This window comes from Mauremys mutica, chromosome 1 (assembly GCF_020497125.1).
Source record: "Mauremys mutica isolate MM-2020 ecotype Southern chromosome 1, ASM2049712v1, whole genome shotgun sequence".
NCBI lineage: Eukaryota > Metazoa > Chordata > Testudines > Geoemydidae > Mauremys > Mauremys mutica.
The window spans coordinates 137,093,059-137,162,146 of NC_059072.1; the positions used below are offsets into that span (position 1 = coordinate 137,093,059).

Consider the following 69,088-nt stretch of genomic DNA (forward strand, 5'->3'; position numbering starts at 1 on the left):
GGAGCAGCCTTCCCAGGGGAGTAGTGGGGGCAAAAGACATATCTGGCTTCAAACCTAAGCTTGATAAGTTTATGGAGGGGATGGCATAATGAGATAGCCTAATTTTGGCAATTAATTTGTCTTTGACTACTAGCAGTAAATATGCCCAATGGCCTGTGATGGGTTGGGATCTGAGTTACTACAGATAATTCTTTCCTGGGTTTCTGGCTGGTGAATCTTGCCCACATGCTCAGGGTTTAGCTGATCACCATATTTGGGGTCAGGAAGGAATTTTCTTCCAGGGAAGATTGGCAGAGGCCCTGGAGGTTTTTCGCCTTCCTCTGCAGCATGGGGCACAGGTCACTTGCTGGAAGGTTCTCTGCACCTTGAAGTCTTTAAACCAGGGGTCTCAAACATGCGGCCCGCGGAGCTCTTCCCTGTGGCCCGCGGAGCTCCCCCAGTTACTTCCTGTCGCCGCCAAACTCCCCTCACCCCTGCCCCCCTCCCCGAGTTATTTTCTGTGCCTAAGCTCCCCGCGCGCTGCTCCCCAATGTTTGGGGCCGGGTCTCTCCCCTGGCCCCACCTGCCGCCCCCACGCGCCTCCCCCCAGTGTCTCCCGGCCCCCACTTGCTGCCCCCTCACCGCCCGGGAGCCTGCCCGGGAGCTCACGCTGACTCCACTCCTCCGCTATGCCGGCTTCCGGCATCACCTGCTGCCGCAGGGTCCTAGCGCCCCCCTGCACTAGGGCCACCCCCTGCCGCAGCCTGGAGCCTGCACCGAGCACAGAGCCTGCACTCCAGACCCCCTCCCCCACCCAAACTCCCTCCCAGAGCCTTAGGCAGTAAATCTAAGTGCGTGTTTTGTCCTTTGAGTGAGGTGCATTACTGAGTGTATATATTTATTAAAACTGCTTGGAAATGACTTCGTCAAAAAAAAGAACACTCATGGAAGAAAAGAGAGTTTTCCAAGACAAATGGGAGAATTTATATTTTTTCACAGAGGTAAAAGATAAAATTCAATGCCTTATTTGTCAGCAAACGATTGCTGTTCCCAAGGAGTATAACGTGCGTCGGCACTATGACACGATGCACCGTGAAAAATATGATGCATTCACCGGAAAAATCCGAGAGGAAAAAGTTCAGCAACTTAAAGCAGCATTTGCCAAGCAAAGAAATTTATTTTCAGGGATTAACAAGTCTAGCGAAGATTCAGTAAGAGCAAGTTTTGTGATAAGCGAAATGATAGCTAAATCATCGCGACCTTTTACAGAAGGCTTATTCATAAAAGAATGTCTTATGAAGGCCAGTGAAATTTTATGTCCTGATAGGAAGAAAGTTTTTGAAGGCATAAGCTTGTCTGCAAATACAGTTGCCTGCAGGATAACGGATTTAGCTGATAATGTGCAAAAACAATTGATTCAAATGGCAAAAGACTTTGAAGTATTTTCAATTGCTCTTGATGAGAGTACAGATGTATCAGATACCGCACAGTGTGCAGTGTTCATTAGAGGTGTGGACTGCAATTTGAATATAACTGAATAATATTATATATATTATATAATATTGCTAGACTTAATGCCACTGAAGGGTACCACAATGGGACGTGACATATTTCAAGGATTGAAAGAGTGCATTGAAAAAGCTGCGCTGTCATGGAACAAACTCGTATCTTTGGCTACGGACGGTGCGCCATCAATGTGCTCTGAAAACATTGGTGTGGTTGGATTATTGAAGACCAAACTGAACAGCCTCAATATACCAGGAATTAGCTTCACCAGTATACATTGTATTTTGCACCAAGAAGCCCTGTGTAGTAAAAGTCTACAAATGAAAGAAGTTATGGATGTAGTTGTTAAAACTGTTAATTTAATATGTGCACGAGGGCTGAATCACAGACAGTTCACTTCTTTTCTAGCAAGTATGGACAGTGAATATGGGGAACTTCTGTATCACACTCAAGTTAGATGGCTGAGTCGTGGAAATGTTTTGAAGCATTTTTTTGCACTTAAAGAGGAGATTGATTCCTTCATGAAAATGAAAAACAAGGAGGTTCCACAGCTTGCTGATTCCACTTTTATCTGCAACCTTGCTTTTCTAACAGATGTAACTGATCACCTGAATGCACTGAACTTGAAACTTCAGGGTAGAAAACAGGTGATAACACAGATGTATGACAGTATTAAGTCATTCAAAGTCAAGCTTACTTTATGGGGGAAACAGCTGACTGCTGGCAATTTGGTCCATTTCTCAACTCTGAATTCCTTAGGAAAAGTTGAACCCAAATCCTTGAAAGAATATGCAGAGATCATTTCTAACTTACACAAACAGTTTGATGTGCGGTTTAAAGATTTCAAGGCACTTGAACCACATTTTCAACTTTTTTCATCACCATTTGCTGTTGAAATTGACAATGTTGCAGAGGAAATGCAGATGGAGTTAGTGGAGCTTCAGTGTGACACGATTTTGAAGCAGAAGTATACAGATGTTGGAATTCCAGAATTCTACAGGTTTCTTTCACAAGAAAGATTTCCCATGTTATTCTCTGCTTCTGCAAGGATAATGGCAATGTTTGGAAGTACATATATATGTGAACAGTTTTTCTCTTCCATGAAGATTAACAAATCTGTGTTAAGGTCAAGGCTCACTGATGAACATTTGCAAGCAACACTGAGATTGGTTTAGTCTCAGGATATCAAACCTAATATTGATGCTCTGGTTGATGCAAAACGCTGCCAGCTAAGTGGCCAAAAATGAAATGACTGTCAAAATTAGCACTGACGTTTCACATTACAGTTAAAGAAGTTAATAAAAAAGTTAATAAATTGACTTTTAATAGCATACTATATTTTAATACTATACTACTATATTACTCTTCATTTTTTTTTCTGCCTACCTCCAGGCGCTTCCCGCCACTAAGCCGCCAAACAGCTGTTGGTGGCGCTTAGCACTTTCCAGGAGGGAGGGGGGGGAGCGGGGAGCCGCACGCTTAGGGGAGGAGGTGGAGAAGAGACAGGGCAGGGGCGGGGCCTCATGGAAGGGGTGGATTGGGGGTGGGGCCAGGGGCAGCAAGGGGGCGTGTCAGTGATGCGGCCCTCGGGCCAATGCACTAGTCCTCATGCGGCCCTCGGGGTCATTTGAGTTTGAGACCCCTGCTTTAAACCATGATTTGAGGACTTCAGTGTCTCAGACACAGGTTTGATACAGGAGTGGGTGGGTGAGATTCTGTGGCCTGCATTGTGCAGGTGGTCAGACTAGATGATCATACTGGTCCCTTCTGACCGTCAACTTCATAGAATCATAGATTAAGTCCAGTGATCATGCAGCTTCCCCCCCCCCCCCCCGATCTGCTTAAGGAGATGGTTACAGGATGACCTGCGTGCCTCACCAGCTGGGAGCAATTAACCACTCAGACTTCAAATAGCAGAGCTGATCATTGCAGTCTTTAACAAGGCACCAGCAAACAGAAAGCTAAATGTTTATTCATTCCCCAAATCAAAACCTTTAATTTTGATTTTCCCAGATGGAAAATTCTCCCAAAAGAGACTATCCTTACTATCTGAGAGAGAACAGCACCCTCTATGAGCCTCCAGCACCTCTCCCTCCAGATCTCACTGTGTTACTTGCCTATTTACCCATCCATGTAAGGCAAGGCTCAACTGGCTGGTTTGTGTGATCTCACTTGGTTACCAGTCCCACCTAAGGTGAGGATCTCTTCAGTCTACACAAGAGTTTAAATCAGATTCCAGGTCCCAGAAAGAAAGGAACTTGCATGTGGTGGGGAGTCATTTCTGCCAACTTTCCCTGCCTGACCCTCTGAGACACAAGTTCTTGCCTTTAGATACCAGCGCAGGCATTCATGACAGGTTCTCTTGCTCTTTGTGCCGTGTTCTAGTGTCCCAACGCCAGGAAACTACAGTCACAGAGAGGGTGAAAACCAGAATTACAGCATTAGCCTGTGGGAGAGGGGGACCCGATCTTTGTTTTGGCTTTTCTCTCCTCTCTCCCCTGCCAATTTCCTTCCCATTTTACCCCTAGTTCTTGTCTCTCTCTCCTTCCTTTGCCTCTCTGCCCCTCTATCTCATCCTCTCTCTCCTTGGATCACCCATTTCCATAAGGCCCTTCTATTGATCGGACTTATCCATCAGTCCTTGGCCATTCCCTTTTCCAGACATCATTACCACCATCCATCCCCCAGCAGAGCAGAGATAAATTTCCCCTTGTCACCTGCACTTCCAGGGCTGGTTTCCCCCATTGGCCTCATGGTCTCTCCCAGACCTCACTCTCCCTATCAGTGAGTTCAGGTTTCACATGTAGTCACGAACACGGAGACGCTGAGCTGAGGAATTGGTGTTTTTGGAGGTGGCCAGACACAAACAAGGAGCATATAAATTCTCTGCTGGGGCTGGCAAGCAGCACCGGAGTTTGAGGAACACCACTGAGTGGGCACAAGGGGAAGCTGGGGGTTTGCTGCCTCTTGTATTACTTCTTATCACAGGAGAAAAATATTGAGAGGTGAGCATAAAATGGAACTAAAATGAGCCAAAAATAAACCTCAAAGTTAGAGAGAGAGGGAGTTAGTGGAGAGTAGCTAGTGCACTGTAAAGTCACATTGTAGCTTGGTGCACACTAACTTCCCCATATGGACAATGACTTAATGTGTCTGGGCTGCTGCAGGTGCCTGGAGTGTACTGAAGAATGACAATTAAACACCTGGTAGTGGGACCTTGTAGGGTGCTGAGCCAACAGTCTCCTCCTGCTGGCCATGAATCTCTCCATGGAGCCTTGAACTGGAATACAAGAGGGACCACCGGGCAGGACTGAGGGGCATTGGCAGAGTGGGGGCCCAGGCATGGGAGGACGAACCAGAGCTGTGCTGCCAATATGAATGAGGGAGACTGGGTAAGATTTCATCCCATCACACTGGGGAACTCAAACTTTGCAGAAGGTCGAGCTTGGTGCCCAGGAATCAAGGTTCTGTGTCCTAAGATGTGACTAAGATATAGTCAAGACAAATAGATATAGCCACAAAGTGTCCATACATGAAAGGTAACTTCACAGTATTAAGAGAAGGGGGGGGGAGGAGCGAACCATCTCTACAGCATCAGACATTCATCCTCTAAATCCATTAACAGGTTTGACACCCCTTCAAGGGAAGTGGTGGAAACCTCATTGCTCAAACCATTCAAAGGAGGGTGAGATAAGGAAGTGGAGAATGTGCTGCAGGGAATGACCCTGCCCTGGCTCCCAGACCAGAGTGAGCTAGATCTTTTCAATGCCTACAAGATACAATCGTCCCTCTTTCTGTGCCTTGGCACAGCAGGGTATTAGTGGATCTAACACAATCTTTGGTCTGGTTTGTTCTAATAAGAATATGTTTAAACTGTTGACAAGAATCAGTGACCAGAATTCTTACAGTTTGGGGTTTTTAAAAGGGTTTCCAGCCCTTCTGCTCACACAGCAGTTATGAATATTTATCACAGACAATACTTAATAATAATGGCTCTTTACTATACTGCTTAGGCCTTATGTACCCTGCAAGTATAGCCAGATTAGAGGGCCCAGATAAAACAGGAATGTCTCCCAGAGTGTCAGCAGGGCTCAATCTTGTTGATTTCAATTGTGGGCTTGTCTTCATGAGAAAACAGCACCAATTTAACGGAATGAGTTTAGACATTTGTAGGCATATATGCATGCATGGGCATGGCCATCCCTCACTGTCACTCTCCCAGGGAGGCCACGCCTCTTTGCTGTCAAACACCTAGAACAGCAGTCTATAAAAGGGGGAAATTAGCAGTCTCTAGGGCTCAAATCCTTAGACAGGAGAGAGTAGTGAATAGTCTATAAGCCCAGGCCCTGAGGCAGGGCAGGGCACCAAACAGTTTGGAGGTTCAGACCTCAGGCCAGGCAGAGCAGTGAATAATCTATGAGCTCAGCCAGGGTAGGGCACCAAACAGTCAAGGGGCTCAGGCCTCAGGCAGGGTGGAGCACCAATAGTCTAGGGCCTCAGGAGGGTTTCTTTGACCCATGCAGTGGGGCAGAGCATCAGACAGTCTATTGCCTGATGTATTGGCTCAGGCAGACAGCAAACAAACACAGGCCTCTTGGACTTTGGTGGGGAGGCTGCCACCCCAGGGGTGGGGTGGCACGGCACAGGGACCCAGTCCCACCCAACTCCACCAGGCCCCAACAGCGGCAGAGTATGCCACTGCTGGGTCAGCAGGGATCCAGCCACAGCACACTGACCTTGGTTCAGGCAGCAACATGCCAGACTGGAGTCAGCTGTTCCCAGGTTACTTCCTCCCCTCCAGATGTTCCTGAGTCCCAGGGTCAATCTCCATCTCCCCAGGATACACTGCCAGTGGCAATCCCAGCAGCTCCTCAAGGTTGGCTGCATCTGGCAGCTCAGAAGAGTCCTCAGGACAGCAGATTTTTTATTTTTTATAATTGGAGATATACCAATCTCCTAGAACTGGAAAGCCCCCTGCCTTCACTAGCAGGACCAATTTTTACCCCAGATCCCTGAGTGGCCCCCTCAAGGATTGAACTCACAATCCTGGGTTTAGCAGGCCAATGCACAAACCACTGAGTAGAGACATCTATCTCCCTCAGCAGCTCCAACCAAACTGAGCTACAAGGCCTGCCTTTTATACTTTCTGTTCCTGTGTCACCCCTCCGCTTCTGGTGTGGTGGGTGTGGCCTTTCTGGTTCCACCCACTGGGGGTGTTTGGCTGTCCCTTGCTATCAATCTCTGAGGGAGTCCATGCCTCTTTGCTACAATGCTGACTGTGTTAAATTGGTGCAAGCCCCTCCCTGCGAACAGTCTTATTTCTGTATAAAGGAGCCCTACAGTAATTTAGGTTAGGTGATTTCTCACTGACTGGGTATAAAGCATCAGTCCTAAACCACAACAAAAGCCTCCACACAGGGGGGTTGCACCAATGGAACTAAACTGTTTGTAAACCTATGTAGTTCAGTCAGTCCAATTCCAGTGTAGACAAGCCCTTGTCCCTGAGTGACGTTAAAGCGTTGGACCATTTAAGGGTTTTAGCATTGCACAGGGACACGGACAAAGCCCCATTTCTGTTACAAGGGGGAGCTGAGTTGTAGCAGAGTCAAGAGGAAAGAAGATCAGACCTAGTTATTTTTGCAGCATGGATAGGACCTTATTCCTGGTAAGTTGTTACCTGGAGCAGGACTGGCAGGGTTAATATGAACAGGAAACCCCCTTTCAACATTTCCCAGGGCAAACCCATTGATCTTGCCTTTCCCAGCCTGCCTCCTCTACCAGTCTCCTGGGAGCTTCAATGACATCACAGGCAGAGCTCACTGCACTTTGGCTTGTGGAAACATTAGATATTTTCAGCAGTTTTCAGATTTTTCCAAAATTTATTTAGTGAGTGAGTTTGGGCCCTAGCATCATCCTCCACTGCCTATACCCAATGTCATGATAGCCCAGGGCTGATCCAAACCCTCCTGCCAGATGTCTCTGTGAGCTGACCCAAATGAGAGATGTGCTGACTCTCCAGCTTCATATCCAGGACGGGGTTTCTTCAAAATAGAAGTGCTGCAGTTTCACAAATTCGATTATATAGTTTGAAACATGCGACGTCATTCCAATTCCTGTCTCCATGTTTGGTTTGTTTTCCCTCCACATGCATGACAGCGCAGTACTCACTGGGCTCATTATTGGGTTCCCCAGGTCTCCAGAACCTGTAAAATAGAGACGCTCATGTGTTAGAGATGCATCATTATAAATGTTGCAGAGGAAAGGGCTGTAGCTGATTATGATGAGGGAGATGGAGAATTGCAACACTTGAATCAGCCACAAACACTCATCTTCTTTCAGCACACTGTTCCCAAAAATTCATTCATAGCCTCTATCCATGTTCCCTTTGTAAATCATCTCTCGGTTACAACAAAAATAGTTAGTTCCAGTTGAGAGTAAGCCGCTCCCTCTCTTTTTGCTCTCTCTCTCTCCCCCAACACACACACACACCCCGTTGTGTATTAATCCTGGAACTAAGTGGAGGGTGGTAACTGGTCTCCATCCCAGGAAATACTCACGCTGAAGTTTTGTCATATGGAGTCTCATCCACCCACCGCCACTGGCCTGAGTTCTCCTTATCAGTCAGACCAATACAGTAATTCCTTTCTTCGCTGCCTGTAACTGTTCCATTTACCCGAGTGAAGATGAAATCCTGGATAAAAATAAAATCAAATCTCCACCAGGTGCAGTCCCTGGGCAGACAGTAGGAGACAGGGGTCCCTGTAGGGGTGTGGTGGTGCTGGATGTGAATGATGAGGAAGCCCTGGATTAAATGAACACAGAGCCCAAACATGCTCTCCAGGGCTACACTCTGAGTGCCCAGAGGAGCCTGACTCCCAGCAAGTTACCTGCTCAGCTCCTGTGTTGATCACCACCAGGTGGGAGCCCATCCCTGTGCAGTTCCTCTCACTGTCATCCCAGGTCATAAAGTCTTTAGAGAAGTAGTAGCAGCTGGCCTGAAAGGGCTCCCAGTCCCCGGGGCAGCACGTCAAGACTTGCTCTGTGAGAGAAGAAGTGAATGAACCACAGAAAATAAAAACAGAAAGGACTTGTTAGGTGACACCCAGTTCAGTCCTCAGGTCCAGTACAGGGTAGTTCCATCCAGTTCATCTTCATTTCACACATATCTCAAGCAATGGGGACTAACAGAGGCCTTCATGGTGAGGAAATGATTCACCACATTCAGACTAATTCTTTTTTCTCCTGCTTGGTCTTTTTTATACCTAATTCTTCCCCCTAAACCCCTCCTGGTCAGTTCTTTCCCTCATTGTTGCTTGCCCCCTGGAGGCACTTGTAGCCCATTAACACACATTAACTAGTTCTGTGCTGGACTGTTTCCCTTCCTGCTTCTGCGCTTGCTCTGGCAGACTCTCTCTTAGGTGTCCTCCTTCACCTTCTCCCTCTCTGTCCTTTTCCTTCAGTGTTCCTCACTCTTCGCCTCTTCTCACTCCATACCCCACCCCTAGATGACCTCATTCACTTCAGGTATCAGAGGGGTAGCCGTGTTAGTCTGAATCTGTAAAAGCAGCAGAGTCCTGTGGCACCTTATAGACTAACAGAGGTATTGGAGCATGAGCTTTCGTGGGTGAATACCCACTTCGTCGGATGCATCATAAGGTGCCACAGGACTCTTTGCTGTTCATTCACTTCAATGGCTTTATGTCTTGTCTTTGCTATGACGTTGTCTTTCACCTTTACCAGCCATTCATTTGCACCTCTCTCCATTCGACTCATGAGCTTGTCCAGAGAAACCCTCCTCTGCTCCCTTCTATATCATAAATAACAATGTCAGTATCCCCCACGTAGACTTGTAATCTTTGTGTATATTTAACTCCTCTGTCTCTCCTGCCTTTATTCACAAATCCATCCTGCTGCTCAACACTGCCAGTCCTTTTCTCTTTCCATTGTTACTGCCAAATCCTCAGCCCATGTCTTGGCCATCTCTCTGTAATCTTGACTGCTGCACCTACCCCTCTCTGGACTCCCCAGGTTTCATACTGTGTCCCTCATATATAATATTGCTGCCATTTCATCTCCCTATCCTTTCCCACTTGAGTCTCCTCATTGGCTTTGTTCTTCTTCTGGGTCAGATTCAAACCCCTCACCCTGACCTTCAGGGGCCTCCACAACTCTGCTCCTGTCTCCATCTCATCTATAGTTACTTTCTACTCCTACATTCAGCCACTTCAGCTTATCTCATCACTCTCCTGGTCTTCTTCCACAAATAGCTGTGTGCCTTTTCTTGCTGTGCCCTCGAAACCTGGAATATCCTCCTTGACCTCCACATGCTCTGCCTCAAATCACTCCTCAAAACTCATTCCTTTCAGTCAGTCTTCCACCCTTGCTCTCTCTTCCGACTGCCTCTAATTTGCCATATTATGGTGGGCTTGGCTACACTGGAGAGTTGCAGCGCTGGTGGAGGCTTTACAGCGCTGCAACTTAGTCACCATCCACACTTGCCAGGCACATACCGCGCTGCATCTCCCTGACTGCAGCGCTGGCTGTACTCCTGCTCTGCCTCGGGTATAACTATTGCAGCACTGGTGATGCAGCGCTGGAGTGCAAGTGTAAACAGTGATTAATCTTACTACGCTGTAACTGACCTCCAGAATTTTCCCATAATGCTTTTAACTAAATTACTCTCTTTGTTTTGTTATGATGCCTCTCTTTGTTTTGTTGTGAACTTGGGGCTCCGGGAGCTGCTTATCTAAAAAACAAACACAGCTCCTGTTTGCTGTGAATGAGGCAGGCAGGGAGATGAATGTCTACGGCTAGTGTTTGCTTGAGGAGAGAAACAGCATGGCGGAGGGGGGGGAGGGGGAGAAAGGGAGTCCGTCGGAGCAGCTGCTTATCTGGTCTGCAGGCTATTTGCATTTAAGAGTGAATGAGGGGTCGAGGAAATGGTCAAATTTTGCAAGGCAGGGAGCTGACACAGAATTTGCAAGGCAGGCTTTGCAAGGCAGGGAGCTGACACACAGTGTCGGCTCCAAAAATCCACTCTCTCTCTCTCCCCCGCTCCCTGTCACACTCCACCCCACCCCCCTCTTTTGAAAAGCATGTTGCAGCCACTTGAACCCTGGGATAACTGCCCATAATGCACTACTCCCAACAGCACTGCAAATGTGGCCACACTGCAGCGCTGGTAGCTGTCAGTGTGGCCACACACCAGCGCTTTCCCTACACAGCTGTACGAACACAGCTGTAACTCCCAGCGCTGCACATCTGCAAGTGTAGCCATGGCCACAAAGCCATAATTAAGGATGCATCATAGATTTGTGTTTAATGGAAAATAATGGGGCCCCTGCTGATTCTAATGTCAACACTGATTTCAGCATTGCCAGTTTGAAAGTGCCCAATTAATCGATGAGGCCATCCTTTACTACGTATTGCCATATTTCTTTTGTGTGTGACAGCACATTTGCCAAGTTGCAGTGGCTTCATTTAATCGAACTTGGCATTTCTCCATGTAAGAACACTCACTGCAGTCACTGTGTTCTTCACTACATTGGCATTGTTCTTTGCAAAGTTCTGCATTATTTGCTTTTTTATTTTTCATGTCCAGTTTAAACAGTTTCTTTTAAAACTAGGAAAATTCACGCAGAAAAATCTTTCTTTAATGTTAATTATCGTTGCTCTGTTCTACTTCAAGAACATTCTCCTCAAGGGCTGAAAACCGACAAGACAAAGAGTTCAGGTCAACAACCACACTTCTGTTTCTCTACGGACACCAAGAGAAAACTTTACAACTCTTACCTATTACTGTCCTCCTTCCACAACACATTGGTCACACCAACAGCTTCAAAAAGCTTTAACTCCGACGTACACACAAGAAAAACACATACGTTCCATAGATGCATAGAATTTAAGGCCATTAGATCATCTAGTCTGACCTCCTGTCTCCTGTATGTCACAGGCCCTAGAATTTCATCATTACCCCTCTATCAAGCCTGAGAAATTGTGTTTGACTTATTAAGAGATCAACTTTTAATTGACAGGCAAAGCTGTGACTGGACAATCTGTACCTCTACCGCCAATGAGGACACGATCTCTATTGCAACCTCTTGCCTTTTCACAAGGTCTTGTTCGGCCACTACTACTCACATTGAGTCGCCTAGTAGAAAGAATCCTGGACTGGAGTTCTAGGTTCTGTTCCCAGTTCTGCCGCTGGCCTTCTGGGTGACCTTGTGTAAAACCCTTGCCTCAGTTTCCCCATTTGCAATTTGAGGACAATGATACTGCCCACCTTCACAAAGATCTTTGAAACCTATGGATAAAAAAGCACTATACAAGAGTTAAGCAGACGTAGTAATACCTTACTCCACAAGGAGGCTGATTGAAGTGAATGGGACTATTTCTGAAGTAAGGTATAATGGGCTGTGAATAAAGAGGCAGACCTAGTCCACTGTCTGACAGTTAGCAGGACTGCTCTGTTGATAAATGAATGTATAAGGTCACTGTTAAAGTTTGCATCTGACGAAGTGGGTATTCACCCACAAAAGCTTATGCTCCAATATGTCTCTTAGTTTATAAGGTGCCACATGACTCTCTGTTGCTTTTTACAGATCCAGACTAACACGGCTACCCCTCTGATACTTGTTAAAGTTTAGTGACCCACTTTATCTCATGGTTGGGCATTAGAGCACATCAGATTGTAGTCACAGACTTAGAAAATAAAATATTTAAACACTTAGCGTGAAATCTTGGTTCCATTAAAGTCAGTGGCAAAACTCATATTGACTTCAGTAGGGCCATGATTTCAACCTGTTTATTTTTATGGAGATATATTTTTAAAGTATAACTTATTTTAAGATATGATTGTCTTTTGGGATTTCTTAGAGAAAAAAGAAAACATTTTTAACTTCTGCCTCCCTCTTGTATGTAGAGCTGGGTGAAAGTTGTTGAATACAACTTTTGTTCACCACAAAATGCAGATTTGGGTCAGAGGAAACATTTTGAGAATTTGTGTCAAATGAAATTCCTGTTTTAAATTTTGCATCAGTTTTCTTTTAAGAAATCTTTAAAAACTCAAACAATGAAATGTTTCATTTCAGGTCAATCAAATTGTTTTTTTGACCCAATATGATTTTTTTTCAACTTTTTCGATGTGCCTAGTAAACCAAAAACTCAGTTATTCACACAGCTCTCCTTGTATTTAAGTTTGAGTTAAGGCTGTGTAAATTACAAAAAGGAGACATTTGTTAAAAGTTATTCTTTACAGTGGACCAAAAAAGAGAATTTCTGTCCCAAGGGAAAAACAATATTTTGACATTTGTATTCATCCTCAATTGGAATGAAAATTGAAATATTGAAACTTTAAGGAACAAAACGTTTTGAAAAAATTTGACTCAGAAATACCAAACATTTCATTTTGACATTTTCAATTGAAACAAAATATTTAGCCATTAATTTTGATTTTCCCAGATGGAAAATTCTCCCAAAATAAACCTTCATTACCATCTCAGCAAAAACAGCACCTCCTACGGAGCCTCCAGCATCCTTCCCTCCAGCTCTCACTGTGTTACTGCCTATTTACCCATTCACATAACTCAGGGCTCAGCTGGCTGGTTTGTGTGATCTCACTTGGTTACCAGCCCCACCCAAGGTGAAGATCTCTTCAGGCTACAAGGAGTTTGAATCAGATTCCAGGTCCCAGAAAAAAAGGGAATTGCATGTGGTGGGGAGTCATTTCTGCTGACTTTCATTCATACTGACCTTTCCCTGCCCAACCCTCTGAAACACAAGTTTTTTCCTTCGGATACCGGCGCAGCCAAGACAGTTTCTCTTGCTCTTTGTGCCGTGTCCTAGTGTCCCAACGCCAGGTAACTACAGACACAGAGAGGGTGAAAACCAGAATTACAGCACTAGGCTGTGGGAGAGGGGGACCAGATCTGCAGGGTGAGAACAGACTCTTGGTCTGTCTCTTGCCAGGTGCCTCACAGGAAGGCTCATCCTCACAGCTTGTGCCTCATTGTGCGGTATGATCCCAGACTAGAGGAAGGGGGGATTCTACCTGACCTCTGTAGTGACCAGATCATGACCTGAAAGAGGAAGGCTAGTACCTCTATCCATGCTAGCAGCAGCACCAATGTAACTGCTCCTCATAAATGTATCCAGCCCCATCTTTAAACCCTGTTATTGTATCTGACTCAATGACCCCCTGCAGCAGTGAGTTCCACCAGCCGTCAATATGCCGTCTGAATGTGAATTTCCCTTTACTGGTTCTGAATGTACCAGCCACTCATTTCACTGGGAACCTCTTTATTTTTGTAAGTTAGGGCTGAGGGAAAAAGCAGGACAGATCCTTTCACAACAACCCCCCGCCGGGGAGAACCAATCCCCTTTAGAGCCATACAATCCCTGCTTATTGCATCTTATCTGGTGTCCTTTCCAATCCAGCTGAATAAGCAGCAGCCAGAACCCACCGAGGATGCTGGAGATGAAACAGGCACTGAGGATCAGGATGGAGATCACAGCAATGACCCAGGGGCTCAGCCAGGGGCAGTATCCCCTCTTCTCTGCAGGGGCTGAAATACACCAGGCAGCAATCACACAGACCAGAGCCAAAGGAGCAGGAGGTCCAGCAACCCCAGCGGGTCTGTTTCTAGCGCAGTGCCTGGAGGCACTGCATAGGTTTTCCTCTCTTCTGTGTGCTCACAGGAACCATCTCTTCTTCTCCCCATTTACTCTTGTGTCTTTCCTTTTCTTCTACCTCTCTCTCTTCCCTCCTCAACTCTCTCCTCACTGTCTGTTCCTTCACTGCTTCTCTCTTCCATTTCTTCCTTTCCCCAGATTTCATTCTTGCTCCCCTTCTTTGCTTTGGCTTTTCTCTCCTCTCTCCCCTGCCAATTTCCTTCCCATTTCACTCCTAGTTCTTGTCTCTCTCTCCTTCCGTTCCCTCTCTGCCCCTCTCATCCTCTTTCTCCTTGGATCACCCATTTCCGTAAGGCCCTTCTATTGATCTGATTTATCCATCAGTCCTTGGCCATTCCCTTTTCCAGACGTCATTACCACCATCCATCCCCCAGCAGAGCAGAGATAAATTCCCCCTTGTCACCTGCACTTCCAGGGCTGGTTTCCCCCGTTGGGCTCATGGTCTCTCCCAGATCTCACTCTCCCTGTCAGTGAGTTCGGGTTTCACATGTAGTCACGAGCACGGAGACGCTGAGCTGAGGAATTGGTGTATTTGGAGGTGGCCAGACACAAACAAGGAGCATATAAATTCTCTGCTGGGGCTGGCAAGCAGCATCGGAGTTTGAGGAACCCCACTGAGTGGGTGCAAGGGGAAGCTGAGGGTTTGCTGCCTTCTTATCACATAGGAAAAATATTGAGAGAGGAACATGAAGTGAAACTAAAATGAGACAAACATGAACCTCACAAAGATATATAGAGAAGGAACCTCCCTCCTCTGCACCCCACAGAACTTCATGGTCCCCCTGTCCCAAAGTCAGTGGGACCCTCCCTGCGCAGATCTCCTCAGTGGCTGGAGCGAGCCACTGACTCACTTTTCCCCTAGACCCCACCAATAACTCTCTATTCCAGGATTGGCTTATGAGACTTGGAGATAGGGTGACCAGTTATCCTGATTTTATAGGGACAGTCCTGATTTTTGGGTCTTTTTCTTATATAGGCTCCTGTTAACCCCACCCCCTGTCCTGATTTTTCACATTTGCTGTCTGGTCACCCTACGTGGAGAGCGACACACATCCTCTCCTATGGGCCCTTTAGGATTTCCTTGGAGTAGATAATGCCACCCTGGGCTCTATTACTCACCCTACCCCTTATGCCTTGAGATGAGAATCCTTCTTGATGGGTGTCCCCTGAGCAGGCACTGGCTGTGAAAGCACTGGCAGCTTGACTCCAGTGGCACTGCCGTACTCGGATGGATGGTGGCTGGAGGAGAGGAGGGTGAGATGTAGGAGACCCAGGACCCGAGAAAGACACAGGGCCTCTGACAGGGTGGCCTAGACATCCATCTGATCACTTGTGGGGCTCCCAAGACCTGGATTTCAGCCCCACAACCCATAGGCACTGACATCTACTCGCGCCGGTGGGTGCTTGACCCCATCTGCCCCTGGTTCCGCCCTGACTCCACCCCTCCACCCAAAATCTGCCCCTTCGCTGCCCCTATTCTTACTCCTTTCCCAAATCCCTGCCCTAGCCCCGCCTCTTCCCTGCCACCTCCCCTAAGTGTGCCACATTCCCGCTCCTCCCCCTCCCTCCCGGAGCTCGCTATGCCACCAAACAGCTGTTTGGCGGTGGCAAGCACTGTGAGGCAGGTGGCGGAGTCAGGACACGGCACGCTCAGGGGAGGAGGCCGACGCAGAGGCGGGGGGGCGGGGAGGAGCTTGGCTGCCAGTGGGTGCAGAGCACCCACTAATTTTTCCCTGTGGGTGCTCCATCCCCAGAGCGCCCATGGAGTCGGTGCCTATGCCATAACCTCTTTTGATCACTGTGGGGGAACAAGCCCCACTAGCTGAAGGAACAGCTAGGGAGGGAGCCCTGAATGAAACACAGCCCCATTAGATCCCTTACAGGATGTCCCAGGAGTAAGTCTTTGCGCACTAGCTGTGTGACAGGGGATGGATCACTTGTTGATTACCTGTTCTGTTCATTCCCTCTGGAGCACCTGGCATTGGCCACTGTCGGAAGACAGGATAGTGGGCTAGATGGGCGTTTGGTCTGACCCAGTATGGCCGTTCTTATGGTAGGGGTGCCATGATGAAGCTGTGTGGGAAGCCTTTGATTGAAACAGCAGATTGTGCTGTAGGGCAGGACTGAGGGGCAGGGGCGGCTCTAGGAATCCGGCCGACCCAAGCACGGCGGCATGCCGCAGGGGACGCGCTGCTGGTCGCCGGTCCCGCGGCTCCGGTGGAGCTTCCACAGGCATGCCTGCAGGGGGTCCACCCAAGCCGCGGGACCAGCGGACCCTCCACAGTCATGCCTGCGGGAGGTCCACCGGAGCCGCGGGACTAGCGGACCCTCCGCAGTCATGCCTGTGGGAGGTCCACCGGAGCCGCGGGACTAGCGGACCCTCCGCAGTCATGCCTGCGGGAGGTCCGCTGGTCCGCGGCTCCGGTGGACCTCCCGCAGGCATGACTACGGAAGATCCGCCGGAGCCGCCTGCCGGCAAAATGCCGCCCCAAGCACGCGCTTGGCGTGCTGGGGTCTGGAGCCGGCCCTGCTGAGGGGCATTGGCAGAGCTGTGTGGGGAACCCAGCACTGGAATATCAAGGGGGCTGCAGGGCAGGACTGACAGGGCATTGACAGAGCTGTGTGGGGAACCAGAACTGGAATAGCGGTGGGCTGCAGGGAAGGATTGAAGGGCATTGACAGAGCTGGGGCCAGGCCATGGGAGGACAAGCAAGAATCATGCTGCCCAATATGAATGAGGGAGACTGGGTAAGATTTCATCCCAGTGTATTGGGGAAGTCAAACTTTGCAGGAGGTTGAGCTTGGTGCCCAGGAATTAACCATCTTAGGTTCTGTGTATTAAGATGTGACTTTATTAAGATAAAGACGTCAATAGATACAGCCTCAAAGTGACCATGTATGAAAGGCAACTTTAAAGTATTCAGAGAAAAAAAGATAGGACCCCACCAGGAGAGAACCATCTACACAGCATCTGGTATTCAACCTTGTGGGGTAGGGATAGCTCAGTGGTTGGAGCATTGGCTTGCTCAACGTCGGGTTGTGAGTTCAATCCTTGAGGGGGCCATTTAGGGATCTGGGGCAAAAATCTGTCTGGGGGTTGGTCCTGTTTTGAGCAGGAGGTGGGACTAGATAACCTCCTGAGGTCCCTTCCAACCCTGATATTCTATGATTCTAAATCCATTAACAGGACTGAGACCTCTTCAAAGGAAGTGGTGGAAACCACATTGCTCAATATTAGGAATGGCAATATACAAAAACCTGTAGGAGAACACTTCAACCTCCCTGGCCACACAATAGCAGATCTTAAGGTGGCCATCCTGCAGCAAAAAAACTTTAGGACCAGACTTCAAAGAGAAACTGCTGAGCTTCAGTTCATCTGCAAATTTGACACCATCAGCTCAGGATTAAACAAAGACTGTGAATGGCTTGCCAGCTACAGAACCAGTTTCTCCTCCCTTGGTTTTCACACCTCAACTGCTAGAACAGGGCCTCATCCTCCCTGATTGATCTAACCTCGTTATCTCTAGCTTGCTTCTTGCTTGCTTATATATACCTGCCCCTGGAAATTTCCACTACTTGCATCCGACGAAGTGGGTATTCACCCACGAAAGCTCATGCTGCAAAACGTCTGTTAGTCTATAAGGTGCCACAGGATTCTTTGCTGCTTTTACAGAACCAGACTAACACGGCTACCCCTCCGATACTTGACACATTGCTCAAGTAATTCAAAGCAGAATGAGATAAAGAAGTGGAGAATGTGCTGCAGGAACCAACCCTGCCCTGACTCACAGTGAGATGAGAACTAGAAGATCTTTTCAAGGCCTAGGAGGTACAGCCTTAGGATCAGGGTGTCAGTTGACATTCTGCCCTCTTTCTGCACCTCAGCACAGCAGGGTGTTTATGGCTCTAACACAATGGTTGATTTGTTTTGTTCGAGTAAGAATATATTTAAACTGTCAACAAGAATCAGTGGCCATAATTCTACAGTTTGGAGTTTTTACAGTGGTTTTCTGGCTCTTCTGCTCACACAGCACTTGTGAATATTTATCACAGACAGTAATTATTAGGAATAATAGCTATTCACTGTACTGCTTAGGCCTTGTTTACACTGCAGGTAAAGCCAGATTAGAGGGCCCAGATAAAAGAGATAGGTCTCCCAGCATGGTGTCAGCATGGCTTGATGTTGTTGATTTCAACTGTGGGCTTGTCTCCATGAGAAAATGGCACCAATTTAACTAAATGAGTTTAGATGCTGATGGAGTTAAATTGGTGCCACCCTGTCCATGCTGACACTCTTATTTCTGTATAAAAGAGTCCTCTATTAATTTAGGTTAGGTGATTTCTCACTGACTGGGTATAAAGCATCAATCCTAAACCACAATAAAAGCCTCCACACAAGGGAGTTGCACCAATGTAACTAAAGTGGTTTGTAAACCCATGTACTGTAGTTCAGTCAGTTCAGTTCCATGTGTAGACAAGCCTCTGTCCCTGAGTGATGCTAAAGCGCATGGGTGGTGGGTATAATAAGCCAGGGAAGGCTTTACTGTGCTGACTCGCCACCAGACAACTGGGCTGTGGTGGCCCCTGCCATTCCCCGAGACTTCCACTGCCTCCTCCACTCCACTCCACCCCCGAAGGTCCCTGCTGCTCGCTGTGTCCCTCCTCCTCAGGACAGGGGAGTGAGGAGCGATGCGGAGAGCCAGTGGCCGGTGGACTGAGGAGGCTTGGCCAGGTGCTGCTGGGGCCAGTTGCTCGGCAGGGGCAGGGCCTTTGGGGTGGGGAGGAGCTGGTGCTCGGGGTGGCTGCCGGCGGCTCAGCCCAATCCGACTGTGGCAGGGGGGGCCGTCAGGGGCAGGGCGGCCTGTGGCTCGGCCCAGCACTGGGGCTGGCCTGGCACTCGGGGTTGGGAGTGGCTTGGTCGGGTGCTGAGGATGGTGGGTGGTGGGTCGGGGGCTGGCGGTGGCTTGTATCGATGTGGCTGGGGTAGGCGGGCCAGGGCTCCTCCAGTTTGGGGGGTGCCTCTGGGCTTTTCCTTTTATGGGGGGAGAGGGGTTTGGGGGGCTCCAATGTGTGTGTGTGTGGGGCCTTGTGTGGAAGGGGCGGGGCCGGCGGGCTAGCCTCCCCAAAGCGGGGATTCACCCACTGCCCATGTTAGAGCACTGGACCATTCAAGGGTTTTAGCATTGCTCAGGGACATGGACAAAGCCCCATTTCTGTTACAAGGTGGAACTGTGTTGTAGCAGAGTCAAGGGGAAACAGGTCTGACCTAGTTATTTCTGCAGTATGGACAGGGCTTTATTCCTGGTTTTAACAGCCTTGCTGCAGTATGCAGACAATGTAAGTTGTTATCTTGACCAACACTGGGAGGGTTAATATGAACGGGAAACCTCCCTTCAAGATTTCCCAGGGCAAACCCACTGCCCCAGCCTGCTTCCTCCACCAGTCTCCTGGGAGCTTCAATGACATCACAGGCAGAGCTCACTGCACTTTGGCTTGTTCCACATTAGATATTTTTAGCTGTTTTCAGAGTTTTCCAAAATTGATCTAGTGAGTGAGTTTGGGCCTCAATATCACCCTCCACTGCCTACGCCCAATGTCATGATAGCCCAGGGCTGATCCAAACCCTCCCATCAGGTCTCTCTGTGAGATGATCCCAGCAAGAGATATGCTAACTCTCCAGCCTCACATCCAGGATGGGGGTTCTTCCTCAAAAACTAAGTGTTGCAATCTCACAAATTCGATGATATGCACTGGAACAAGGGACGTTATTCCAATTCCTGTTACCATGTGAATTTTATGTATCAGAGGGGTAGCCGTGTTAGTCTGGTTCTGTAGAAGCAGCAAAGAGTCCTGTGGCACCTTATAGACTAACAGATGTTTTGCAGCTTTCGTGGGTGAATACCCACTTCTTCAGATGCATGTGAATTTTGTTCTCTTGTCACATGCATGAGAGCACAATTCTCATTGTTGTGAGGACTGGGTTCCTCGGGTCTCCAGAACCTGTAAGAGAGAGAAGCTCACGTGTTAGAGATGCATCATTATAAATGTCTCAGAGGAAAGGGTTGTTGCTGCTGATGATGAGGTAGAAGGAGAATTGCAACACTTGAATCAGTCACAGACAATTCTCTTTTTCTAAAATTCATTCATAGCCTCTATCCATGTTCCCTTTTCAAATCTTCTATTAGACCAGATATGGTTAGCTCCAGAGCTCCAGTTGTGGGTAAGGTGCTCTCTCTCTCTCTCCATTGTGTATTAATCCTGGAACTAAGTGGAGGGTGGTAACTGGTCTCCATCCCAGGAAATACTCACGCTGCAGTTTCGTTATATGGAGTCTCATCCACCCACCGCCACTGGCCTTTCTTCTTCTTATCAGTCAGACCAATACAGTAATTCCTTTCTTCGCTGCCTGTAACTGTTCCATTTACCTGAGTGAAGATGAAATCCTGGATAAAAATCAAATCAAATCTCCACCAGGTGCAGTTCCTGGGCAGACAGTAGGAGACAGGGGTCCCTGTAGGGGTGTGGTGGTGCTGGATGTGAATGATGAGGAAGCCCAGGATTAAATGAACACAGAGCCCAAACATGCTCTCCAGGGCTACACTCTGAGTGCCCAGAGGAGCCTGACTCCCAGCAAGTTACCTGCTCAGCTCCTGTGTTGATCACCACCAGGTGGGAGCCCATCCCTGTGCAGTTCCTCTCACTGTTATCCCAGGTCATAAAGTCTTTAGAGAAGTAGTAGCAGCTGGCCTGAAAGGGCTCCCAGCCCCCGGGGCAGCACGTCCAGATTTCCTCTGTGAGGGGAGAGAAGAATGAACCACAGAAAATAAAAACAGAATATACTTGTTAGGTGACATCCAGTTCAGTCCTCAGGTCCAGTACAGGGTAGTTAAATCCAGTCGATCTTCATCCTCAGGTTGCATATTGTGCCTCTCAAGTCCATCCAGCTTACTGGTGCCATTCCATCCCCCAATCTCCTGCTTAAGTGTCTTCACTGGCTTTTGTTTTCTGCTTGTGTCAGATTCAAACCTCTCACCTCACCTCCAAGGCCCTCCACAGCTCTGCCCTGTCTCCAGCTCATCTTTAGTTGCTTCCTATTCCTGCATTCATCCATTTTGGCTTATCTCAGTACTCTCCTGACCTTTTTCCATAAGCAATGCTACAACTTTTCTCACTATGTCCTCGATACCTGGAATAACCCCATGTGCTCCTACCTCAAATCACTCCTCAAGACTCATTCCTTTTAGTCAATCTTCCATCACTGCCCTCTCTCCTGACATCCTCTAATTTGTAGTATTATGGTGCAGTGGTAACAAAGGCATACTTAAGGTTGCCTCAGAGAATTTTGCTATATGGGAAAAGAGTGGGAATAGTTGCAAAATAGTTTACTACAGGAAAAACCTGGAACATACAAAATAGGAGTGTAGGAGGGCTTTTCATTTGCTGTCCATTTGGAGTTTGTAGGAGAGTAATGTACTTAAAAATATTTCCGATACAGAAATGTTTTGTTATTGGATCCCTGGAGTCTCACTTTTTAAAATAGCCTTTTGCAAGGGTACAGATGGAGGCACTGTATGTGTATCGCTATAGTTTACACAAACACTACTTTATAGTTTTCCATTTTGGAATTTCAGAGAAAAATATTTTTTGCTTCATAACTGATGTGAGCTGCAGCAAATCGGAAGCACTGCAGTGAAGATATGACAGTGTTTACTAGCCAGCAACCTATAGGCAGTGACTTATGTCTGTACCAGGTGTTAGGAGAATGTGAAGCAAATAGGGTAAAGACCAAACAATAATAATCGTGCTTCTGGCCTTGCTTTTAATTTAAACAGGCTGAATAAGCAAGCAAGAGAATGTAAGTGAAAGCACAAGGCTGTCCCCCCCCCCCCCACACACACAGAGTGAAAGCCTTGCCTTTCAGTAACAAGAGAAGATAAGGGGACCGAATCCAGCAAGGGGTTGCTGTGGTAACCAAGCAGCGGGAAGGGGGGAAGGTGTAAGGAAGAGACATCGAGTCTGTGAGAGAGTGATCATGGTCAAAAGTAACCCCACTCCTTATCCCTCCCATCAGGTATCAAAGAGGTGGTATTATCACCCCCAGACTCAAGACCCCCCAGAACGGAACATGACCATATATTGGAAGGGGTGAGACCAGGGGAGGGGCAGTACAAGTATCATTAAGTTTGCCAGGAAGAGGGGGGAGAAGAGGGAGCTCCATCGGCGCGTGGCGCTAGGGGTTAGAAGAAGGGGGTCTATCGGTGTATAGAACTGTAGTTGCGGGAGGGGAAGAGGAAAGCTCCATTGGCATATAGAGATAGCCCGGCTGGTGTGAAGGGCTTCGGAATATGCTTGCTTGTTTAGCTCCAAGAAACCCATCACACTGCCTGCAGATTGGACTCTGGACTGTTATTTTCTGGCGAACCGTGTTTGGAAACTGAGAGGGAGGAGGGAGCTGGACCCCTGCCAACACATGGATGCAAATTCATCAGATTCCAATGACCCTATTGATTCTAATGTCAACACTGACTTCAGCATTGCCTGTTTGAAAGCACCGTATTAACTAGTGAGGACATTCTTTACTACATATGATCCTCGCTCTGTCTTTTATGTGTCACAGCAGATTTGCCAAGTTGCAGTGGCTGCAGTTAATCAAATACATTTCTTCATAGCCGAACCCTTACTGCAGCTGCTGTGTTCTTCACTATCTTGGCATCACTCTTTGCAAGACCCTGTAGTATTTGCTTTTTATTTGGTGTGTCTAGTTCACACTGTTTTGAAAGTAGGAAAATTCACACAGAAAAACATTGCTTAATGTTACTCTGTTCTGCTTTAATGACATTTTCCTCAAATGTTGAAAAGTTAGAAAATAAATAGGTAAGATCAACAGGCACACTTCTTCTGCCTGCACCTACAGAGAACTTAGCACATCTTACCTATTACCGTCTGCCATCCACAACATATTGTTTACACCCAATGCATCATAAACCACCATACAGTACTGTATTAACTCTGGTATGCATTGGAGGACACATTTTAAAAGTATCTGTCTTTGTAAGACTTGCTTCTTTTTCAGGATTTCTTTGAAGAAAAGTGAATAACTTTTAATCTATGTCTCCGTCTTGTATAAACTACCATACAGCCTGAACCCTGCCAGATGTTCAAAAAGGAGACATATGTTGAAAGATTTTCTTTTTTTCTAAGAAATCCAAAAAAGAGACCCCCACATCTAAAATGACTGAGTTATACTTTTATCATATGTCTCCATACGAACAGTAAGCCTCTAAATATTTTATCATGTAGATCTTTGAATGTACTCTCACTTCCTCAAATGCCCACAATTGACGCTGAAATGTGTTGTATACAATTTATGTTGTAAACTCACCAGATGTATTACTACACTCAACAAGTACATTTGTGAGCAATTTCCCAGAAACAAAAGCTTTGTTTAGTGACAGGTAAGACAGCAACACCCCATCCACCAGCCCAGAATCTAAAAAGCATGGAAATAGCAAGTTATGGGAAACTCTCAGTCATCTCAGCAACATGAAGGCAGAGTAATTTTCCAAATGTATGGACTGTGTCAGTCAAACGTCAATCTGTTAATACACTAGCATACGAGGTCACTGATAAGATTTCGTGTTAGAGTGTGCGTTTGATGAAGTTAGGGTATGTGTTGCTTTTCTGTATTTGTTGGAGATGGCAGCAAAAGCTTTATGGAATGTTGAGACTGTGTTATCCAGGAAACATAAAAATAGAAAACAATGCATGAGAGTTCTCCCTTAACTTCTGACTTCCATGCTTTTAAGATTGTGCTTTGGTGGGGTTTACCGTGATGCAACCTTAACTGTCACTAAACAGAGCTTTTGTTTGTGTTAACATGTATGCTGCTCACATATGCTGTTGCTGAGTGTGGTAGTAAACACCTTACATTTGAGGAGTGTACAAAATATATTTTATATCCCACATTTTATTTTATATTTCAGACCTTACAGGGAGTCAGAGTATATTCAAAGATCTACATGATAAAATATTTCAAGACTTAGGGTGAGATCCTGATCCCAGTGAAGTTGAGGGTAAAACTCCAATTCACTTCAATGGGATCAGGATTTTACACTTGGGGTACATCTGTACTGCCCTACAGAGTTAACCTGGGCTTTTACCTGGGTTTTAGACCAACCCAGCCCACCACCCACCACCATCCACACAGAAAAACCTCTGATCTGGGTTTTGCGGAGCTTTAAATCTGGGCCAGTGTATCTGGCTGGGCAGTGGGGTTTAGAATTCAGGTTCCACACTCACTAGGGCTGGAACCTGCCCACTTTTCACTGAGAACACGGGCAAAATGTGCTGCTAGTCCTCCAATACCTTCCTACAGTTCCCACAGAAGGAAAACCAAACTCTCCTGAAACTGACCCAGTTGACTGGGGAAGTGTCCTAGAGCATCTCAGCACACAGAACCATGGGATATGGCCCCAGCGAAACATGGCTGAGTGCAGACACCATGATGACACAGTAACTCAGGTTTGGCTGTACAGATTCAGACTAGGCTCACCCCCAGGCTAGGTTCACCCCCGGGCAGAGGTGAAAGTAAGCCGGTACGGAGGACCGGTAAGAAAAGGTGCAGTAGCTACCGGCAAGAAAATGGAGCATTCTCTCCCCCGCTGACTCCTCCTCCTGGCTCCAGCAATATTGAGGGTCCGGGGGCCCGGCTACACGAATGTTCGGGGCCAGGTCTCCCCCATGCTACTCCCCCGCGCCTCCCCTGAGTGTGCCCCCACCATGCACCTCCCTGGGTCCCGGAGCACCCTGCCTGCATTAACTGTCGTCACAGGGTCCTAGTGCCCCCCCCACTACTGCCAGGGCAGGCTGCCCTTCCCCTTCGGACCCTTTCATTTTCCTATGGGACCCTCCACTAGTACAGCCGCCCCCCTGCCCGCAGTCACTGCTCTTGCCCCACGCTGGGCAAGGGGCAGCCCCAGTGAGGCTACAGTGAGGGGCAGCAGCAGGGGAGGAGGCGCACATGTGATGGCAGCCCTCCCCCCGGCATGGCACCCACCACAGGGGAGGCGAGGGGGATTCCTGGACCTGAGAGGGGCCCTAGGAGCATGTGCAGTGACAGTGGGGGAGTGAGTGTGCTGCCGGGGGGGGGGAGAAGGGGGTCCCTACCCCAGACTCACTGCTGCCAGCAGGGAGAGGGCTGGGGGGAGTCCTTCTCTTTGCTTCCAGTCCCAGGGCAGCCTGCCTGCCCCCCAAACTCATCCCCAACCCTGCCCCACCCCAGAGCCCACACCCCCAGCCAGAGCCCTCATCCCCCCCGCACTCCAACCCTCTGTCCTAGCCCTGAGCCTCTCCAACACCCCAAACCCCTCATCTCCAGCCCCAGCCAGAGCCCTCATCCCCATGTGCCCTAACCCTCTGTCTCAGCCCTGAGTCCCCTCCCACACCCCAAACCCCTCATCATCCCCAGCCACACCCCAAATCCACCCCCAGCCTCACCCCACAGCCCTCACCCCTGCACCCCTTCCTTCCACACCCCCTCTTATCCCCAAATTCCCTCCCAGAGCCTGCACCCTGCAGCCCAATCCCCTGCCCCAGCCCAGGGCCTGCACCCCAGCCCTCCTCGCCCACCCAAACTCCCTCCCAGAGCCTTGGGCAGGTGCGGGGTGGAGTTTGGGGGGGCAGAGTTTGGGCAGGGGCAGGTTCTGGGCACCACCAAAATTTCTACAAACCTGCCACCCCTGCCGGCAAGAGCTGGTGTGCCATACCAGGGTGGACCGGCTTCCTGAGGCAGCAATTTAAAGGGCTGGAGCCCAGGGCCCTTTAAATTTCCGCCAGAGCCCCGCTGCCAGAGCCCTGAGGTAGCGGCTGTGAGACTCAGGTGGCAATTTAAAGGGCCCAGGGCTCCTGCCGCCGTTACCGCCCTGGGCCCTTTAAATCGCCGCTGGAGCCCCACTGCCGCTACCCCAGGGCTCTGGGGACAATTTAAAGGGCCCGGGCCCTTTACATAGCCCCCAGAGCCTGCTGAAGCCCTGGGGTAGCAGCGGTAGGGCTCTGGTGGCTATTGAAAGGGTTCGGAGCTCCAGCTGCCTCTACCACCCTGGGTCCTTTAAATAGCCACAGGAGCCCTGCTGCTGGAGCCCTGGGGTAGCAGTGGTAGGGCTCTGGTGGCTATTGAAAGGGTTCGGAGCTCCCGCTGCCTCTACCACCCTGGGTCCTTTAAATAGCCACAGGAGCCCTGCTGCTGGAGCCCTGGGGTAGCAGTGGCAGGGCTCCGGAGACGATTTAAAGGGCCCTGGAGGGTAGCGGCAGCCGGAGCTCCGGACTCTGCTTCTGGAGCCCTGGGGTTCCGTCAGCAATTTAAAGGGCCCAGGGCTCTGCTACGGTAGCAGCAGCTAGAGCCCCGGGCCCTTTAAATTGCCCCCTTTAAATCACCCCCGAACCCCAGGGCTCCCAGCCATCTCTGCAGCTGGGAGCTCAGGGGGTGATTTAAAGGGCTTGGGGCTCCCAGCTGCTGCTACCACAGCCCTAGCCCTGGGCTCTTTAAATCCTGATTTAAAGGGCCTGGAGATTTAAAGGCTCCTCCTCTTCCAGTGGAGGCCACACCCCTCCTCAGGATTCCAGAGTACTGGCAAGTCCTTTAAGTTACTTTCATCCCTGCCCCCAGGCTAGCTAACTTGGATGCGCAGATTCAGGTGCTGAGCACCCAGGCTACCTGCAATGAAGCTTCTTACTGTTTTTATGTACACTCATGCTAAAAGTATATCTCCTTCTTTTAAGATATGGTTCTCTTTTTGGATTTCTTTGGGGGGAAATAACTTTTTAACATATGTCTTCTTCTTGTAAGTGTGTCCGAGTTCAAGTTATATGGCAGTGTCTACAAGAAAGAGACATATGTTAAAAGTTATTCTCTCAAAAACAGAAAAGTTCCAGCCCACAGAAAACGATGATATTTTGAGTTTTGTTCCCATCCCAAATCAGGATGAAAAATTGACATAAAACTTTTTGTGGAATGAAAAGTTTTGAAAAGATGTGATTTGGAAATGTCAATATGTTGTGTTTCAGCATTTTTGACTGAAATGAAATGTTTTGACATTCCCAAATCAAAACTTTTCATTTCAATTTTCCTGATGGAAAATTCCACCAAAATCTACCTTTTCTCATAGAACATTTTTATTTAGATGAAACTTCATTTTCTGTTAAAAAATATTTAGTTTGAAATTTTTCAATCAGCCTTATTATTCTCTTTTCTTCAAAGAAATCCCCAAACAAAAGCATCTGTTAAAAGAAGGATATATACATTTAACATATGTGTCCTTGTATGTGTGTCAGAGTTAAGGCTGATGGTAGTATATGAAGTCTTGGGTGGGAATAAAGTGTTGTGAAAGGAGGACAGTAATAGGTAAGAATCGGTAAGTTTTTTTTTAACCTGTGTGGGTAGAGAAACAGAGCTGTGGTTGTTGATCTGAACTACTTATTTTCTAACTTTTCAGGGTTTGAGGAAAATATAGAACAGAACAACTTTAACTAACATAACATGAAATTTGTTCTGTGTGAAATGATCTCAAATAATGAAACATAAAAAAACAGAACTAATGAGAGAAGCACTTAACATTAAATCCACCTCATGAACTTCCACTGATATAAAGTTCATCTACTCCCTCCACTGCTCTTTATTTATTGTCTTCCCTCACTGGGTCCAGTCTAAATCAGGGTATGATTTCATTTCAAATTAGAGGTGTAATTTCCAGCTCAAGTAGGCATACTTGCACTAATTCTGATTGAAGTAGCATACTAAAAATAGAGTGTAGCCACTGTGATGTAAGGGCTGGGAGGGGCTAGCTGCCCTAGTACGTACCTATGGTCTTAGACAGATACATACTTGGGGTGGCTAGCCCCTCCTACTGCTTTTGCTGCCACAGCTACACTTCTATTTATAGTGCACTAGCTTGATCAACACTAGCATGGGTATGTCTCCTCAAGCTGGGAATTACAGCCCTGGCTCCAGTATATACTCTTAGCCAGTAAGCTCCTTAGAGCACGGACTTGTCACTTGATTGGTTTTAGAGCATTGTGTGCACCTAAGGTGTTGTATAAATAAAAGATGCACATTTCTAGGTAGTTATCACTTATCCAATCAATGGGGAGCCTATGCAGTGGTGTAGTGGTAACAAAAGAAGTGGGTAAATTAACTTAACCTAAACCTCATATTCTCCAAATGAGAAATGGGTAAACTCCATTTACCTTTGATTACAATACTGTGCCTATATGTTTATCTTATTCTTTCCTCAAAAGTTGATCTCTCCACACCCCTTATTTGCTGTTAATTTAGGTCTGAATATGAATCAGGCCCCAACCCCAGAAAACTGACTCTGGAGTCTTTTCTTCTCTTTTAGTGTTATTGACCTTTCCCTTCAGGTTCTTCTTCAACACAGTTCCTCTTCCTGAGATACTGCCTCACCATCGCATACTCTTCACAACTTTGATTTGTCCTGAGGCCAACTTGGGTAACTGTAAAGGAGAGAGAGAGAGAAAAAAAAGAGTGGGTAGAATATTTCCCTCCTTCTTGCCATCTCTTCCATACATTGCAACTTCTCCTGGTGCTCACCAGGGACTGCTTCTCCTTTGTTTGTTTTCTTGTCACAAATGCCATCACAAACCTCCCCAGGGAGTAGAATAGGGCAGCTCTCTTGGGTTCCCTCTGTTATTCTGGAGGCCCAAGTGCACTCTGTCATAGGGACAAATTACCCTGGTCTAGCTGAGGAATAGAAATTATTGAGGGGGTATGAGGCTGTCTACCCAGGTGCCAGCTCAGGACAGGGCTGCAGGCTAATTCACTTATATATTAACAAAGAAGTGTTAAAAGATATTGTGGTGTAATCAGGCCCATTCACTGGTGTATTAGTTTAGTTCAAAGAATATTGTAATGGTATTGTCTTCACTTATCTATAACCTGTTGATTTAGGATGACCAGGTGTCCGGTTTTTGACCGGAACACCCAGTCAAAAAGGGATCCTGGTGGCTCTGGTCAGCATGGCTGACCGGGCCGTTGACTATCCAGTTGGCGGCGCTGTGAGGTGGGGCTGGCAGGCCCCCTGCTAGCTGCTGTGTCACAGCTCCCGGGAAGCAGCCAGCATGTCTGGCTCCTAGGCTTAAGTGGGGCCAGGGGGGTCCGTGTGCTGCCCCGCCCCCTGCCTGCAGGCACAGCTCCCATTGGCTGGGGCAGGGTAGGGGATAAACTAGTGCGTCTAGCAGGCGGCTGTTGAGGGGTTGTGGCACGCATCTGTCCTGCTGCTGCCGGCCCACTTCTCCTCCTTGCGCTCCTCCTGCAGCTGGGCTTGAGCTGCGGCACATGCCCTGTGGTGAACCACGGTCAGTTGCCCCTTCGCTGCCACCCAGGAGTTCAAGGTATGTATCCCCATCTCCAGTGCTGGGCATGGGGCTGCACCCCCCCATCCCCCTCACTGCATTCCTCCTCGTCCCAACCCCCCGCATCTCCATCCCCCCATCACTGCATCCCTCCCCATCCCAACCCCCCCATACTCCCATCCCCCTCACTACATCGTTCCCCGCCCCAACCCGCCCTGCCCCCCACCCCTACCCATCCCAGTCCTGTACCCCTTACAGTGCTCTCCTGCCCATCTCTCCACCTCCCAGAGCTGCCTCCCCATGTCCCTCACCCCCCACAGCCCTGCACCCCATTCACCTCCATACACTGCTGCACTCCCATTATGTCCCTATACACTCCTGTGCCCCCCACATACTCAAGCACCTGTAGCCTTCTGTCTCCCCCTGCATCCCCATTCACCCTACATACCCCTGCACACCCCCTCCTCTCTCCTTCATTGCTCCCCTTGCCCCCACTTTGCTCTCTTCCTTGATCTCTTTCCCTCCTCACACTCTCACCTCCACCCCCCCCATCTTCCCCCTCCAGCCCCCGCACTCCGTTCCCAGCTGGGTGTCTCTGTGTGTGCATGCATGCATTGTACGTGTGTAAGAGATGTGTGTCTTTGTGTAGGGAGGTGTGTGTATTGCTGCACGTGTGTATACCTGTGTGAATAAAATTTGCAGCCTAACTCTTTGACTTTTATTCCTTTTCCTGGCTTGCGCACAATTTTTTTTTACATAAAATATGTGTGTATTAATTTCATAACAAGTTTTTAAAAGAGACGGGAATGCTAAAAGAAATTTATTTGTCTTAAACAATGAATGTTGTTGACTAGTAATTGCGGAAGAGCCAATGTCTCATACATTTCTCCTCACCTTTGTCTAGCTACATTATAAACTCCTTGCTGCAGACTCTTTCTTTTTATGTGTATGTCCACCACCTACCACCCTGGAGCCCTGATCTGAGTTGGGGTCTCTAGGCACTAAACAACAATTGTAGTAATAAATAATGTGGAAGTATATGTGTTAGTGCATGCTAGATGTGTACACATGAATACACATGTGTAGAGATGCTCCCTGGGTTATGCAAACCCGACTTATGCAAATCTGCACTTACAGAAAAAGTTCCGTAAGTTCCATAAGCTAGAAAGTTTTTTGGGTTTTTTTTGCATAATGGTCGGGTACACATTCCTGACTTATGCAAAATTTGAGTTATGCAAGGTGTTCTGGAACGGAACGCTTGCATAAGTCGGGGAGCGTCCGTATCTGCATATAGGTGTGGGAGTCAGTTTCTACAGATTTATTTATTAAGTATATGGACAGGTGTGCATTTCTGTGGTTGTGCTCTATGGATTTGTATTTGGGCTTCAGGAGTGGGCCTTTAATGGATCCACTGTGGCTGTGATAATGTGTGGTCCTAATTCCACACATAAAATTACAATAGCTTTAGTGAACAAAACCCATGGATCTGGTTACGAAAAATGGGAAGAGGGGAGGGAAAGAATCATGAAAACCTTTGTGAATTTTCTTTTTTTTTTAAATTACCCTTTTTGACTATTTTGCTGCCAGCTCTAGCGTACTGTAACAAATAAAACCTGAACTTAGCATAATACATCTGTCAAAACAATAAGTATGCCTGTTTGGGCCTTGCAGTGAAAATGAGCATGTGAGCGAGTGTGGGGGAGAGCAAGCAATGGAGAGAGGGGGAATGGAGTGAACAGTGGGTGGGAAGGGGTGGGGCAATGAGTGGGGCAAGGGTGTTCGTTTTTCTGGAATTAGGAAGTTGGCAACTCTAATTACATTATGTATAACCCTGTAAATTAGTTAACCTTAGATCAGAAGTGTGTGTTAGTGTTAAGATGAGAATGTACTTCATGAAAACTAATGAAGGCTTGTTATTGACTGTTATATTATCTTTTGCATGATGTATATCCCTGTAATTAAATTACCCATCAAACGTGATTGGAGCCTTGGAAATATAAATGAAGAAAGTTGCTAACTTCAAACAAAGGTCATTGTGTTCCACAATAGAAATTCAGTGACTCAGTTTGCATGTCTGACTCATTATAACCCACATGGTTAGAAAGACTGTCAGCTTGTCTTCTGTGAGAAGAAGATATAAATATGGATTTAAAGAAAGATCCTGTATCTCTGACTGTTAGGTCTCTGGCGTACGAGATGTAAAGCAGAGATCCCCAGACACAAGCAGGGTACCCCTGAAAAGACTTTTGGGAAGCTGGCAGATTATTACATCAACTGCTATCATTTGGATTTACAAACTTTGACTTGCCTGTTAATGTATTTTACCTATTTTAACCTCTTCAGTAGCTCTCATTTCTTTTTCTTAGCCGATAAATCTTTAGTTAGTATACTAGAGAATTGGCTGCCAGAGTTGTCTTTGGTATAAGATCTGGAATGCCAATTGACCTGGGAGTAAGAGGCTGGTCCTTTGGGACTGGGAGCAACCTGGTGTGGTGTGATTTTTGGTTTATATGACCATTATCACTAAGTCCAGTTTGTCAGGGTGGTAAGATTGACTGGAGAGCCTAAGGGGAATGCCTGTGACTCCATGGTAAGACTGGTGTAGTGATCCAGGAGCTCACACTTATTACTGGCTTGGTGAAATTTAATTATAGAATATACCACCAGTTTGGAGTGTCTGCCCTGTTTTCTGACAGCCTGACCTGAGATTGGCACTCACAGTTGTGTGCCACTCCAGACAGCGTGACATGGGGAAAAGCTTATGAGGCCACAGCTTGTCCAGCCAATCCCCCATTCTCCCTTGGCAGGACTGTGCAGGAGTGTTCCTTACAGTATAATCTCCAGGTTTGTCCAGACCCAGGTGATGGGGTTTCCTTTTCCCTTCTTTTCGGAAGACTCTTCCACAGTCTAACTGGCCTCCTCACTGTTAGGAAATGTTTCCTGATCTCCAGCCTGCATTGACCATCTTTTGCCCCTAGCTGTTCCCCTCCCTCCTTGAATAATCAGCCCATTTATACTCACCAATGAGGGCGACGAGGAGTGAGACAGCCAACAGCAGCAATAGTGCAGCAATCAGCCATGGGAGCCACTGGGTGTGCTTCTGGGGTGCACTCTGGGATATTCTCTTCTCTGGGTGTGCTAAGGGTGAAGAAACTCCCAGCCCCAGGACAGTTAGTTCTTCTCATATCAGCCCCTGTCTGTTAGGGTTCTGTAACCAACTGAAAACTTTCCTGAAAAGCCCATACTCTGGCCAAGACTAGACAATCATGAGTAGCTGCTGCTGTTGCTGCCCTCTATTGACCCTTATTCTGGAGTTTAACATGTTATTAGGGATGGGAATATACTGGAACACTGGGTCTGACTCCTGACCTCTCCAAGCTCTGCCAAAGATCAGATCTAGATCCAAACTCTATGTCTCCAGCCCATCTAATGAGCAAATATTCAGCTCTCAAGTATTAGGGAGCGAGGTCCTAGCAGGAGGTTACGGGTTCAAGGCAGCTTTTCACATCTCATCAGAGCAAGCCCAGTGCTGCTGAAGTTCATGTTGCTCTTCAAAGGTCATTTGTCTCAGAGGAGCAGAACAAGGGGTCTTTGAGGAGTTCTTAGGCCACCCTGCACTCCCTCATAGCATGTGATTCTAGCTCCTATTCCCCTCTCACCATGATTTTGGATGTGGTGGGTGGTAATGTAACATGTAATGCATCAGCAAGTGGACTGAAGGGAGGCAGGTAGATGGTAGCAATAGGTGGGAAGGGAGTGTTAAGGAGAAGGCACCAATTAGTGCTCCAGCAGCCCCTTCCATATCTGCTGAATCCAAGCCAGGCATTGAGGAGACTCTGTGTGGTGACATTAGGTATCCCAGGCTGTTAGTCTGGGAGCTCAGGGTCTAGCAGTTTCAATAGAAAATCCCCTTTATATTCATCATTCCTGAGTCCCATCTTCTTCTCTACCATGAGGGACTCCACAGATGCCAGAAGGGTGAGAGAGGTGGGAGGGGTAGATCTCACACTGAAAGGGAAGGAATGGAGGGCACTCCCTGAGGGACTGGCTGTCCCAAGTGGCAATAAGCAGGAACACTTTAGAACAGGGGTCGGCAACCTGGGGTTCCTTCCCCCAGGCTGGCAGCGGGCTGAGACCCCAGCTGGCAGGAGCCGGTGGTGGAAACCCCAGAGCAGCAGCGGGCTGAGCTGCTCACCCCACCGCCGCTCTGGGGTCCTGCTGCTGGCCCCTTGCCAGCCGGGGTCCCACTCAGCACCTGCTGCTGGCCTGAGGGAAGGAACCCCAGGCTGCCAGTGGGCTGAGACCCCAGCTGGCAGGAGCCGGCGGCTGAAACCCCACAGGGGGGCTGGTGGAGACGCTCAGCCCACCCCTGAAACCCCAGAGCTGGGCGGGTTGACCCGTTCAGCCCGCTGCCGCTCTGGGGTTCTGGCTGCTGGCCCCTTACCAGCTGGGGTCCCCGCCGCAGCCCCACTCACCTTGCTTCCAGTGCAGGCCCTCTGCCAGACAGGGTCCAGGCTTCCGGCCCTGCTCAGCCCTACCAGCCGCCAGCTCCACTCACCTCAGCTGTGGATCAGGGGTTCCACCCACTGACCTTCTGCCAGCCGGTTATCAACTTATAACTCAGAAGCCTGTGTGCAGCTTAAAGTATCTAAATAGGTGCCACCAGACATTGGAAAACTCAGCAAGGAAAAGCAAGGGCAAGGATCACACTAAACTAATAAGATCTGCATTTTAATTTAATTTTAAATAAAGCTTCTGAAACATTTTGAAAACCTTGTTTACTTTACATATAACAGTGGTTTTGTTATATATTATAGACTTATAGAGAGACCTTCTAAAAAACGTTAATGTATTACCGGCACGCGAAGCCTTAGAGTGTATACATGAAGACTCTGCACCCCACTGCTGAAAGGTTGCCGACCCCTGCTTTAGAAATATGGGAGTGTGGGGAGAAAAAGGAGGACACTTTAGGCAGTTGTGCTATTCACAGTTGCAGGAGAGAGGTAAAGGAAGTTGAGTTCTGCTGCTGAGGGAAGGTCCCTTGAGTGGCTATAATTATTATTAGAACCAGAAAGACCCAGTTTCCACCTGAAGGCTTAAGGCTCCAGAGCACATTCCCTAATCCCACTGAGCTAGTCGGTGCCTCTGACTTGAGGCTGCATGGGAATCAGTGCCACAAAAATAAACCGCTCCATAGCCCATCCCCCAAATGCTTTGAGCCCATTCCCCTAAATAGCTTGTTATTTACCTTTGGCCTCTGCAGGCGGTGGTGCATTCTTAAACTTCACCTCGGCGTAGGTGATCTCTGACGCCATTCAGGGACTGTGTGGACTGTGTTCTTTATATATTTATAATTCCATCACATTTAAAAATTGATCTTTTAATTCCCTAGAGCCAGAGGATGACACTTGCCAGTCACGAGTCCTTCCGTTCAGGAAGCTCTGCTACATCCTCTCCAAGCAGTGAGAGAAGGAGAGGCTGAGAGTGGAAAGCCCCTAAGAAGAACTGAAAGACATTTGGAAATAGAGATACACCCTGGACAGCTCTTGGGCTTCTTCACCCAGAAACCCAGCCTGAGGTTTCCAGAAACCCATGAAAAGAAAAGGGAAAACAGGAAGCTAATGGCTGAAAAGGAAGTTGCATCCTCAACCCTAGCAAAACTGCACACTCATCTCCCAGCCAGCACAATTTCTTTTTCTTTCTCCCTCTCTTTTTCTTTCTCTTTGCACTTTTCCTGTTTTAATTTTTCTGGCTCTCTTTCTCTGAGTCTTTCCTTCTTTCATTGTTTCTGCCAGTTGTGACTCCACAGCCTGAGCTACGTTAACAAAATCATCCTTTGCTGATAATGTGTATCATCTGCCATAACCTCAAGTGCAGCCAAGGACAAGCAGTCAGCACTGGTTGAGACACTATGGTTAAGGCCCGCCTCTCAGGGCAGGTCTACACTACGGGGGAAAATCGATATAAGATACGCAACTTCAGCTACGTGAATAACGTAGCTGAAGTCGAAGTATTTTATATCGAATTACCTACCATCCTCACGGCGCGGGATCGATGTCCGCGGCTCCCCATGTCGACTCCGCTACCGCCGTTCGGGTTGGTGGAGTTACGGAGTCGACAGGAGCGCATTTGGGGATCGATATATCGCGTCTAGATGAGACGCGATATATCGATCCCCGAGAAATCGATTGCTACCCGCCGATACGGCGGGTAGTGAAGACGTACCCTCAGACAGAGGGCAAGATGAGAACTAGTAGTGTCTCTCCATCCCTAGGACTTTCAGTCTAGGCTCAGTCTCTCAGGGCTTATCTACATAGGAAAGTTTTACCAGTATAATTATAATTAAACCACTGGTGTCCCAGTACAATTCCCCCATGAGTATACCCTTATTCTAGCCTAAGAGTAGCATTTTTTGGGGGGTTGGGGGGGTTAAGCTTAAATCCCTTACAAAAAGAGAGAAGATAAACTAGAGAAAGATGTTCTTAAACCAGAATAAGAGTGTTCCCACAGGGAATTATACCAATGTAATACAGCACTTTAAATTCACATCCCACCTTATTCTGGTATAATTTACTATGGAGACAGGCCCTCCTTTGAAAAATCTGCCCTCTTTCTGCGCCTCCTCACATCAAAGTATTTGAGTCTCTCACACAAGGGGGCTGAGTCTTTTTCCTCTTCTCTTCTGGTAAGTATGTCTTTAAAGTAGCATGAGTCAGTAGCCATAACTGTAACAGTTTGTAGTTTTTACAGAGGTTTTAAAGTCCCTGCTGCTCACACAGCGCTTGTGAATATTTATCCCAGACAATAATTATAAGAAATAATAACTATTCACTGTACTACTCATCTACACTGCAAGTACAACCAGGCTAGAATGCCCAGTCATAACAGCAACATCTCCCAGCAGAGTTTCAGCAGGGCTCCATCTTATTGAGTTTAATTGCGGGCTTGTCTCCATGAGAAAACTGCACTGATTTAAATAAATGGGGTTTAGATGCCAGTTTAGCTAACTTGGTGCAACCCTCTGGGTGCTGACACTCCTATTTCTATATAAATGAGTGTGACACTTTTAGCTTAGGACAATTCCTTACTGACTCGCATGCCCTTGTCATAAACCACAATAAAAGCCTCTACATAAGGGGGTTGCACCAATTTAACTGAATCCTGAGTTACTCTAAGACTTCATGTGGGCCTCTCTAAAAGGCAATTGTAAAAATGGCTCCTCCATGCCCTACAGACCCGCTCCCTGTGTGAGTTCCCAGTCAACCTACTGACTTTACGTTTGCTGCCTTTTACTCCTCTTAGCCCTGCAGAGCCAGTACATCTCAGAGAGAGAATGAGAGTCTGTTCCTGCCTGTGCATCATCAGCAGAGTTGTTATTTGCTATGCAATTCTGCCCTAAGTTATACACCCAGGAGACACAATGAGGGTTGTGCAGGCATCCTTGAGGGCAGAATTTGCCCTGCAGAATCTTAATAGCAGTGATGATGAGTGAAGAAGAAAGAGCCCAGCTTGATTCTCAAAGCCCAGGGGGATTTGCAGGGATGGAAATTAGAAAATATATCTATCTATATTTTTATCTGGACTCATTAAGAGACAATGAAGATCTATGAATCCTTGTGACAGGTCCTTTGATGTCCACTGCTAGAGCCCTCCCTGCCCCGCCACACCCTGCCCCAGAAAAGAAGCAGTGAAGGTGAGTTCTCTAGACCTGTGTAGAAAGGCTGCAGGGAAGCAGCCAATCAGAGCCCTGAAGGCTCAGTTAAAAGGAGCTGCAAGGGCTAAGCAGGTTAGATGCTGGCTGGGAGTGGAAGGATGAGGAAGGTAGTGAGAGGCTCCTGGTGAGGAAATCTGTGAGAGACCCTGCTCAGAGAACTTCAGCCCTGAGGTAAGGGTGAAGAGGAAGGGGCTATGTGGGAAGTGGCCCAGAGAATAGCAGCCGCAACTATTACACTACGAAATTAGGTTGAATTTATAGAAGTCGATTTTTTAGAAATCGATTTTATACAGTTGATTGTGTGTGTCCCCACTTAAGACCATAAAGACCATTAACTTGGCGGAGTGCATCCACAGTACCGAGTCTAGCATCGACTTCTGGAGCATTGCACTGTGGGTAGCTATCCCAGAGTTCCTGCAGTCTCCACCGCGCATTGGAATTCTGGGTTGAGATCCCAATGTCTGATGGGTCAAAAACATTGTCATGAGTGGTTCTGGGTACATGTCGTCAGCCCCTCACCGTGAAAGCAACAGCAGACAATCATTTTGAGCCTTTTTTCCTGGGTTACCCATGCAGATGCTATACCATGGCAAGCATGGAGCCCGCTCAGCTCACCATCACCGTATGTCTCCAAGGTGCTGGCAGATGTGGTACTGCATTGCTACACAGCAGCAGCTCATTGCCTTTTGGCAGCAGACGGTGCAGTACGACTGGCAACCATCGTCATTGTCTCCTGGGTGCTCTTTTACCTGACCTCGGTGAGGTCTGTCAGGGCGCCTGGCAGGGCCGGTGCAAGGATATTTTGCGCCCTAGGTGAAATTTCCACCTTGCGCCCCCCTTCTCCCTCCCCTCCCCCCGGACCATCGCTTATTATAAACTTTCAAAATACTTTCAGAAATACACCCTTTTTAGTCACGTATATTTCCTTCCTTCATTCTTCCATATGAATATCTACTACATTTTATTCTACCTTTAGAATATCCAATTATCGTTAATTAAAATTTATAAAATTAGAATGGTGGATACTCTGTCATACAACAACTGACAATATCAATAGGACAAATTTCAACAACCTACACATGCATATTCGCACAATAGTGAGTTTGGATCCCGTGACACTCCCAGGAGTTAGTGGTGGATCCTTGGGGAGACTAGTGGATCCAATCGGAGAGAAACCCCCATGTGGCTCTGGGGTGGGCAGGTGGCCTGAACAAGGTCCTTTGTCTGATATCCCTTGACCCTTTTTGCTCGGTGCCAGGGAGTCCCACTTTTTTGACTGCTTCTTGGGCACTGGCAAGGGGTAGTGGTGCCAGCCTGAGCCAGGGGTGCACTACAAACCAAGGCTGAGGTGCTGGGCATAGAGTCCTGCGCCGGGCGGAGCGCAGCCTTCATGAGGAGAGCCCTCAAATGAATATCACGCTCCTTCTGCATTCTCGGACGAAAGTTTTACAAAGCCGACACTTCTCTTTCATGTGTGATTCCCCCAAGCACTTCAGGCAGCTGCTCTGGGGGTCACTCACAGGCTTAGGCCTGGTGCAGGCATAACAGGGCTTAAAACCCAGATACTGGCAGGGGTGGCAGGTTTGTAGAAATTTTGGTGGTGCCTAGAACCCGCCCCCGCTCCCAACTCTGTTCCCCATCTGCCTAAGGCTCTGGGAGGGAGTTTGGGAGGGGGGAGGAGGTCTGGGGTGCAGGCCCCGGGTTGGGGCAGGAGATTGAGGTGCAGGCTCTGGGAGGGAGTTTGGGTGCTGGGTGCAGGCTCTGGGCAGGGGCAGAGGGTGGGGGTGCAGGAGGGGATGAGGGGTGCAGGCTCTGGTAGGGAGTTTGGGTGCAGGAGGGGGTGAGGGGTGCAGGTTCTGGGAGGGAGTTTGGGTGCAGGAGGGGGTGAGGGGTGCAGGCTCTGGGATGGAGTTTGGGTGTAGGCTCTGGGCTGGGACAAGGGGTGGGGATGCAGGGGGGTGAGGGGTACAGGCTCTGGGAGGGCGTGTGAAGGGCTGGGTTGTAGGCTCTGTAAGGAAGTTTGGGGGCAGAGAGGGTGTGTGGGAAGGGGGCAGGGTGGAGGGGTGAGAACTCTGGGGTGGGGCTGGGGATGAGGGGTTTGGGGTGTGGGAGAGGTTCGGAGTTGGGGCAGAGGGTTGGAGTGCGGGGGGGTGCGGGCTCTGGCTGGGGCTGGGGATAAAGGGTTTGGGGTGTGGGAGAGGCTCGGAGCTGGGGCAGAGGGTTGGGGTGCGGGGAGGTGAGGGCTCTGGCTGGGGGTGCGGGCTCTTGGGTGGGGCAGGGCTGGGGATGAGTTTGGGGTGCAGGCAGGCTGCCCCAGGGATGGGGCCAGAGAGGAGGACTCCCCCCAGCCCTCTCTCAGCCAGCAGCAGTGAGTTCTGGGGGAGGGGTCCCCACTTCCCTCCCCTCACCCCGGTAGCACACTCACTGCACATGCTCCTAGGGCCCCTCTCAGGTCCAGGAAGCCCCCTTGCCTCCCCGGTGGTGGGTGCCGGGGTGGGGAGCTGCCATCACATGTGCTCCTCCTCCCCTGCTGCTGCCCCTCACAGTAGCCTCACTGGGGGTGACCCTTGCCCAGTGTGGGGCAGGAGCGGTGACTGCGGGTGGGGGGGCCCTGTGCTGGTGGAGGGTTCCACCAGAAAAGAAAAGGGTCTGAGGGGAAAGGGCAGGGTAAGGGCAGCCTGCCCTGCCACTAGTGGTTGAGGGGCGCTAGGACCCTGCAGCAGCAGTTGATGCGGGGAGCAGAGCAGAGCCGAGGCAGCGTGGAGCTGCAGGAGAGAGGCAGGGACGCTTCTGGAGCCAGGGGACACTCGGGGGAAGTGCGGGGGGCGGCAGGCTGCCCCCAAATCTTGGCGCCCTAGGCGACTGCCTAGTTTGTTTAGTGGTTGCACCGGCCCTGGCGCCTGGACATAAATGGGAGTGACTCCAGGTCATTCTCTTTTTAAGTTTCGTCTCATGGAGATTCAGTCCTGCCTGCTGTTGTACTGCACCGTCTTCTGGCGAGCACCCAGGAGACGACGACAGCTAGCAGTCATACTGGATCGTCTGCTGCCAGCCTAAGATGTATAAGAGAGATGGAGTGGATCAAAACAAGAAAGAGACCAGATTTGTTTTGCATTCATTTTCTTCCCGCTCCCTCCCTCCATGAATAGTGTGGGGAGGGATAGCTCAATGGTTTGAGCATTGGCCTGCTAAACCCAGAGATTTGACTTTAATCCTTGAGGGGGCCATTCTGTGTGACAATTGTGTGTGTTTCTCCTTGATGCAAACCCACCCCCTTTGTTGATTTTAATTCCTTGTAAGCCAACCCTGTAAGACATGTCGTCAGTCGCCCCTCCCTCCATCAGAGCAACGACAGACAATCGTTTCACGCCTTTTTTCAGCGCAGATGCCATAGCACTGGGAGCATGGAGCCCGCTCAGATCACTGCAGCAATTATAAGCACTGTAAATACCACACGCATTATCCCGCAGTATATGCAGAACCAGAACCTGCAAAAGCAAAACCAGGCGAAGAGGGGACGGCAGCACGGTGACGAGAGTGATGAGGACATGGACACAGACTTCTCACAAAGTACAGGCCCCGGAAATATGGACATCATGGTGTTAATGGGGCAGGTTCATGCTGTGGAATGCCAATTCTGGGCCCAGGAAACAAGCACAGACTGGTGGAACCGCATAGAGTTGCATGTCTTGGACGATTCCCAGTGGCTGAGAAACTTTTGCATGCGTAAGGGCACTTTCATGGAACTTTGTGACTTGCTTTCCCCTGCCCTGAAGCGCAAGAATACCAAGATGAGAGCAGCCCTCACAGTTCACAAGCAAGTGGTGATAGCCCTGTGGAAGCTTGCAACGCCAGACGGTTACTGGTCAGTTGGGAATCAATTTGGAGTAGGCAAATCTACTGTGGGAGCTGCTGTCATCCAAGTAGCCAATGCAATCAAAGAGCTGCTGATATCAAGAGTAGTGATTCTGGAAAATGTGCAGGTCATAGTGGATGGCTTTGCTGCAATGGGATTCCCTAACTGTAGTGGGGTGATAGACGGAACCCATATCCCTATCTTGGCACTGGAGCACCAAGGAGCAAGTACATAAACTGCAAGGGGTACTTTTCCATGGTGCTGCAAGCACTGGTGGATCACAAGGGATGTTTCACCAACATCAGCGTGGGATGGCCGGGAAGGGTACATGACGCTCGCATCTTCAGGAACTCTGGTCTGTTTCAAAAGCTTCAGGAAAGGACTTTCTTCCCAGACCAGAAAATAACCGTTGGGGATGTTGAAATGCCTATAGTTATCCTTGGGGACCCAGCCTACCCCTTAATGCCATGGCTCATGAAGCCATACACAGGCACCCTGGACAGTATTCAGGAGCTGTTCAACTATAGGCTGAGCAAGTGCAGAATGATGGTAGAATGTGCATTTGGAGGTTTAAAAGCTCGCTGGCGCAGTTTACTGACTCGGATAGACCTCAGCAAAACCAATATTCCCATTGTTATTACTGCTTGCTGTGCGCGCCACAATATCTGTGAGAGTAAGGGGGAGATGTTTATGGTGAGGTGGGAGGTTGAGGCAAATTGCCTGGCCGCTGATTATGCGCAGCCAGACACCAGGGTGGTTAGCAGGGTACAGGAGGGTGTGGTGCACATCAAAGAAGTTTTGAAAACCAGTTTCATGACTGGACAGGCTATCGTGTGGAAGTTCTGTTTGTTTCTCCTTGATGACTCCCCACCCTTGGTTCACTCTACTTCCCTGTAAACTAACCACTTTCCCCTCCCCCCTTCGATCACAGCTTGCAGAGGCAATAAAGTCATTGTTGCTTCACATTCATGCATTCTTTATTAATTCATCACACAAATAGGGGGATAACTGCCAGGGACGGGTGGGAGAGGAGGGAAGCACCAGGTGGAGTGGGGAAGGAGGGAAAGGCAAGGCCACACTGCACTTTAAAACTTATTGAATGCCAGCTTTCTGTGGCTTGGGCAGTCCTCTGGGGTGGAGTGGTTGGCTGCTCGGAAGCCCCTCCCTTGGTCATCTTGGTGAGGAGGCTATGGAACTGGGGCGGGAGGGCAGTTGGTTACACAGGGGCTGTAGCGCTGGTCTGTGCTCATGCTGCCTTTCCTGAACCTCAGCCATACACCTGAGCATATCAGTTTGTTCCTCCAGTAGCCTCACCATTGCCTCTTGCCTTCTCTCAGCAAGCTGACACCACCTATCATCTTCAGCCCATCACTTATTATCTTCAGCCCGCCACTTGTCCTTGTGTTCATATTGTGCTTTCCTGGACTCTGACAGTGTCTGCCTCCATGCATTCTCCTATACTCTTTCAGTGTGGGAGGACTGCATGAGCTCAGATAACATTTTATCGCGAGTGCGTTTTTTTCGCCTTCTAATCTTCGCTAGCCTCTGGGAAGGAGAAGATAGTGTGAGCGTTGAAACATTTGTAGCTGGTGGAGGAAATAAAAGGGAGAGTGGTAGTTAAAAAGACACATTTTATAGAACAATGGGTAGACTCTTTCACAGTAAACCTTGCTGTTAACATTACATAGCACATGTGCTTTCAGTACAAGGTCACATTTTGCCTTCTATTGAGGGTATGCTGGTTTGGTGTGAGAGATCACTCACGCAGGGCTGGGCAACAGAATTTGGCTTGCGAGCAGCCATAGTAAGACAGTCTTTTGGCTTCTTTAACCTTCATAACATGTGGGAATGGTTTCAAACAGAAGCGCCCTCATTTCCCATTTCCTGGCTGTCGGGGAAAATGGTTTCTTCGCTTCCTTGCTGTGAGCTATCTTCAGCCTCCTCCTCTTCATCTTCCTCGTCCCCAAAACCTACATCCCTGTTGCGTGCTACTCCATTGACGGAGTCAAAACACAGGGTTGGGGTAGTGGTGGCTGCACCACCTAGAATGGCATGTAGCTCATCATAGAAGCAGCATGTCTGGGGCTCTGACTTGGAGTGGCCGTTTGCCTCTCTGGCTTTTTGATAGGCTTGCCTCAACTCCTTAAGTTTCATGCGGCACTGCTGCAGGTCCCTGTTACAGCAATCAGATCCTGTACCTCCCGTTCGGTCCATGCTGGAGCTCTTTTGCGATTCTGGTCACTTCTGCTGATGAGATCTGCACTCACCTGCAGATTGCCATACTGGCCAAACAGGAAATGAGATTCAAAAGTTTGCGGGCCTTTTCCTGTCTACCTGGCCAGTGCATCTGAGTTGAGAATGCTGTCCAGAGCGGTCACAATGGAGCACTCTGGGATAGCTCCTGGAGGTCAATACCATCGAATTACAACCACACTACCCCCACACTACCCCAAATTCAACCTGGCAAGGTCAATTTCAGCGCTAATCCCCTCGTTGGGGGAGGAGTACAGAAATCAATTTTAAGAGCCCTTTAAGTCGAAAAAAACCCGGCTTTGTCGTGTGGACGGGTGCAGGGTTAAATTGATGTAACGCTGCTAAATTCGACCTAACTCATAGTGTAGACCAGGGCTATGAAAGGAAGTCACATGTGGCTGCTATTTGTAGGGTCCGTGGGTTGGGACCTGGAGTAGTGGGGTGGCCTTGGTCCCCTCACTGGCAGAGTCACCAAAGGCCTGAGAAGGGGAAAAGCTTTGTGTAGAAGCACAAGGCTGGAATTTAAAGGGCTCTAGGCTGGGGCTGAAGACGTTGCAGAGGGCCAACCATTTGTTGAACTTTGTTACCCTGGGGACGGAAGTGAAGGAGTGACTTGACTGGAGAGCTGGGGACATCACAGGACTGCTAAAGGGAAAGAGTCTCCAGGGAGAGAGCCCTGGGGGCACTGCTCCATACCAGGGCAGGGATGGACTTAAAGTTAGCCCAGAAGACAGAAGAATTAACTGAATTATATTCAGTATTTTCCAAAAAAATTACTTTAGTCAGATAAAGACTTCAATAGCCACAGCCCTGAAGTGAGCCGAGAGCTATGCTGCCCTTTGTGAATCACAAAGCCTGCGTAAGAGGTCATCCCAGTACTCTGGGGGTCTCTTCAGGATGGTTGCTCAGGAAATGGGCTTCCTGGAATGAACTGGATCAGAGTCTGTTTACATCTTGACTTTATTAGGATAAACACCATAACAGACACAGCCCTGAAATGAGCAGGGAATTCATGAAGGGGCATTGTACACAGTGAGAGCAATCAATGGGACACAATCATTCCGGAGTACAAAATATATCGGAAGGACAGAACAGGTCGTGCAGGGGGAGGAGTGGCACTATATGTGAAAGAAAGTGTAGATTCAAATGAAGTAAAAATCTTAAACGAATCCACATGTTCCATAGAGTCTCTATGGATAGAAATTTCATGCTCTAGTAAAAATATAACATTAGGGATCTATTATCGACCACCTGACCAGGACAGTAATAGTGATGATGAAATGCTAAGGGAAATTAGAGAGGCTATCAAAATTAAGAACCCAATAATAGTGGGGGATTTCAATTATCCCCATATTGACTGGGAACATTTCACTTCAGGACGAAATGCCGAGATAAAATTTCTCGATACTTTAAATAACTGCTTCATGGAGCAGCTGGTATGGGAACCCACAAGGGGAGAGGCAACTCTAGATTTAATCCTGAGTGGAGCGCAGGAGCTGGTCCAAGAGGTAACTATAGCAGGACCGCTTGGAAATAGTGACCATAATACAATAGCATTCAACATCCCTGTGGTGGGAAGAACACCTCAACTGCCCAACACTGTGGCATTTAATTTCAAAAGGGGGAACTATACAAAAATGAGGGGGTTAGTTAGACAAAAGTTAAAAGGTACAGTGACTAAAGTGAAATCCCTGCAAGTTGCGTGGGCCCTTTTTAAAGACACCATAATAGAGGCCCAACTTAAATGTATACCCCAAATTAAGAAAAACAGTAAAAGAACTAAAAAAGAGCCACCGTGGCTTAACAACCATGTAAAAGAAGCAGTGAGAGATAAAAAGACTTCCTTTAAAAAGTGGAAGTCAAATCCTAGTGAGGCAAATAGAAAGGAGCACAAACACTGCCAACTTAAGTGCAAGAGTGTAATAAGAAAAGCCAAAGAGGAGTTTGAAGAACAGCTAGCCAAAAACTCTAAAGGTAATAACAAAATGTTTTTTAAGTACATCAGAAGCAGGAAGCCTGCTAAACAACCAGTGGGGCCCCTTGATCAAAATACAAAAGGAGCGCTTAAAGACGATAAAGTCATTGGGGAGAAACTAAATGGATTCTTTGCTTCAGTCTTCATGGCTGAGGATGTTAGGGACATTCCCAAACCTGAGCTGGCTTTTGTAGGTGACAAATCTGAGGAACTGTCACAGATTGAAGTGTCACTAGAGGAGGTTTTGGAATTAATTGATAAACTCAACATTAACAAGTCACCGGGACCAGATGGCATTCACCCAAGAGTTCTGAAAGAACTCAAATGTGAAGTTGCGGAACTATTAACTAAGGTTTGTAACCTGTCCTTTAAATCGGCTTCGGTACCCAATGACTGGAAGTTAGCTAATGTAACGCCAATATTTAAAAAGGGCTGTAGGGGTGATCCCGGCAATTACAGACCGGTAAGTCTAACGTCGGTACCGGGCAAATTAGTTGAAACAATAGTAAAGAATAAAATTGTCAGACACATAGAAAAACATAAACTCTTCAGCAATAGTCAACATGGTTTCTGTAAAGGGAAATTGTGTCTTACTAATCTATTAGAGTTCTTTGAAGGGGTCAACAAACATGTGGACAAGGGGGATCCGGTGGACATAGTGTACTTAGATTTCCAGAAAGCCTTTGACAAGGTCCCTCACCAAAGGCTCTTACGTAAATTAAGCTGTCATGGGATAAAAGGGAAGGTCCTTTCATGGATTGAGAACTGGTTAAAGGACAGGGAACAAAGGGTAGGAATTAATGGTAAATTCTCAGAATGGAGAGGGGTAACTACTGGTGTTCCCCAAGGGTCAGTCCTCGGACCAATCCTATTCAATGTATTCATAAATGATCTGGAGAAAGGGGTAAACAGTGAGGTGGCAAAGTTTGCAGAGGATACTAAACTACTCAAGATAGTTAAGACCAAAGCAGATTGTGAAGAACTTCAAAAAGATCTCACAAAACTAAGTGATTGGGCAACAAAATGGCAAATGAAATTTAATGTGGATAAATGTAAAGTAATGCACGTTGGAAAAAATAACCCCAACTATACATACAACATGATGGGGTCTAATTTAGCTACAACGAGTCAGGAAAAAGATCTTGGAGTCATCGTGGATAGTTCTCTGAAGATGTCCACTCAGTGTGCAGAGGCGGTCAAAAAAGCAAACAGGATGTTAGGAATCATTAAAAAGGGGATAGAAAATAAGACTGAGAATATATTATTGCCCTTATATAAATCCATGGTACGCCCACATCTCGAATACTGTGTACAGATGTGGTCTCCTCACCTCAAAAAAGATATTCTAGCACTAGAAAAGGTTCAGAAAAGGGCAACTAAAATGATTAGGGGTTTAGAGAGGGTCCCATAAGAGGAAAGATTAAAGAGGCTAGGACTCTTCAGCTTGGAAAAGAGAAGACTAAGGGGGGATATGATAGAGGTATATAAAATCATGAGTGATGTTGAGAAAGTGGATAAGGAAAAGTTATTTACTTATTCCCATAATACAAGAACTAGGGGTCACCAAATGAAATTAATAGGCAGCAGGTTTAAAACAAATAAAAGGAAGTTCTTCTTCACTCAGCGCACAGTCAACTTGTGGAACTCCTTACCTGAGGAGGTTGTGAAGGCTAGGACTATAACAATGTTTAAAGGGGGACTGGATAAATTCATGGTGGCTAAGTCCATAAATGGCTATTAGCCAGGATGGGTAAGAATGGTGTCCCTAGCCTCTGTTCATCAGAGGATGGAGATGGATGGCAGGAGAGAGATCACTTGATCATTGCCTGTTAGGTTCACTCCCTCTGGGGCACCTGGCATTGGCCACTGTCAGTAGACAGATACTGGGCTAGATGGACCTTTGGTCTGACCCGGTACGGCCTTTCTTATGTTCTTATGTTCTTATGAGAGTAAGGAGAGAGCAGAAAAAGCACAGCACTAGAGAGAGAACTTTATATAGAGCATCAGACAGTCTGCCTCAAAACCCAACAACGAGATTGAGGCCTGTGGTCTCCTCAGAGGAAGTAGTGGAAGCGCTGTCATTGCTGCTGCCATTCAAAACTAGAATTAGACAAAGTGGGGAATGCACTGCAGGGAACAATCCAGCACTGGCTCCTAGGCAGTGGCAGCCATCCCTAGATTGTTGTTTTTTTTTGACTGAAGCTCCTGTAGTTTGAAAACCCCTCCTTTTTCTACAGCTCCTCACAGCAGGACATTTGAGTCTCTTACACCAGACCCAGGTATTTTTCTCCCAGCAAGAATGTAGTTCTAACGTCTAACAAGACTCAGTGATTGCAAGCCTTACAGAGTTTTGGGCTGCTTTTCCATCCATACGTCTACACCCTTTCCACAAATAATAATTAACAGGGATGATAAACCCTTTGGTTTACATCTTCTACCCCAGCTGGCTTAGAACTATAAGTGTGGCATGGGAAGCAGTTACTATGTGGTCATCTCAGCACAATTCTATCTACACAAGAGAGAACTTATACTAGGTCCCGAGCTTAAACTACACTACAAAATGGAACTGAATTCTAAATGGGTTAGTGAGGATACCAGTTTGGACCTACCTGTATTTCCAATATACACACTAGTAGACACAGCCCTGAAATAATCAGAATTCTTGGTGAAGAGTTGTATGCAGTAAGAGTAAGGAGTAAGCAGAAAGTGATGGCACACTAGTAGGTGATACACTTCCCCTGGGTTTAAATTTGTCTGCTTCATTATAAGAGAATAATATCTTTCCCTTCAAGGGCAAGGCAAATCCCTTGGCCCTCCCCTTCCCAAAGCTACCCTTTCTACCAGACTTGTTGGGAGATAGCATTGGCAGCTTTTGTGACATCACAAGCAGAGCTCAGCTGACGTGGCATTTTTCCACTTTAAACATTTTCAGCAGCTTTAATTTTTTTTAAATTACTTTGGGTTCAGGCCACTGAGTGCGGGAACTTCCACCACAGTCCCCACCACTCCCACATAAGTGCAGATCAGGACTAATCTGACCCCTCCTATCAAATCTTTGTGAGCTGCTTCTGGTGAGGAATGGGTTCTCTCTCCACTCTGACACCCAGGATGTTTTTTTAATCAAATATTTGTTGCTGCAGTTTTTCAGTGTCGATAAGTTGCTGTGTAATGGGAGATTATTCCAATTCGTAGTCCTCTGAGTATGTGTTTCCCCTCATATCCATGACAACACACTTCTCCTTGTCAAGGTTACTGGGTTCTCTGTCTTTCCAGAACCTGTAGGAGAGACTCATCATGAGGGTCACAGAGGAAACAGTTGTAGCTGGTGAGGATGGAGGAGCAGGGAAAAGTACAGTTTTGAATCCTGCTGACAGATTTCCCTTCTGTTGTATCAAGCAGGCAAGGTACTAACAAGCTTCAACAGGACTTTATTTTTACAGTGGAAACCTCTTTGCCAAGCTGCTGCTGCACACTCTGTAACTCTCAGTCAGCCTCCTCAACTTCTCCCCTCTCCTTCCTGTTTCTTGTCCTTTCAGACTCCCAACAGCCAGTGCTCCCAGTTCTAATAATTACAAGCACATCTAAGCACCACACCTTCCTCCCTTTATACTGTTCCCTAAAATGGAGTTATAGCCTCCGATCATATTTCCCCAACAAATCTACCCTTTGCTGGAGCAGAAACATTTAGCTCCAGTAGGTGACAGAGGTCTCCCTTTTAACCCCCACCCCCTTCCCATTACCTTGTATGTTAATCTGCTGGGCTAAGGGGAGGATGGTAAATAGTCTCCATCCCATGAGATACTCACACTGCAGTCTGGTTATTGGAGTCTGATCCACTGAGCACCACTGACCTTTCTCCTCCTGATGAGTCGGACGAATATAGTAACTTTCTACTTGGGTGCCTGTATAAGTTCCCTTTGGAACTTTCCAACTGGAAAGGAAAGCCTGGATGAAAAATAAATGTAAATCTTGCCAGATGCCATCACTGAGCAGACAATAGGAAGGCAGAGTTCCTGTAAGGTGTGAGTCTGGTGCTGGTGGTGATGACTGAGGAAGATCAGGATGGAATGAACATGGAGATTGAATTTCCTGCTCAAATTCAAGAGCAGGTCTAAGTGTGTGGAGGTCTCCTCCAGAGCTGGGCACTGAATTCCCACTGGAGACCAATCCCTGGCAAATTACCTGCTCATCTCTCATGTTGATCACCACCAGGTGGGAACCCATCTCTGCGCAGTTCCTCTTGCTGGCACCCTAATTCATGGTGTCTTTAGAGTAGTAGTAGTGGCTGGTGTGAAAGGGCTCCCAGCCCAAGAGGCAGCATGTCCAGACTTGCTCTGTGAAAGGCAAGATAGCCAAGAAGAATGAATCAATAATTACAGATAGAAAATCTCTTAGCAACATCTTTGAACATTCTCTGTGGACAATGCAGGGTTGTTCTCATACATCTATGAGGGGCTGCATACCTTCCATTTCTGTTGAAGTCAGTGGGAGCTGAAGGTGCTCAGGACTGGGCTTAGTCCTTAGTCGGAGGAAAGTGTCATAACATGTTTTTAAAAAACTGGTTCATAATTTAGTTATAAGTGATTAGAGATTTCTCTAGGAAGTGTAAAAGCAGCAAAGAGTCCTGTGGCACCTTATAGACTAACAGATGAATTGGAGCATGAGCTTTTGTGGGTGAATACCCACTTCGTCGGATGCATGTAGTGGAAATTTCCAGGGGCAGGTATATATAAGCAAGCAAGAAGCAGGCTAGAGATAATGAGGTTAGTTCAATCAGGGAGGATGAGGCCCTCTTCTAGCAGTTGAGGTGTGAAAACCAAGGGAGGAGAAACTGCTTTTGTAGTTGGCAAGCCATTCACAGTCTTTGTTTAATCCTGAGCTGATGGTGTCAAATTTGCAGATGAACTGAAGCTCAGCAGTTTCTCTTTGAAGTCTGGTCCTGAAGTTTTTTTTTCTGCGGGATGGCTACCTTTAGATCTGCTATTGGGTGTCCAGGGAGGTTGAAGTGTTCTCCTACAGGTTTTTGTATATTGCCATTCCTAATATCTGATTTGTGTCCTTTATCCTTTTCCGTAGAGACTGTTCAGTTTGGCTGATGTACATAGCAGAGGGGCATTGCTGGCATATGATGGCGTATATTACATTGGTGGACGTGGAGGTGAATGAACCGGTGATGGTGTGGCTGATCTGGTTAGGTCCTGTGATGGTGTCGCTGGTGTAGATATGTGGGCAGAGTTGGCATCGAGGTCTGTTGCATGGATAGGTTCCTGAGCTAGAGTTACTATGGTGCGGTGTGCAGTTACTGGTGAGAATATGCTTCAGGTTGGCAGGTTGTCTGTGAGCGAGGACTGGCCTGCCACCCAAGGCCTGTGAAAGTGTGGGATCATTGTCCAGGATGGGTTGTAGATCCCTGATGATGCGTTGGAGGGATTTTAGCTGGGGACTGTATGTGATGGCCAGTGGAGTCCTGTTGGTTTCTTTCTTGGGTTTGTCTTGGAGTAGGAGGCTTCTGGGAACACGTCTGGCTCTGTTGATCTGTTTCCTTATTTCCTCGTGCGGGTATTGTAGTTTTGAGAATGCTTGATGGAGATTTTGTAGGTGTTGGTCTCTGTCTGAGGGGTTAGAGCAGATACGGTTGTACCTCAGTGCTTGGCTGTAGACAATGGATCGTGTGGTGTGCCCGGGATGGAAGCTGGAGGCATGAAGGTAGACATAGTGGTCGGTAGGTTTTCGGTATAGGGTGGTGTTAATGTGACCATCACTTATTTGCACCGTGGTGTCTAGAAAGTGGACCTCTCGTGTAGATTGGTCCAGGCTGAGGTTGATGGTGGGGTGGAAGCTGTTGAAATCATGGTGGAATTTTTCCAGAGTCTCCTTCCCATGAGTCCAGATGATGAAGATGTCATCAATGTAGCGTAGGAAGAGAAGGGGCATGAGTGGACGAGAGCTGAGGAAGCGTTGTTCCAGGTCAGCCATAAAAATGTTGGCATATTGTGGGGCCATGCGGGTGCCCATAGCGGTGCCACTGATCTGGAGATATATATTGTCATCAAATTTGACATAGTTGTGTGTGAGGATAACGGCACAGAGCTCAGCAACCAGTTGTGCTGTGGCATCATCAGGGATAGTGTTCCTTACAGCTTATATTCCATCAGTGTGTGGGATGTTTGTGTAGAGAGCCTCTACATCCATGGTGGCTAGGATGGTGTTTTCTGGAAAGTCACCAATGCATTGTAGTTTCCTCAGGAAATCAGTGGTGTCACGGAGATAGCTGGGAGAGCTGGTGGCAGAGGGTCTGAGTAGAGAGTCCACATATCCAGACAGTTCTTCAGTGAGAGTGCCAATGCCCGAGATGATGGGGCGTCCAGGATTTCTGGGTTTGTGGATCTTGGGTAGTAGATAGAATGACCCTGGTCGGGGTATGTTGATTTGTTCCAGTGTTAGTGTAGGGAGTGTCCTGAGTAGATGGTGCAGTTTCTTCTGGACACTTAACACCCACACCACTCAACTTTCTCCACTGCCAGAACCTTCCCTCATATCTCAGACATATTCTTCCAAAGAGACTATATTCCTTGCTGCCCATTTCTAGTCTTGTGCATCTACTCCTCCATCCCCCTTCACCAGCCACAGAAGGATTGCTCCTCTAATGTATTCTCCAGGCCCAAACACTGGAGCTCCTGCCCTGTCCGCAGGGAAACTTTTCCACATTCTAACAGACCCCTCACTAATAGGAACTGTTTCCTGATTGCCCAGCAGAATTTTTCCTTCTTTGCTCAATTTTATCCACTTTAGTCTCAGTTCTCCTCCCACAGGCACCCTCCCCAAACAATTACCCTCCCTCAGGAAATTTCCACTACATGCATCGACGAAGTGGGTATTCACCCATGAAAGCTCATGTTCCAGTACGTCTGTTAGTCTATAAGGTGCCACAGAACTCTTTACCGGTTTTACAGATCCAGACTAACATGGCTACCCCTCTGATATGTTCCTCCCTCCTTGGATAACCAGCTCATATATACTTATCAATGAGGAGAGGGAGACAGCAATGCAACAGTGCTGAGACTAATCCTGGGAGCCGAGTGATGGGTTTCTGCGGTGCACTCTGGTGTGCTCACCTGTGGGGGTGCTGAGGGTGAAGAGAACCTACAAAGCAGTCGGTTCTGCTTAAACCAGCTCTGCCTACTAGGGACATGCAACTGAATGAAAACCTGAAGAGACCAAGTAACTCCTGAATAGGGTTGATAACATGTTCATAGTGATAGGCCCAGACTGGAACACTGGATTTAGACTTCTCAACTCTAGGGACAGTTGCATTCAGATCTCAGCTCCTCAGCTCTGGCCCATCTAATAAGCTAGTCTTCAAATCCCAAGTATTTTGGAATGAGGCCCCCAACATAGGGTTAAGGGTTTAAGAGATCTCTTCATGTCTCACCAGAGTATGCCCAGAGTTGCTAATATTCCAGCTGCACTTTGAGATCTACTGGAGACAAGCCTTGTATAAAAGCTAAGTGGTATTATCTTGGATGATCTAAGTGAAACTTTTTCTAGCGCATTGAACTCCCCACAGGACATTTTATAGTTCTAGCTCCTGTTTCTTCATGTGTTTCGTCCTGGTGGTGAGGGTGGGTTAGGCAGTGCACCAGCAGATAGAATAAGGATTGGGGGAAGGAAGGTGGGAAAGGAATGCAATGGAGACCCTTGACTTGATAGCACGTCCTTCCACCACTATTTCCCCCACACGGGGATTTAGGGAAAGCTGGTGTGGTGACACTGGGCAGCACAGCTCCATTACCCGGGTTGGGAGCTAGATAATCAGGGAGAACCACAGGAGGGTCTGAACATGTACAACTGCCTCATTAAAGAATCCATTTTAGATTCAACACAGCTGAGTCCCGTCTCTTCCCTACAGCAGGGGACACCACAGGTATCTGGGCGGTGAGAGAGGGGAATGGGTCACACACTGAGAGAGAAGGAGAGGAGAACATTAATTGGGGGACTGGCTGCTCCAGGTCCCAGTAAGGAGCACTGGAGGAACACAGGAGGGTGGAGAATAAGGGATGGGACTAGCAATAGCAGCACTCCTTGCAGGAGAGAGTTGAATGGGCTGGAGTGCTAATACCAGGTGAAGGTCTCTTGAGCGGCTGCTGCCATTATAGCAATTTAAGTCTAGAGAGAATTTTTTTTTCATGGTTCAGTCTGAAATCTGGAGTCATCCCCAGCAGCAGACAAGGTAGAATACAGTCTGTAGCAAGGCTCGTGGTAGCTCACTCTGCTGGGAAACTCTATATGTTGTTCCTAATCTACACAGTGAGTATACCAATAACTATTAGGGCTGGTCAAACATTTTCCATTGAAACTTTTTTAGGCAGAAATGTTGCGTTTTTGACAGAACAGAAATTCTCATGGGACATGGCTTTTATTTTCGGGGGGGGGGGGGGGAGGATGACTAGCTCTACTAGTTGTATCCCAGTGCCCTATAACTGGGAGTGTGCAGTTGTCTGCGCATGATCTTTGTAGGTGAGACCAGGAGGCCTCCTCTGGGAGAGTATTGAATCCCTGACTCCTGTTCCTTCTGCCCCATTCCAAAAGTAAGAGTGATTGTTCAGAAGTATTTTTATAAGCCTCTGGGGCAAGTCCTCTCTGACAGTGATCTATTCATCTATCACTGTGGAGCTATCTGAGTGGCTGGTTCTGCAGTAGCCAAAGAGGCAGTAAACTCCTGGATCAAAGGCAGAAAAATCACTCCAGTCTTCCCTTCACTCTGGTACTGACATTTTAACATGCAGTTCCTGAGATCCCCCTCCAGCACATCGTCATATTTAGGAGTTTCCAGGCTTCTCCAGGATGATGTTGGGGGTTCTCTTTCAATCTGCCCATATATCCATGGTGCAGCCAACCTCACCCTTATCAGTCCACTGGAGCAGTTACCCTCATAGTGATTCTGCCGGTTAGTTATTTGCTGCATCCTTGTTCCTGTGGCTCTGCCAGTTGTTTATCTAGTGCCAGCCCCACTCATGGGAGGCCCTCCCTATACCACTTTATACACACCAGGACATTCTGCAGGGAATCCTGGGAATGTGGCTAGAAGATGGGCAGCTCATGGTCATTTTATTATCAAAGGGATAGCCGTGTTAGTCTGGATCTGTAAAAGCAGCAAAGAATCCTGTGGCACCTTATAGACTAACAGACGTTTTGCAGCATGAGCTTTCGTGGGTGAATACCCACTTCTTCAGATGCAAGTGGTGGAAATTTCCAGAGGCAAGTATATATATGCAAGCAAGAAGCAAGCTAGAGATAACGAGGTTAGTTCAATCAGGGAGGATGAGGCCCTGTTCTAGCAGTTGAGTGAAAACCAAGAGAGGAGAAACTGGTTCTGTAGTTGGCAAGCCATTCACAGTCTTTGTTTAATCCTGAGCTGATGGTGTCAAATTTGCAGATGAACTGGAGCTCAGCAGTTTCTCTTTGAAGTCTGGTCCTGAAGTTTTTTTGCTGCAGGACGGCCACCTTAAGATCTGCTATTGTGTGGCCAGGGAGGTTGAAGTGTTCTCCTACAGGTTTTTGTATATTGCCATTCCTAATATCTGATTTGTGTCCATTTATCCTTTTCCTTAGAGACTGTCCAGTTTGGCCAATGTACATAGCAGAGGGGCATTGCTGGCATATGATGGCATATATTACATTGCTGGACATGCAGGTGAATGAACCGGTGATGGTGTGGCTGATCTGGTTAGGTCCTGTGATGGTGTCGCTGGTGTAGATATGTGGGCAGAGTTGGCATCGAGGTTTGTTGCATGGATTGGTTCCTGAGCTAGAGTTACTATGGTGCAGGGTGCAGTTACTGGTGAGAATATGCTTCAGGTTGGCAGGTTGTCTGTGGGCGAGGACTGGCCTGCCACCCAAGGCCTGTGAAAGTGTGGGATCATTCTCCAAGATGGGTTGTAGATCCCTGATGATGCGCTGGAGGGGTTTTAGCTGGGGACTGTATGTGATGGCCAGTGGAGTCCTGTTGGTTTCTTTCTTGGGTTTGTCTTGCAGTAGGAGGCTTCTGGGTACACGTCTGGCTCTGTTGATCTGGGTACACGTCTGGCTCTGTTGATCCAAGCATTCTCAAAACTACAGTACCCGCACGAGGAAATACACCAGCGACACCATCACAGGACCTAACCAGATCAGCCACACCATCACCGGTTCATTCACCTGCACGTCCACCAATGTAATATATGCCATCATATGCCAGCAATGCCCCTCTGCTATGTACATTGGCCAAACTGGACAGTCTCTAAGGAAAAGGATAAATGGACACAAATCAGATATTAGGAATGGCAATATACAAAAACCTGTAGGAGAACACTTCAACCTCCCTGGCCACACAATAGCAGATCTTAAGGTGGCTGTCCTGCAGCAAAAAAACTTCAGGACCAGACTTCAAAGAGAAACTGCTGAGCTCCAGTTCATCTGCAAATTTGACACCATCAGCTCAGGATTAAACAAAGACTGTGAATGGCTTGCCAACTACAGAACCAGTTTCTCCTCTCTTGGTTTTCACGCAACTGCTAGAACAGGGCCTCATCCTCCCTGATTGAACTAACCTCGTTATCTCTAGCTTGCTTCTTGCTTGCATATATATACCTGCCCCTGGAAATTTCCACCACTTGCATCTGAAGAAGTGGGTATTCACCCACGAAAGCTCATGCTGCAAAACGTCTGTTAGTCTATAAGGTGCCACAGGATTCTTTGCTGCTTTTACAGGTCATTTTATTGTCACTGACCATGGAGTCATAATGACCAAAGTAATTATTCATGAGCACTAGAGCAGCAGCCAGCACTTTGGTCACAGCCCTTTGTGACATTGCACCCATAATGCTTTATAGAAATATGCTTATGAGTGTAAATATGTCATAACTGGAATATGTTTTATGCTAGATATGCCATGTGAATATCTTTGCAAAGGTTATGATCTACTGAATATATTCATCCTATTCATATGCATGTATCATTTTTATATCTGAAGTTATGAGCTTTGGCTCTATGCTTGTATTTAAAGTGTTTGCTGTAGGAAGCACATAAGGCAGATTTGGTCAACATAGCGTGAAGGGGTTATCAGGTAATTGGGAGTATGTAACTAACAGTGGACTTTGGGAGACACCAATCCACATCTGAGCTTTCCTGGGAACATTCAAACTAATTTGTAAACAATGGTGTCGACCTGCAAAAAGCTGAATCATTTGTAGACATGTGACTTGCCCAGGTGGCTACAGACTCCATCTTGTTGTTGTGATTTTTGCACAGGAGAAAAAGGGTTTTCCCCCCACAAGAGAGAATAGAAAAGGCCCTGGAAACCCCTCCATTTTGTCTTCAGCTGGCTCAGAAGATAGCCTCTCCATCCCAGAGGGATGCCTGAAAGAAACTGGAACAAAAGCAGTAACTACCGGGGTGTGAGTGATTGCTGGACCCAGACTAGGAAGGAGTCTAGTCTGTAAAAGAAGCTTATTGGAACATCTGAAGGTGAGATTTAACTGCAGTTAGTTTTCTACTGTATTAGGCTTAGACTTGCATGTTTTTTTTATTTTGCTTGGCAATTTACTTTGTTCTGCCGGTTATTACTTGGAACCACTTAGATCCTACTTTTTATACTTAATAAGCAAAAATATTTTTATTAATTAACCCAGAGCAAGTAATTAATACGTGGTGGAGCAAACAGCTGTACATATCTCTCTGTCAGTATTATAGAGGGCAAACAATTTGAGTTAACCCTGTAAAGCTTTATACAGAGTAAAATGGATTTATTTGGGGTTTGGACCCCATTGGGAACTGGGTATCTGGGTGCTGGAGACAGGAGCACTTCTTAAGCTGTTTTCTGTTAAGCCCACAGCTTTTGGGGGACATGGTTCAGACCTGAGTCTGTTTGCAGCAGGCTTTCATGTCTGGCTCAACAAGACAGGGTACTGAAGTCCCAAGCTATCAGGGAAAACAGTCTCAGAGGTAGCCTCAGCACATCAGGTGGCAGTTCCAAGGGGGTCTCTGTGATCCAACCTGTCACACCCTTATCTTCTAATCACTCACCCATGTCATCTAGAGAGGCCCTGACTCTGAGAGACAACACTGCAACAGCATGCAACATTGGTGGATATTTCTACTGCTCTCTGAAAGCAATGTACTAGCTATGGCCAGTCCAGGGTCCCTTAGGCACCCCCACAGTACTGGCAGCAGCCTCCCAATGTTCACCTGGCACCAGCTGAGTGATCAAAACCAAACTCTTCAAATGCCTTTTGAACAGGACATGGGCAGGGGTGGGGGGGGAATATTAAACTACAACCAGCTCATCATGATGGGAGCATGAGTGAGGGCAGGAGAAATATTTGAGTACAGTACATCTAAGCCTCAGTGACAGCACAGTGTCACTGAGTCAGTCACCCCAACTGTGCATGCCCGTCTGGCTTCTGTAACTCATTTCCTGAAGCAGGCAGGAAAGGACCCCATGCAGGTCCCTGTCAAGGCAGCTGAGGTTGGCAAATCTGAGGGCAGAGCTGCAAAATCCGCTTGCAAATGTCCTTGACAGCACTGAATACATCTACATAACCCTGCTGGATCTTAGTGTTGTGCACAAGGCCCTGAAGCTTGGCATGGAGACCCACAGACCAATTTCTATATACTGTACAAAGGAATACGGGCCAGCCTGCATTTCCTCTCTATGGTACCCCTGGTCTTCCTGCTGATCCTCTCAAACCTGTCTCCTTACTGCTCCTTTTGTTTCTTTCCCCCCACTCTCAGCTTTTTTGTCTTCTCTCATGCTGCTCCTTATGTATGCAATTTTCTCCCTGTCCTAATTTATTAAGTGATGTCTCTCCTTAAAATCCACTTCATTCCTCCCTGGCTTCTCTTCCTGAGTGATTGCTCCACTGGCTTCCATTGCTGAACGACAGGGTTCTTTGCCTTGCTGGTTTTGTCTTGTCTAACTTAGATCGCATGCTGTTGCAGGCAGTGAACATAAATGTTAGGTTGTAAGATCTTCAGGGTAGGAAGCTTGTCTATTTGTAAAGTACCTTGTAAATTTACAAGGCATTAAATGTGATTGTTAATAGCAATAGTAATTCTTAATGTTTGTGGGGCTTTGAAGTATTTGTCAGTAGAGATAAGCATGAAACACAAAATTTGGATCCAGTTCCAGATTTCAGATACTACTTCCCCTTAAAGTCTCTAGGGATTTGGCTTAAGCCCATCTCTCCTTTGTAGAATTTGGTTCCTTGTTCTCTCTGTTACATTCTCCATACAATTGTGCCCACCCCTGTGACTACCACCCAGCTGAGACAGTCTGTTCCTTTCTTGGCTAGCACTGACTAGGTACAGAAGGATACTGTGGAGAGGCAAATGGGCACCTATAATGAAATTAAATCTGCTCTGGGCTGTCCCTGCATGCCCTGGAGATGCTACGGGTGCTGCTCATAGACCAGACAATAGTATATGGAGTTGCTGCTGCCCATCTTCTAGGCAATGGTCTCGAGGTCTAGTTCAGTTCCCTGCACTCAAGGCACGACCAAGCATTATCTAGACCAGTGGTTCTCAAACTGTTGTACTGGTGACCCCTTTCATATAGCAAGCCTCTGAGTGTGACCCCCCCACACACACCTCCTTATAAATTAAAAACACTTTTTTGTATATTTAACACCATTATAAATGCTGGAGGCAAAGCTGGGCTTGGGGTGGAGGCTCACAGGTCACAATCCCCCACATGTAATAACCTCGTGACCTCCTGAGGGGTCCCAACCCCTAGTTTGAGAACCCTCATCTAGACCATCCCTGTCACGTGCCTGTCTAACCTGCTCTTTAAAAAACCAACCAACCAAAAATCTCCAATGTCAGAGATTCCACAACCCCCCTAGGCAATTTATTCCAGTGCTTAACCACTCTGACAGTTAGGATGTTTTCCCGAATGTCCCAACCTAAAGCACCCTTGCTGCAATTTAAAGTCCTCTTGCCCAATCAGATTAATGAGAACAACTTTTCTCCCTCCTCCTTGTAACAACCTTTTATGTGCTTGAAAACTGTTATGTCCCCTCTCAGTCTTCACTTCTCCAGACTAAACAAACCCAATTTTTCAATTTTTCCTCATAGGTCATGTTTTCTAGACCTTTAACCATTTTTGTTGCTCTTCTCTGGCCTTTCTCTAATTAGTTCACATCTTTCCTGAAATGTGGCACCCAGAACTGGACACAATACTCCAGCTGAGGCTTTATCAGCACAGAGTAGAGCAGAAGATTTTGTACTTGTGTCTGGCTTACAACACTCAAAATACAACCCAGAAAGATGTTTGCAGGATTTTTTTTCCAGCAGTGTGACACTGACTCATATTTAGCTTCTGATCCATGATGACCTCCCAGATCCCTTTCTGCAGTACTCCTTCCTAGGCAGTCATTTCCCATTTTGTATGTGTGCAACTGATTGGTCTTTCCTAAATGGAGTACTTTGCATTTGTCCTTACTGAATTTAATCCTGATAATTTTGATCCTATCCTCCAAAGCACTTGCAAACCTCCAGCTCAGCATCATCAGCATAGAAAATACACTTATACAGTTTGCCATCTAAATCATTGATGAGGATATTGAACAGACCCAGAACTGATACCTGCAGGACCCCACTCATTATGCCCTTCCAACTGGACTATGAACCACTAATAACTACTCTCTGGGAACCATTTTCCAACCAGTTTTTCACCCACCTTATAGTAGCTCCATCTAGGTTACATTTCCCTAGCTTGTTTCTGAGAAGATCATGTGAGACAGTATCAAAAGCCTTCGGCTCTGTCTACACTATGGACCTTACAGCAGCACAGATGTACTGATTAGCAGCACCACTGTAAGGTCTCCTGTGTAGCCGCTCCATCAGCAGGAGAGTTTCCTGCCAACATAGCGCTGTCCACATCCCTGACAGACAAACATTTTGCTGAAAAAAGTGCTAGTGTAGACAAAGCCTTAGTAAAGTCAAGATATACTGCTTTCATCCGACCCCCATCCACAAGGCTTGTTACCCTGTCAAAGAAAACTATTAGATTGGTTTGACACAATTTGTTCTTGACAAATCCATGCTGCCTGTTACTTATCACCTTATTATCTTCTAGATGTTTGCAAATTGATTACCTAATTATTTGCAGCATTATCTTTCCTGGTACTGAAGTTAAGCTGACAGGTTTGTAATTCCTCAGGTTGTCTTTATTCCCCTTTTCATAGATTGGCACCATATTTTCCCCTTTTTATGTCCTCTGGAATCTCTTTCATCTTCCATGAGTTTTCAAAGATATTCGCTAATGGCTCAGATATCTCCTCAGTCAGCTCCTTGAGTATTCTAGGGTGTCTTTAATCAGGCCCTGCTGCTTTGAAGACATCTAACTTGTGGAAGTAATTTTTAACTTGTTCTTTGCCTCTTATTTCAGTCTCTGATCTTACCTCATTTTCACTGGCATTCAGTTAGTTAGATGTCCAGTTGCTACAAAACTTTTTAAACCTTCTTTCATTGTTTCTGCCTATTGCGACTCCACATCCATGTTACCAGCATTATCGTTAGTGCTGACAATATGTACAAGTGATCTGTGCTGACTGAAAATTTAACCTCAGGTGAAGCCAAGGACTAGATGTCATCCTCCTGCAGCCAAACAACAATAGAGGTGAGTCTTGCCTCAGTTCTCTGCCCAGGGTAATCATGTTTCTCCTCTTCTCCACTACAGATCAGAACAGCCATCTCCCTTTCGCAGGAAAGGAATGATGTCTCTTAGGCCTGGTCTACACTAGGACTTTAAATCGAATTTAGCAGCGTTAATTCGAACTAACCGCTCAACTGTCCACACCAGGAAGCCATTTAATTCGAACTAGAGGGCTCTTTAGTTCGAATTCGGTACTCCACCCCGACAGGTGGAGTAACGCTAAATTCGACATGGCTAGCTCGAATTAGGCTAGGTGTGGATGCAAATCGAACTTAGTAGCTCCGGGAGCTATCCCACAGTGCACCACTCTGTTGACGCTCTGGACAGCAGTCGGAGCTTGGATTCTCTGACCAGCCACACAGGAAATGCCCCGGGAAAATTTGAATTCCTTTTCCTGTCTGGGCACTTTGAATCTGACGTCCTGGCTGGACATCGGGGCGAGCTCCGCAGCACCTGCAACGATGCAGAGCTCTCCAGCAGAGGAGTCCGGCCAATCCAAGAATAGAAAGAGGTCCCCAGCATGGACAGACCGGGAAGTCCTGGATCTGATCGGTGTGTGGGGCGAGGAGTCTGTGCTGTCGGAGCTGCGCTCCAACAAGCGGAATGCAAAGACCTTCGAGAAGGTCTCCAAAGCAATGATAGAGAAAGGATACAGCCGGGATGCAATGCAGTGCCGCGTGAAAATCAAGGACCTGAGACAAGGCTACCAAAAAGTCAGAGCGGCAAACGGACGCTCCGGAGCCCAGCCCCAGACATGCCGCTTCTACGAGGCACTGCATGCCATTCTAGGTGGGTCTGCCACCACTGCCCCACCAGTGACCGTGGACTCAGTGGATGGCATAGTGAACCTGGACAGTTCCTCCTCGATGTTCACCGATGTGGAAGATGAGGAAGGGTCTGTGGAGGACGGCGCAGGCGACAGCGAACACAATACCGCTTTCCCTGACAGCCAGGATCTCTTCATCACCCTCACAGAGATCCCCTACCAACCCTCCCCGGCCGTTAACCCGGACTCTGAATCAGGGGAAGGATCAGGCGGTAAGTGCTATAAACATGTAAACATTTATTTTTTATAAAACAGGTATAAAAAAATAGAAATACTATATATAAAATTTTCAATGAAAAACTATATGAAAAGTAGGTCCACACATATAGGGATTGAACAATAATCCTCCAGGGACAATTCAAGAAAGGTCTCATTTAGGTCCTCGAAAAGCCTCCGCAGGAGGTTCCTGGGGAGAGGTGCCTTGTTGGGTGCTCCGTGGAAGCACACCCTTCCGCGCCAGGACATCCTTATGTAGATGGGACTCATCGCCTCCACAAGCATGGCCGCATATGGTCCTGGTCTCTGCAGGGCTTCCCTTAGCATCCGCTCTTTGTGACTCCGAGGGACCCGCATCAGGGTGATCTCGTTCATGAAATGCTGCATCTAATTAGGGCAATTAGTGTATTGTTACTGTTGTGAATGGTTGACTTTTACTTTGCATAACAATGACCCTCACTTAACAGCCACGTGTTGTAGGCCACATAGGAAAAGCATACATTGATCTTTCCCGTGCACTGGCGGGAGTGGCTGGAAAAGGGTCAGAGTATATGATTTCCAGATTGCCTTTAGCGGGAGGGCACAGCTATCCATTAACTGATAAGCAGAATGTACTGTAAGGCTTACCAGGACTGTCTGCTAGACGGATTCAGCTGTCTCTCCCCACTTGTCCGCTCTCCTGTGCAATGCCTCAGCCAATGAGAGCGTATTCCGAAATCTCGAACTTGTCCTGAGATCTCGTGAGACTTGTTGCCCTGTATGGTCTTGTTCAGAGAAACTGACTAGACTGTGTTCACTGTTCGCAAACATGTATCTGTTCAAGGAAATCAGTTACTTTTCCCATCACACAGCTTCGGCTCTTTCCCGGACTGCCCCGGCATCCCCCTCACAGAGGCTGGCGCAGATTAGGCGGCAAAAGAAAAAGACTAGGGACGAGATGTTCGCGGAACTGATGGCCTGCTCCAGAGCCGAGGCGGCAGAGCAGAGACAGTGGAGGGAGACCCTATGTCAACAGCATCGCACACACATCGAACGGGAGGATAGGTGGCGGCAGGAAGACCAACAGGTGACTCAAACGCTGCTTGGGCTAATGAGGGAGCAAACGGACACGCTCCGGCGCCTTATTGATGTTCTGCAGGACCGCAGGCAGGAGGACAGAGCCCCCCTGCAGTGTATCTGCAACCGCCCTCCCCCGCCAAGAAGTCCTGCCCCCCCCACCCAAAAGTACAAGACGGAGGGGCGGTAGGGGCCGTGAGAACTGTCACTGCACCACTGCATAGCGCTAATGTACCACACACCTCTCACGCTATAAATTTGTAGAAGTGCTTCCCTTACAGGCTCACCCAGTCCCAAATCCAAGTTTCATCCCCCCACTGTGTATTAGATTATTAAAAGCTGTTTGCTGTTATTCACTGTTTCGGTCACGTCTTTCGTGTCAGAGGATTTTTTTGTGTATGGGGGGGGGGGAGGGGATTTATAATTGCACGGTATAGCCTACATTACCAGGGTACAGACTTGGGGGCATGATCAACTGCAGGGCACACACACACTGCAGTCAGTAGGCACCAGGGTCACTCTGTGTGGTGTATCCTGCCCCGGGTCATTCTGTGATGTGTATGCTTGTCCAGGGTCCTAGCGCCTGCCACCCCCTTAATGTTAAGGCACGCTGCCCTTACCATGCACTTCCACCGTAGCAACGAGCCTCTCCGCTGCCCTGAGCCCCAACAAGAGCCCTCATCCACGGACAGATACTCACCCTTCCCCCACACCCCTCACCCCTTCCTACGTCCAAACCCGCAGCCCACTGCCGTCATCCAAACCCCTATCCAAAGAAGGCACCACTCGCCCCTTCCTGCAAACCCACCCCTTCCTGCAATCCCTCCCCTTCATGCACAACCACTTGCAACCGTCCCCCACCCCAGAGACCTATGTAGGAGCAGGAGGATGTCATTCCTCTATGGAACAAGCGGTCTGTACATCAGTGCACACCGTGCCCAGCACAGTATGCGTCCATGTTTCAACACCTGAACAGAAATGCAAAGTAAAACAAAGATTTATTAATAATGAGTGTAACGATTAATTTGCTTTAAAACGTGCTTTGGAAGTGGGGGAAACTTGGAGAACGGGGTATGTAACCGCAGATCGAAATCGACACATACAGACACAGGCCCAGGGTCAGTTTCTCTTGAAAGCAAGTGGAGAGTCATAGGTTACCCTGCTCTCCGAGGAAACTTGCTTTCAAAGCCTCCCGGATACACAGCGCTTCCCGCTGGGATATTCTCTCGGCACGGGTGTCTGGCTGAGCGTAAACTGCAGCCAGGCGATTTGCCTCAACCTCCCATCCGGACAAAAAGGGTCTTGCCCTTGCTCTCACAGAGATTGTGTAGCACACAGCAAGCAGCAATAACTACGGGGATATTCTTTTCGCTGATGTCCGAGCGAGTCAGTAAGCTCCGCCATCTCCCCTTGAGACGTCCGAAAGTACACTCCACCACCATTCTGCACTTGCTCAGCCGGTAGTTGAAGAGTTCCTTCTCTCTGTCCAAGGCGCCTGTATAGGGCTTCATGAGCCAGGGCATTAGCGGGTAGGCTGGGTCCCCGAGGATCACTGTAGGCATCTGCACATCCCCAACCGTTATTTTGTGGTCCGGGAAGAAAGTACCTGCCTGGAGGCGTTTAAACAGACCAGAGTTCCTGAACACACGCGCGTCATGAACCTTGCCCGCCCACCCAACGAAGATGTTGGTAAAACGTCCCCTATGGTCTACCAGTGCTTGCAGCACCATTGAAAAGTAGCCCTTTCGGTTAATGTACTCGCTGGCCTGGTGGGCTGGTGCCAGGATAGGGATGTGAGTCCCATCTATAGCCCCACCGCAGTTTGGGAATCCCATCGCGGCGAAGCCATCTATGATGTCCTGGACGTTTCCGAGAGTCACTACCTTTGAGAGAAGTTGCTCAACGATTGCGTGGGCTACTTCAATCACAGCAACCCCCACGGTAGATTTGCCCATGCCAAAGTGGTTCGCTACTGACCGGTAGCTGTCTGGCGTTGCAAGTTTCCAGAGGGCTATGGCCACTCGCTTCTGCACACTCAGGGCTGCTCGCATCCGGGTGTCCTGGCGCTTCAGGGCAGGGGACAGCAAGTCACAGAGTTCAAGGAAAGTGCCCTTACGCATCCTGAAGTTTCGCAGCCACTGTGATTCATCCCAGACCTGCAGCACTATGCGGTCCCACCAGCCCGTGCTTGTTTCCTGGGCCCAGAATCGCCGTTCCACACCATGAACTTGACCCATTGCCATCATGATCTCCACGGCGTGGCGTACCCTGCTTTGTGAGAGGTCTGCACCACTCTGTGAATTCCTGTCCTCACCGCGCTGCCGGAGCCTCCTCGCCCGATTTCTCAGCAGCTGACTGTGGAAGAGGTGGACGATAAGGTGCGAGGAGTTGACAACGGCCATAAGTGCAGCGATGATCGCAGCGGGCTCCATGCTCACAGTGCTGTGGCGTCCGCGCTGTAACCGACCAGAGAAGGGCGCGAACAGATTTCCCGCCGGCGCTTTCAGGGAGGGAGGGCGTGATTGACGGTTCAATGACAACAGTTACCCAAAAGCACCCTCGACACATTTTTCCCCCAGGAGGCATTGGGGGCTCTACCCAGCATTCCACTGGGCAGCGGGGACTGCGGGAACTGTGGGATAGCTTCCCACAGTGCACCGCTTCCAAAGTCGACGCCAGCCCCGTTACTGTGGACTCAGAAATTCGAATTAGTGTATTTACTGTGGATACACAAATTCGACTTCATAAGGTCGAATCCACAAATTCGACTTAAGTAGATTCGAAATAGTCTTGTAGTGTAGACAAGGCCTTAGAGGCCAATTCAAGTCCTGCTTCTAGGCACAATTCATTAATGTAGTTTTCAAGCTTCAGCAGATCCCACCAAGTAAAACAACTTTCAAAACCCCAAAGTAAGACAGGTAAAAATGCAGCAGTGCTTCATCCTCCCACCAGGGTCCAGTCACACCTGAGAGTCCCCTGAGAGCGACGAGCCTGAACAGAGGGGTGAGGGGGAGGGAGAAGGTCAAGGACCCAGAGAAGGACTTTGCCTGCTGGTTGGAGCAGCTCCTGGAAATGCAGAGGAAGATGCTGGACTAAGAGGGGGAGAGTTCATCAAGCATGTCACAGCAACTAGGAAGCTGGACCAACAGCAGCAGAGAGACCTGTTTGAGCAGCTGATTAGCCTGATGGACAGCAGGCAGCCTGCCCAAACCTCAGCATCTACTTTTGCCCTAGTCCAGTCACCTACAATGGTCTCCCCTCCATGCTACCCTATCATGCTACTGCTGGAGATTTCTGATTGGGGAATGAGCCAATCAATGCACTCCTGGCCTCGGATGTGCCTGCTGAGATGTACCCTAGTCACTCTCCCCCATACATCCACAGGGGAAAGATAGTAGTTGCACTGGTGACTTCTCTATCTCACTGATCGGATGTGGTATCAGTTTGTTTTCTGCACTGTTCTTAGAATTCTCACTTCTGAGATAGTGACTGCTGGACTGCCTGTGTTGTTGTTCATAAAATGTTTGGTTGCACAAAGCTTTTACTAAAGTCAGATGAACAACAGATCCACTCATAATAGTTGTATTGGACACGTGACTCCCATTTGCCCACCTCCACCATTTGTAGAGGGAAACAGGGCATCCCTTACTACCCATACACTCCTAGACCTAGCCCCACTTATTAGAGACATGCTCTTCAGGTATCAAGAGGGGTAGCTGGGTTAGTCTGTATCCCCAAAAACAATGAGGAGCCCGGTGGCAAAAACAGACTTCAAAGAAAAACTGCAGAGCTGCAATTCATTTGCAAACTTAACACCTGCAATTTGGGCTTGAATAGGGAGTGGCTGGCTCACTACAAAAGCAATTTTCCCTTTCTTGGTATTGACACCCCCTCATCAATTATTGGGCATGGACCACATCCACCCTGACTGAATTGGCCCTGTCAACACTGGTTCTCCACTTGTAAAGTAACTCCCGCCTCTTCATGTGTCAATATGTTTATTCCTGTATCTGTAATTTTCACTCCATTCATCTGAAGAAGTGGGTTTTTTACCCAGAAAAGCTTATGCCCGAATAAATCTGTTAGTCTTTAAGGTGCCAACGGACTCCTCATTGTTTTTATGTTCTCCAGATGCCTGTACTGGGCCTCTAAACCAGTACTATCTTCAACCCATTCGGGAGAAAGTTCTCCTCCTTCTCACTTATGTTGTGCAGTGTCCAGCATGCCCTGTTAACATAAATGGCATTACACAAACTAGCTCCTAAACAGCTTGTAAGCAGTGCCATCTTGCCTTATTTCACCAAATGCACATTCCACCATCATCCTGAAACTGCCCTGTGTGTAACTAAACTTTCTTCTGCTGAGTGTTCTCACATCAGGGTAGGGCTTCATGAGCCAGGACAGTGAAGGATAATCTGGGCCTACTCATATTTCAGGGGACCCAGACACCATTACTATTCATATCACTGGGAGAAAATGAAGTCCCTTCTTGTCCAACCAGGTAAATGTGAGATCTTTGGATACCCTGGCATCATGCACTCTGCCAGTTCCTCCCATGTTAGCATCCTTGGCCATCCCTTTATGGTCAACCGAGGCCTACATAATGAGCAAGTAGTATCCTTGCCAGTTGACATATTCATGTGCACCTGGTAGGGGCAAACAGTGATCAAATATGAGCCACCAACAGCCCCAGCACAATTCACGAAACCCATTCTCTTAAAGCTAGGTCTTATTTTGGGGACATTAGCAGCCATCACCACCCAAGGCTAAACCACACAAACCTCCCGCACTACAGCACCAACAGTTGACTTGCTAATACCAAACAGATTGATTAGCCAACAAGCTGTAGCCCTCTGGGATATCCAAGTAGTAATAGCAGCCTGCTTTTGCACCCATTAAATCCTCTCTCATCCGCATGTCCAGGTACTGAAGTGTCAGGGCAAGCTCCTCACACAGTTCCAGGAAGATGGCCTTCCTCTCCTGGAAGTTCGGGAACCCCTGCTGTGCATCCCAGGTTTGCATGACCGTTTAGTCCTACCACTCTGTGCTTGATGCCACAGCTATTAAAACCTGCATCAGCTATTTTCACTCCACTATGCAGGCACATCGCCTGCACGATCTCCTCATCAAGGCACATAGCCACTTTCTCAGGGTGATGAGCCACTGCTGACATGCCCTCCACCATGTCTCATGCCCTGCATTCACCTCCTGTTCCCAAAATAAAAGTTTTGTTAATGCCAACAGCTGGACTCATTGTTATGAGCTGAATTGTTGGGGTGAGGGATAGTTCAGTGGTTTGAGCATTGGTTTGCTAAACCCAGGGTTATGAGTTCAATCCTTGAGGGGGCCATCTGGGGATTGGTCCTGCTTTGAGCAGGGGGTTGGACTAGATGATCTCCTGAGGTCTCTTCTAAATCGATGAATCCATAGCTTGCTATTGGGAGGGACAGAGGCTGTGTGCAGAGTCAGAAGCATTTTAGTTTACTGAGTTGGTAAGTTAAGAACTCTGTTTCACGGGAGCTAGGGAAGGACAGACAACTTCTTCTACAATACATTGATAGAGTACTGTAGCTTAGTGTAGTGCTAAGAACCATGGGATACGCCCACAGAAATCCTAGCACCTAACCTGCATTACTGCAGCACCAGTGTGGATGTGGCTATGACTTGAGTGTGGCTTAGCAGTGTATATGCTCACACTGGGCTTGGCTAACCTGGCTTCCCAGACCTGGCTTCCCACACCCAAGTAAACTCTGCAGTAAAGACATCCCCCAAGGTAATTATTTAGAATTGTTAATATGAATTATGAATCACAAATGTCCCAGTCTGCGGCTCTACAGAGATTTGTGCTGCTGGCCTGTTCATGCAGCCACACCTTTTTCACAAAGAGTTATCGGGAACAATAACTATTCAGTTCACTTCTCAGGTCTCATCTGCATTAACTACAGCTACATTGAGGG

General features: G+C 47.8%; 2 protein-coding genes and 1 long non-coding RNA gene across 3 annotated transcripts; all 3 read right to left on the reverse strand.

Annotated features, from left to right (window-relative positions):
• Positions 1 to 7,379: 7,379 nt before the first annotated feature.
• On the reverse strand, positions 7,380 to 13,019 carry LOC123345404 (C-type lectin domain family 4 member A-like). Its single transcript, XM_044982241.1, has 4 exons — positions 12,979 to 13,019; positions 8,373 to 8,524; positions 8,043 to 8,176; positions 7,380 to 7,688 (listed from the first exon to the last, which is right to left on the reverse strand). Exons 2-4 carry the CDS (start codon positions 8,448 to 8,450, stop codon positions 7,529 to 7,531), a joined length of 372 nt encoding a protein of 123 aa, XP_044838176.1. The 5' UTR covers positions 8,451 to 8,524; positions 12,979 to 13,019; the 3' UTR covers positions 7,380 to 7,528.
• A 6,324-nt stretch (positions 13,020 to 19,343) lies between these two features.
• LOC123345401 (C-type lectin domain family 4 member A-like) lies at positions 19,344 to 34,856 on the reverse strand. Its single transcript, XM_044982230.1, has 7 exons — positions 34,790 to 34,856; positions 32,563 to 32,679; positions 28,579 to 28,683; positions 20,815 to 20,966; positions 20,485 to 20,618; positions 20,096 to 20,175; positions 19,344 to 19,962 (listed from the first exon to the last, which is right to left on the reverse strand). The coding sequence occupies exons 1-7, from the start codon at positions 34,854 to 34,856 to the stop codon at positions 19,883 to 19,885; spliced, it is 735 nt and encodes a 244-aa protein (XP_044838165.1). The 3' UTR covers positions 19,344 to 19,882.
• Positions 34,857 to 48,263: 13,407 nt separating this feature from the next.
• Positions 48,264 to 54,421, reverse strand: LOC123361846. Its single transcript, XR_006576249.1, has 3 exons — positions 54,242 to 54,421; positions 49,146 to 49,673; positions 48,264 to 48,615 (listed from the first exon to the last, which is right to left on the reverse strand). It is a non-coding gene; the product is annotated as an uncharacterized LOC123361846 (long non-coding RNA).
• Between the last annotated feature and the right edge of the window lie 14,667 nt (positions 54,422 to 69,088).

Bases quoted from the DNA above. Each gene is read 5' to 3' on its own strand.
- LOC123345404 (XM_044982241.1), bottom strand. From the start codon at position 8,450: ATGACCTGGGATGACAGTGAGAGGAACTGCACAGGGATGGGCTCCCAC. The intron at 8,177-8,372 runs GTAACTTGCTGG...ATTTTTATCCAG, and splicing joins TCAACACAGGAGCTGAGCAG to GATTTCATCTTCACTCGGGT. The intron at 7,689-8,042 runs GTGAGTATTTCC...TCTATTTTACAG, and splicing joins CCATATGACAAAACTTCAGC to GTTCTGGAGACCTGGGGAAC.
- LOC123345401 (XM_044982230.1), bottom strand. From the start codon at position 34,856: ATGGCGTCAGAGATCACCTACGCCGAGGTGAAGTTTAAGAATGCACCA. The intron at 20,967-28,578 runs GTCAATAACACT...CTCCCCTCACAG, and splicing joins AGAAGAACCTGAAGGGAAAG to AGGAAATCTGGACGTGCTGC. The intron at 19,963-20,095 runs ATGCATCTGAAG...CATAAAATTCAC, and splicing joins GACAAGAGAACAAAATTCAC to ATGGTAACAGGAATTGGAAT.